Source organism: Cariama cristata, unplaced genomic scaffold (assembly GCF_000690535.1).
Source record: "Cariama cristata isolate BGI_N322 unplaced genomic scaffold, ASM69053v1 scaffold21604, whole genome shotgun sequence".
Classification (NCBI taxonomy): Eukaryota; Metazoa; Chordata; class Aves; order Cariamiformes; family Cariamidae; genus Cariama; species Cariama cristata.
The window spans coordinates 34,108-95,770 of NW_009614963.1; the positions used below are offsets into that span (position 1 = coordinate 34,108).

General features: G+C 37.6%; 1 protein-coding gene across 1 annotated transcript; it reads right to left on the reverse strand.

Annotated features, from left to right (window-relative positions):
• Positions 1-25,766: 25,766 nt before the first annotated feature.
• Positions 25,767-60,703, reverse strand: TRPA1 (transient receptor potential cation channel, subfamily A, member 1). Its single transcript, XM_009699636.1, has 27 exons — positions 60,653-60,703; positions 59,429-59,591; positions 58,130-58,305; positions 56,246-56,353; positions 55,718-55,826; positions 55,211-55,356; positions 53,593-53,729; positions 51,295-51,343; positions 47,390-47,489; positions 46,380-46,480; positions 44,935-45,104; positions 44,679-44,843; positions 43,634-43,748; positions 42,213-42,379; positions 41,235-41,328; positions 40,529-40,588; positions 39,063-39,161; positions 38,139-38,209; positions 37,521-37,668; positions 34,630-34,719; positions 34,249-34,418; positions 32,091-32,220; positions 31,779-31,961; positions 30,759-30,827; positions 28,694-28,804; positions 28,075-28,172; positions 25,767-26,192 (listed from the first exon to the last, which is right to left on the reverse strand). The coding sequence occupies exons 1-27, from the start codon at positions 60,671-60,673 to the stop codon at positions 25,961-25,963; spliced, it is 3,282 nt and encodes a 1,093-aa protein (XP_009697938.1). The 5' UTR covers positions 60,674-60,703; the 3' UTR covers positions 25,767-25,960.
• Between the last annotated feature and the right edge of the window lie 960 nt (positions 60,704-61,663).

The following is a 61,663-nucleotide window of genomic DNA, read 5'->3' on the forward strand; positions in this document are numbered from 1 at the left end:
CAAGCTTGTAATTGAAATACAGCCTGCTTAATTGATTTCTTTTAGAATACATGGAGAAAGGATGCAAAATTTCACTTTCAAGTGAGCACACCTCCCAGAAAGTGTTATCTGGGACATTCGCAACATTCGGTGTTGGCAGAGGTCACCCCAATGAAATCTTGTATTCTATGCTATAGGCTATGGTAGTCAGCCTGCTCACATGCTTCTGGATCTGAATGGGGAAGATCTGGATTTAATTTCTGATTCTGCCACACTTCCTGGGTGCTTTTGAACAGGTGTTTGATCTCTCTGTGCTTCTGTTCCACATTTTTTTTTATTTTTGAATAGTACATCTTCTTTTTTCCTTTCTTACCTACCTTTTTTCTATATTACCTTGTTAACTTAAGAAGTTTTTCTGCCAGGGTCTGTCTGCCAACAGGTGTTTATATCATAGTTAATGTAACCTGTTGAGACCTCAAGATCCTCCTGGAGAGCAAATAAAATCTCAAATATACTGATACAGGCAAAAAACTGTTAGGGGGATGTTTAAGAGAATGCAACCTGGGCTGACAAATTTGGATCAAAACTTTCTAACAAGACCATGCTCTCCCTATTTTTAATATGCCTCTCCACAGTCTGGTAGAGAACAAAAGTCAAAATCTATGAAATACTTGCAACTAAGTAGGTGCATAGTGAAAAAGGGGCAATCGTCACAGAGTGTCATTCAGAATGGGATGACCAAGACAATGAGGATCCACCCCAAGATTTTCTTTCTTCACCTTGGTTGCAAGTAGAAAGTAACACAAACAGTAAGTACAGAGCTAACGGTTGTGATACATTTATACTTGGTTTTCTTTTTTCTTTTTTCTTTTTTTTTTTTTTTTTTTAATGTGTTTGAATTAAGTCAAATAAAGTTGATTAGAGGCACATTTGAGCTGAATCTCCTGCAGTTAATTTATGGATAGTATTTTAGAATTCACTGAATTCTGTTTTCTGAGTGTGCTTGAAGTCATCCTGCAGTGCTGGTACCAGGCTTAAGCTCTTTCCTTTCTTTGACTTTTGGGTCAATCCAAGTTGAGAGCTGTTAGCAGCTAGAGCCATTCTGTAGCCTACATGGGCAAGATGAGATGAGACACCTTTCATCTCAGAAAACCTGCTGTAACCTCTGCAGGCAGCTCAAATCTAGAATGTACCCACTGTCAGTGGGTATCAGTGAGATCTCTGAAGGTCTATCGTGGGAAACAGAGTTAAATCAGCACCAACAGGGCCTTGCACTGATGCTGGCATATCCATTTGCCAAGTCAATATTTGGATTTCACTCCTTGGGGTTTCTCTCTTTAAAGCCTTTCAGTAAGAATTACAATTTTTGCCATAGCAGATCTTCCTGTAGTCGTAATTTAACATAGAAGCATAAACGTCAATCAAGCTTGCTTAAAACTACAATATTTGGAGTCTAGAAAGGATTTAATTATATTTACATCTAAATAATCTACTGTTGTTCAGAGAAGCCTTTTAACGAAATTCCAGATCAGCAGACAGACCTGGTGGAATATAACCCGGAATATCTCAGATCAGCTGGAGTATTGAGCTGTACAAAGAAACCCAAATCCCGCCCAGACTCTCACAATACTGGAATCAGGGGTGGTCAAGAACAACATCTTAGTGAATGGGGCACAAAAGAGTCCATCTCCTGACCACAGAGCAAGAAAGTCAGGGAAAAAAAAATAATAAAAAAAAAAGGAAGCTAACATGGGACAAAGAGAAGTGTCCTTTCAAATTATATATAGAAATTCTCTCTAAAGTCCTAAACCTATCTAATTATCTGATTTCTGTGGTAGGAGCTGGAAAAACATTGGCAGTGACACACTTGTCACCCATTGTAGCTGTAAATGCGTAATGCACAGATGATTTACCTTCTGTTTGCTCCCTGCCCAGCAGCAGAGAGACTTCAGCAGGACGAGATGACAGGCAGTGTGTGCTCACGCTGATCTTCCTCCACAGCAGACTCAGGAGCCGTTTTTCCTGAAGAGGAGTACCACAACTATGCATTGTGATTACTGATAATGGTCTGTCATCCTACTCAGCCTGACCCAGGACAAAATATGGGGATAGGCGATCAAGGCAGCCCAGCCTGTGGTGGGAATGAAGGTTTCCCTGCCATGTGGTGAGAATCATGATGAGGGTTACGGTCAGCAAGCCACTGGTGCATCATAAAGGTGTAACAAGAGTATCTGGCAAAGGCACTGTCAAACAAGCAGCGTGTATGAGATGCTGGAAAATAAATTGTGGAAATTGGCTACTGATCAAACTTACAGACTTTGAGAAAAGAAGCAGAATTAATAGAGTCCTTCATTTAAAACATGGTGTGGTTAAATACAAATGAAGGAGGAACGTGAGGGATGGTGAACAAAAAGAAGTGGATTTACTATCCTAAGCCTCCAGGATATGACCGTATTAACTAGCCTGAAGACAAACACTGTAAGAAGATAGCTGGGAATCTATTACCACATCCTGTAAGGAAGTCGCTGTGCACATTAAAATCTATAGAGAGCCCATAAATGACATTGCAACAGTGGAAATAGCTGAAGATCAGATATAGCCTGCTTTTTAACTTAAAGCAAGGAGGAATAGCATAAACCATCAACAACAACTAAAGCAAAGCCTGAAAAAAATGCAAGATATGTGCTCTGAAGAATATGGAAACTGCTCTACCCCCATTTTTGCCAGAGCTCATAGCATCTCAAGGGCTGGAAAGAGCAGAGCATTGTGCTCCTGCCAGCTACACCACTGTAGGACCTCAGGAAAGGCGTGAGATGATGGTTTGCTGCAGCTGGCACTCTTCCCTCCTGCTGCCCACACCATACCCAGCAAAATACAGAACTGCATAATTTCAATACCAGCTCCCTGTTGAGATTCCATTATTTGAAGAATGCCTCCTCCTCTGAAGAATCTTCCTAAGGGCTGTTACTTATTTTTTGGCCTGTTTTTGCTTTTTTATCTGCCTCTTTATTAGTTAATTCTGTGGGTTTTGAGCCTCTCCTATGAGACAATGCATCTCAGTACCATTAGTAATAGATAATATATGCAATGTATAGGCAGCCAGAGTACTACATTTTGTTTCAAGCATTACCTCCCAAACATCTCATTTACAGTATCTTTAGTTCACCAGTGAACAACACTGTGCTTTCTCATAGTCCTGTTTGCTGGTTAGCAGGTAAGGGTCAAGTGTTCAATGCGTGTCACCTCATGTACAGAAAAAAAAATTGCAAAGGTCTTTCAAGTCTATACATCTACTTTCAAATATAGACCTTTAAAATTGTATCTTTCAGCCTCATGTCTGCACAGGAGCTCATGACAAGTAGGTGTGTCTCTACATTGCCCTTAAAATGTCTTTGAAAGTGTCTGGAAAGAGCTATAGGCTCCAGCCGTGCCTCTGGAAACCTCATTATGGTCCCTGACTCATTCAGGGCAAGCAGGCAGGACCTCCATCATCACGTAGAGGGTGAAGAAAGCTGGATGGGACATGGGTGATGACATTCCACACATTGCGCAACCTGTGCTTTGTGAGGATAAATGGTTTCCCCTTCCAGGACAAATCCCTTTTTCATTTTAAACCAGAATTGCTGCCATTGAACACATTGCAAAAAACCAAAAAAAAACCAAAACCACCAAACCCTGGGTACACGGCTTCCTTACTCCTTGACAGTGTTGGCATTTTGTGGAAAAGCAATCATGCAGGTCATAAAATATTTTGTGCTGTAGCAGGCCATTTGTAACTGTGAAACAGGGAAGTCTGTGACAGCACACATGCATCCCCAGACACCCTTTGAAAAGACTAACCCTTGCTTCTTGTGCTTCTCCACATTTTCTGCTGGGAAAGCAGCTGATATGTAAAAAGACAACAAAGATGCAATATGATTCACTCTTCAAGTCTTTACATCATATCTACTTCATACTCCTAAGGCCCCAAGTAATACTGGCTATGGTTAGCGGTACGGCTACTTTCTCTTTGTGGTCTTTGCTATGTTTGGCTGGTAAAGGCCGTTAAAAGGAAAGAATAACATGGCTGCCCAGTATTGCTTAGCTTGTCCATGTGTTAACTGTTCACATCTAATGGTATCTTTATTGTACAACTCTGCCGTATAACATTCAATCATCTGGCCTGATAGCTGGCTTCTCAGACAGAAGTTGTACCTTCCCAAAGTCACTTTTTTCCATGGATCATGTTATCCTTGAATGTTTTGAGTGATTTCTCTGTGCAGTTTGCTTTCCCTTTAATTCTCCCAAAGGAATTTATTGTAAGTCCCCCACACCTTCGAGCCTGCCACATCTAGCAGTTGAGAAGACACTACCTTTTCCAGTATCATTTTTTTTTTTTTTAGCATCATTTGCTTCCAGGAACATTTGAAAGTATTAAAGTCACCTGCTCCAGTTTTCTGCCATCTCCCTTCCAAACTCAGACTGCTTCAGTTATTCCATTTTACCCACTTATGTACTTTATTTCTAACACCATGTAAAAAAGACATGACACAGGAGTTTTGGCAAGGATCCTCAGGGCTTTTCCTCCTTAGGTCATTTCCAGGACATAGTCACATGACACTAGAAATGATTTGGCCCCTGCTGCGAGCATGAATTGGCTGCACCAAGTGCTGTGCTTCACGGATGCTTTTGCCCCTCTCTCCTACTTAACTCAACAGGATTTCAGGCCACGGGGAGAAGCAGACGGTCCTTAGCTGTCGTAACTGCTCCTACGTGACTTCCTCTTCTTCTACCGCCTAGAAGTGAGCAGGAAAAGCAAACGGCACACACATTTTTTTGCAACAGTTGTTCTAGTCTGCAGCTGTGTTTAATTAATTACTTGGGTAACTGAGATGGATAGAAGAGCTTTTGAAAGCTGTTGAGAAGAGAGCTGTCTGCAAGCTAATTATACCGTTATAATAATCCCTTGGCATTCCTTGGACTTTTCGTCCTTTGACCAAATAATAGTATAGCAAAATATCCAAGATCTCTTATAGTTTTGAATAAACAGCAGGGAAGAGCAGTAAAGCAAAATAAGATCCAGTTAGGAACGGCTAGAAGTCTTCCAGCTTGCTCACAGACAAATCCTAAAAGATCAGATCCCCGGAAAATACACAGAGGATTTTCAGAATGTTTCCCTCCTTCACCCAAAATATTTATTTAAGTTTGCTTTTTGTGCTTTAGGTAGCTGACATGATTCATTTTAATGAAAATACTTATCAGAACCACTTGGGAAAGTTCCTTGTAACCAGCAGCACTGCCAAGAGGCAAAAACGACCAGAATGTCACGTAGCATTTTTGCTCGCTTGTGGAAGAAAAATGTCTATGTGAATACTGAAATACTAATACCACGGAGCCAAATGAAAGATTTTTCAAGGACTTAATAGCATGTTTGTTGTTTTTTGTTTTTTTCTGGAAGAAACTTTTACTGTCAAACACCCCAGGTTACACCTGAGAAATTCGATGGGGGGCAGAAGAGAAATGCTAAGTACCTGGTGAACTGGGAAACCTGTGATAACAACAGGACAAGTTGGGTGGTTCTTCCGTAAAATGCTGTAAGGCATGTTTCTTTTTCTTTGTGTGCAGAACTCCAGATTGCAAGTTGCTCATGCAGGAAACACAACTGGAAACAAGAATCACACTGGGAAAAGTAAAGAACAAAAATGAAAAAGATTTTCCAATCTGTGGCCCTGAAAGTGTTTTTATTTCAATATGTTTATGTCCGCATAAGCCTCAGTGAGCTTTCAGCACATGTATCAGTCCTCAATGCAGCTACTGATTATAAACACACAATACCCTAACAGGTACGTATCTCCTGCAAACATACCTGAAAATAAAGAGCACATATGCAAGGTGAGTAAAATCAATGTCAGCCAATGCCTAATGACACCCATCAGAGCCACTTCTACTAGAGGTCTTCTGTTTGCCAAAAAAATGTGATAGGAGATGATGCTTAGTTAACATCAAGCTATATCTCAGTTTTAAACACCATGATATTTAATCTTGCTACATACAAAAACATGTTAGCTCAGCATGTTCTTTAGAGTGTGACAGGTCTAAATATTAATGGAAGTATTAATTCAGATGTTAAGACACAACGGTAAAATTACTAGAAATAACACCTAAGCTGCTGTGTCTCCAAGCATGGAAGTTATTCCAGAGCACGAAAACCAAAAATGACAACTCTGTAATGTAGTCACGCAATGCTGGTTCGAGTGGATATGTCCAAAGTTCTCATATTTTCAGCTTTCACATGGATAGTCCTGCTAATACTGCAGATGCAATAGACTTTTTCACTAGTGACACATGTTTTCAGAGCTCGGTGTGCAGTAGCTACTACTTTGATAATGTGCCAGTTGCAGACACTGTAGGTAAACAGTGGAAAAATGTCTCACTTTTGTGGAATAAATCTGTGTATGGGCAGGCAGAAAGGAGCCGTTAGTGTCATACACTGACAGCCACTGCAGAGACAAACTGGAGATTTTATTTGGCTGATGACTGGAGAGACTTCTCTGCAGTACTTCAGGGTTCTGAATATCCAGCAAAGACAACATTTTTCCAAGTTAAAGTTATGCCTGACACTTTCATTTAGGGCATGTCATTAGTAATCTGGCCAAAAGGAAGTATCCCAATACTCAGCGTCAACAAAAAGGTCCTTAAAGCAGCTGTTGCAATGCAACAACTTCAAAATCCAGTTGGTGATTTTCTCATGTCTTGATAAAGCCTGTTGAGTGGGAGGGTGAACTTGACAGTATTTCTTTTCCCTCTCTGCCCCTCAGCTTTCTTGCAAAGGCACAGGGCAGTGGGTTTTGGGGGTTTCTCGATGAGCACTATCAACACCTGAAGCCCTAGAGATGTAGCTCCATCCCACCAGAACCATGTGTGCTCCCAGTCTGGTCCCATGGTGTCCTCTGAAGGTGTCTTATAACTGTCTTCTGAAGTGCTCTAATGGATGTATCCCCTGCCTGGACAGACATGGACTTTCAGAGCTGCTTTCCATCTCTTGATCCCTTTTGGATGGTGCAAAACGGGATGGAATATAGGGGAAAATGTTAAATGTGCACTGGGTGATGGCTTGTTTCTTTCTCTGATACTGCTTCTGGAATCCTATTTTCTTGGTTTATAACCTGACAGTTCAGCCTTCTCAATGAGAAGACACCTGGAGAGTCAGCACCTGGAATTAAATACTTGTCATGAAAACAGAAGCCTGGATCTCAGATGGTACTAGGTCTCAGTCCTCTATGGAGAGGTGACCAGTTCTGTTTAGTTTGTGTGTCAGGAAGGAAATTTGTCTCTAGCCAAGCTAAATCATGTTGATAGTTCAACTGTAACAACACGACTTTATGCTTTGTGCCATCTCCTTTAGACTAGTCCTTCCAGAGTTTTCAGTAGCCTCTGTCTTTGCAGTTACTAGTTAGGATAGGTATGTTTAGCAAACATGACACATACATGCACATAACAAAAACTTTCCTTATGGTTTCTTGCCAGCATTATTTGCTTATTTTCAATTAGGGGTTCAGTTAGTCCTACTGAGCTCTTGGAAGATCGGTTTCCCCTTTAAAGGGGAATAAATGCTGATCTCTTGATTTCTACTGTCTTCCATAGTCTGCTGAATATGAAAGAGAAAATGTCAAGATAATCAAGTGCAGAGAGGATGATCACAGCACGAACGTGAGCAAGCATGGCACCCAGCCCCATTTGAGGTAAAATAATGTGTGATTTCCATTTGACATTTCCACTGCTAGTTACAGCTGAAGTCAACCAACCCCTGTTTCAGAGATTTTTTACAGCACGCGTCATGATACGTGGACTCCTCAGTGTCAGTGGGAATACACTAAATGAATTCAAAGGATTCCAGGATGATATCTGATAGGCTATCTCACGTGGGATTTGCACATCGAGAACATTTTGCAGTGCTCTGGGCAACAACAGACTGTTGCAGTAGTACTGTAATAGATCAGTTACAAAGAATAACCCTTCCCTACCCGCACCTGAAAACCCCAACGATGAGGGAACAGCAAGCAATGATGAAAATCAAACAAAATGAAGAATGGAAGGAGGAAGGAGAAGATGGCAGACCAGCATGTTTCTATAGTCACAGATGTACCTTGTCTGGTGATCCTGTAAAGGTGTGGAATACATGGAGTTTATTGTATTTTCTGTTGCTTCTCTAGGGTAATTTCCCATTTCAGTGAAAAATCTCAATGCTGGAGAAGTTTCTCCCTGGAAAACTCTGTGGTAGTCCTTCCGTGCCTCTGGCTCGCAGTGGTGAAGGAACAAGATAAGGAGGAATCGGGAGGTAATACATGGCCTCTCTCCTACCCGACCTTGACATAACTCCTCCAAAAGATAAAACTGCAAATGACCACTGTAATGGACAATGCAGCAGATATAAAGGCACAAAATGTATTTCCCCTAACAGCTCCAACAATGCTAACCACACATGACATTTATTAATGAACAGTATATAATATATAAGGCTTTGTTGATTTGATATGTAACAGGGGGATTTCAGTTTTTCTTTCTCACCAGCATAGTTCATGGATCACTTGGCTTTCCATTACTGATTGCACAGCACTCCTGATGCAGCAATGAGTGCTTATATGGCAAGCTAATATTCAGACAACATTTGTAGTATAATTTTGCTTTCTTTTAGCAAAAATATCAGATGGGATATATATATCTCCAGGATAGGATTCAGCAGCATGTAACCAGTTAGCCCACCACAGCTCAGGGACTGCCATCCGATGGTCCCTATCCTGTGTTATACATCCACCATACAGAGGATCTGCTGCGTGGTGGTGGTAATCGCCTCTGCGATTAAGTGATGTTATTTTAATATGTGTGGTGTTATTTAAATTGCTCTGTGCTTGTTGCAGAGAAGATTGATTGTAGAAAAATTGAAACTTGTTGCAACTACAGTGTAATGTTTATATTAATCTCAGGTAACTGAAATTATTTTTAAAGGCAGTCACTGTACACATCATATCTTATGTAGAGCAATGATTTAGTGTCAAGAACGTGCAATTTATTCTAATCACATTTTCTTTGGAAATGAAAGTTACATCTTAATGGGACTTCATAGATTATACACATTTCAGAACTTGAATCATAGATTTCTGAGCTGGAACTGAACAATGAAAAATCCTACAGTGCTCTTAGCTCATTTTCTCTTTAATTTTTGCCAAAATAAGACTGCTTTTTGAAATGCATTCCCAAGAGCTTTGTCTAATATATTTTTAAGTGACTCATACAATGGATTTCTGGCATTCTCCTTCAGAGAATACTCCCAAATCTAATCAATTGATTAATATATTTTCCCTGCTATTTGAATGAAATTTGCTGCCCTTAAATATTTTCTTTGAAATTCCAATTTAGTTCAAGTTTTATATACATTATAGTAACAAAATAAAAAGCCCATTCCTAATAATCGTTATATACATAGGATATTGCAGTAGTTGTGTCTTCTGTTCAAAAAAATCCAGTCCAAATTTCAGATGTACCCTGATGGGCAGTGGCACCCTTGCGGCAAAGAGACTGGCAAGGAGATTGGCATCCTATCAAAGCCAGGGCACTTGAGGGTGAAAAGAGGAACAAGCGAGAGGTCCACTAACCCAGTGAAATGCATCTGATCAGCTGTGCAAGATCTCTTTATCTTCTAAGTCCTTCTAGATTTCCCTCCCCTGCAAGGTCAGGCACTCAGAGGAGCAATTTATAAACTCACAGCTCATATTCTGGTTGCAGTTCCAGAACTGACACAAAATTAAATCAGTCTTGAGTGCAGTAGGATACAAAAATTACCTTCCCAGTCTACTGAACCCTTCAAGACTTCCAGTAAATCTCCCAGCAGCAGCATTCCAGTGCCGGTTGCCTATCTTCCTTGCCTTACAAAAAGACCTTGAAATGGAAACAGAAGGGTTTTCTTTGAAGTCATATTTCATAGCACAAAAAGACATGCACAGAAGCAGCCGACTTAAGCGGTTTCCCCCTCTTGTTCAAAGTATTTTCTGAAAAGTTTTAAATGGGACTTTTTACTTAATCTCCAGAACTCCTAATTGCTGGGGCCACACCATATGTGAAAGCAGGAGCTGATGTCAACAAAGGCTCCTTTTAAAAAAAGATAAAGGTAAAACTCTTTAAAAATATGCCGGCTAGCAGAAATGTTGTTAGGCTTCATCTAATTGCATTCCTCCCCTGAAAATTACTGCACTCCTCCCTAAAAAATATTAAACTTAAGCAGTTACGTTCACTTCAGCCTAGAATTGGCACTGAGTGCAGATGAAATATATCCTTGTGTAATTATTAAATTGAGCAAGCCATAATTATCTCTACTAAGATTCCCTGGGCTTCAGTGGAGAGATGCTGAAGTTGAAGTCTTCTCTGTTAGAGTAACTTACACTTTGTGAAGTAGCAGGAGCAGGTCTCGAGGCTGGCTCGAGTCGGTCCAGAGCCCGTTTTGCTGGCACATGGCCTGGCATGGGCTCCTTTTGCTATTACTGAGCTGCGCTTACCTGGAGAAGAAAAGGCTCATCATATTGGCTCATTCCTCTTTCCCAAGAGGACTTGGGAGACTGGCAGGCCCACAGATCTCATGATCCTCAAATCGAGGGACCCAAGAGATGCCCCCACACTGACCATTGCCTGGGGACGATGCTAGCCGGGCAAGAGAGCAGGTCCCAGCAGGAGCAGAGGTGCCCTTGCCTGGGTGACCGTGGGGACGCAGAAGCTTCTCAGAGCCTCCGTGAAGGTCACCCTACCCTTTCATAAAGGGCTTCTCTGGTTTCTTTGGTGCCAGGTTCTCTGTTGCTCGAACCAGCTTAAATATTGCACAGTGGACATGGGCACCAGCCCTGGCACCTCCCAAACTTTGCTCCTGACGCTAATCCAGGCTTTGGCCTGGGGCCCAGTTCTGTTTTAGGTACAGAGGGCTCTGAGCCCTGTCTGTGTGAAGCAGGCTGCGAGAGGAACTCCCACGTGAGTGACCTGTGAAGACTTCATTTTGGTTTAGGTTGCTTAAAGTGTTATTGGAAAATTTTGTAAGGCAGCTCAAGTGAGTGAAAATGATTTGCTTAGGATGAATGTAACCACCAGTGCATTACTTCACATAATCTAAACAGAGTTTCAGGCACACTTCATCTATCATTCCCTGAAAGCGAGAGGCTGAGTTAATGCTCTCTGACAAATACTATGTTTCTCAGGCAGCCCTGGTGCTGTCTTCCACGTTTCCTGACCCACTTTGATTAGATACATAAACAGCACGAGTAAAACACAGGTCGGGTTTTGCTGTTGGAAATGCGAGATAAGGATACTATAAAGGCTCATCGACACCCCAGCGCGCTCTGTGTGAGACACCGAGCACTTGAGAGAGTGGAGATTCCTTCTCAGTGCTGTAAGATGAGTCACTTGGTTAATAACTATGATTTATAACAGTGTTTTAATAGCTCTCCAGGCTCTCTGACGAAGGCAGGAGAGGGCAGGGTGTCACACCTCGGGACGGTTGCCTGCAGGGTCGGGGGAGAGGGGAGAGCAGGGCCTATGGCGGCCGGAGAAACCCTGGAGGGAAGGGAGGATGGCACGCAAGGCAGAGCCACCGATGGGCTCCTGACAGTGGATCTGCAAACGCTGGCACTCTCCTCTGAATCTAACATTAACGTCACGACAGGGCTTGGAGCTGGTAACAGAGAGGGAAAGCTCCGCCCCCTCCATGTTGCCTTTGCTACGAAAAAGTGTGTGACTAGTGAGCCTCTCAGCACTACAGTCTCTGTAGCGGGTGATTAAGCGGGCTAAATTTGCCTTAAAAACACCCAAACCCACAAATGTATTTATTAATTAGCTCTAAGTGGGCCCGTAGCCACATCTCTGGGCATGTGTACAAAAAAGTAATCAGAAGAAAATTGGAACACTTCTTTCCAAGCACGAAAACCTCCCACATCCATCAAACTGCGATTTCCCTAAAGTCGGTCCTCACTGCTCGCTTTCCCAGAAAGGAGCATTACAGAACAACTTAGAAGTCAGCAAACAATGTACAAGACAGACATCTTCAGTATATTGCTAATCCAAAAGGCTCGGAGGTTAACTGAGAACTGGCAGGGAGAACAAAACAGAGTTTTCTCTATCTGGTTTCCCTGACACAAGCATGCTAAAACATTGGCTGGAGGAGCAAATGCTTAAGATGGTGCTCTGGAGAGCTGGGCTCATGCCCAATCTTCAGATCTTCACTCAGAGAAGTCTGCAGCTAGACCTGGATGGGCACGATATACCTCCCTATGACATGTTGTGGGTTTTAAAAATGTATTTCACAGGGCGGCTCAAGACAGCAAATTAAAAATCTCAATCCAAAAAGAAAACCATGAAGCTGATGGTTAAAAATTTTATAACTAAAACTGTGTCATATTAAATTCTGATACCTAATTTCAATCATTGTGATGTATTTTCAGTATTTCTCTTCTTTTTTTTTACAAAAAACTCACATTTCAAAATGAAAATCAATGAAACATAATGGTTAGCCCCTTCTGACTTCAAACAAATTAAAAAATAAGATGTTTTCATAATTTATTGATTTTTTTGAAATGCTGATTTTCTTGTGAGTGATTTATTTTTCAATGAATCAGTGTTTTCTGATGAAAAAACTCCTTCTGTAAAAAAATATTTTAAAATGATCCAATGAGCTGATGTTTTCTTGCTTGTATCAAGCAGTTAAAAGCAGTAGCCTCATGAAGATGCCATGAAGTAGTGTCTACAAAGCACTCTCAGCTTCCTGAGTGATAAAGAAATGGAAAGCTGTATATTTTTAAGCATGACTTTAATTTTTTTTTAAGAAAAAAAATGTAAGAATGGTGATTGCTATCTAAAAACATCTTTCAGGCTGCTAAATTGTCACTTGTTATAATTAAACACACAAGATAAGTATTCTGATTAATTGAAACTCAGATCTTTATTTTTTGTACTAGGAAGTAAGAGTCTCTTTTTACTATCTTCTCTAGCAGATATCCAATTTACCTTTCTACTGAATATTGAGTAGAGCAATGGGGAGAAGAGCATCACAGGGTCGGTGGCATTGTCTTACAGGGGTTGTAGTAGGGGAGTCTTTTATTGTATTTGGTGAAATTCTTATAAAAAGAGAGCAAACTATTCCTTTTTATCTAAAGGGAAAATAGAGAAAAATAGTAAACAAAAAGAGTGTCACTGTCAGGAAATAAAAAATAGCCATGGTTGTGAGCCACAGGGACAGAGAAATATTCAAGTTGGTTTTAACTGCCCCTGGAGATTGCCACACCAAAACGGTGTGGGTGGGGGAGCTGGGTACGGACAGCTTCGGTTTTGCCTTGTCAGGCACCACCTCAGCAGCCAAATCTGTAGTTAGGGTAAATTTACAAAAGAGTGGGCAATTTATTAAGGTTAAGTTTCTACAGTTGGCAAAGACCCTCCAGCGAGTTATGGGCTGATGCAGCAGGAGTGGGAGGAGAGCTGACAGTCCAATGGCTAACTCGGCGTCCATCATCAGCTGGCTGCTTACCCTGCCCTGCTACACCTGCAGGAAGGGTAAATTGGCTTGCCCGGAGCCTGCTTTAAGCTTCCACAGGTGAACATTAATGTCTGAAGCTCCCTGCGAGCATAGCGAGGCTCTGTGCCGGGTGTTACTGCTCTGTGCCATGACAGGGGACCTTCTGGCAGCCTGGAGCCTTGGCCACGGTCAGAGTAGCAGAGAAAGAAATTAAGGTGAATCTTAGCCTGCACTGAAAACTGCATTAATTTAGGGGTTATGAAGAACAGGCTACTGTTTTCTGTCCTTCCATCCTTCTTGACTGGGGCTTGATTTTCTTCAGTCTACCTGTCGTATTGGTTATGCCTGAATCGTCTTCAAGTTGCTGCCTACATCAAGCCACACCTGGAAGTTGATTTCAAGCTCTCTGAAGTAAAAATGGATTTTTCCTTTGCTTTCAATGATCTGTGGGACTTGCTGCCAGGGTTGTTGCAATGCTGTTGCTTCTATGTAGTTATTAATTAGCCTAACAGCAAAATATGAGTGGGGAATGAAGAATCACTGGCACGTTTGAGGGCATCTGCACCATCCCTCCGCTCCTGTGGCTGTGAGCTGCGCTACAAAGGCTACCAAGTGCCAACACACAACATTACAGAAGGCTCTGTGATGCTGAAAGCCTCTCGGGAAACGTCATATGGTTTTGATTTGGGAAAGACCACACATGTTACAGTATTCGTGGCACCTGCTACATGTTCCTTTCTTTGCTTTGCTTTGCTGGTTCTGGTGTAGAAGGTGATCTTGAAAAAAAATCTTCTTATTTTCATAACAATACCATACTAATACATATTTTTCTCCTTCTAAACATCGCAAGGGTATATTGCAGGAAGAGCACAGGCCACTGAACCCGTGAAAGCCAAACAGTTGGTAAAAATTCAGTTTCTGCAGCAGGTTAGAAGTTTCCCAGTGGATTAGGGCAGCTACTTGGGCCAACACTGCTTTTGGAGGTTATTTTTTTGTTCTGGAATACAGAACTCACTCTGCAACACCTGTTGTTTGGGTTTCCCAGCTGCTGCATTGCTGAGCGCACCCTGTGAACGGAGCCGAAGGAATCGAGTGGTCCTTTCTGCTTCACAACCCTGTGTCTTCTGCTCATGCCAGGTGACCCGCTCGCTGCTGCCGTGTGCCAGGAAAGTACCCAGGGAGACTGGCATAGCTTGTGCTATGTCACCGCTGACAAAAACTGAGCAAATGTCCCAGAAGGAGCCCAACCAACTTAAGTAAGTGATGGATAGCAGGGTGTTAACATAAGATGGATGCCAGTAACGACAACGGTAATGCTGCCACAACGAGGATGCCTTGTATCTTGCTTCCCTGGGAAAATGATCTTGCTGATAGAAACTGAGAAACAAGTGCTGTGCTAGCATGGAGGTCCTGGCAGTAAACAGAAACTTGCTGTATTTTGAACAGCAAGGGACCATATACTCTACTGATGCTTTGAAAGAAGTACAGGTTTGCTGCTCCTTCGTCTAAGAATGTGCTTGGTGGGGGACTGTGTAACACAGGGCAAAACATCACTGGTGGTTCTCCTCTGGATGTGCTCAGACATCCCACACACGCTCTGAAATCTGGCATAATTTGCTGGAAGATTTGCATGAACCTCTCAGGCATTTCCGAAGTTTTATCAGGCTGGGAATGCCATACCTGAACTAAGGTGCAACCGCCCATGTGTGTCCCCAGGCAGGGACCAGGATTGACCCTGCAGTCAGTAGGCCCTTCAAGCATTTTCTGAACTCCTTGATAATGTGAAGTGTAAACGTAGCAGGAAAGTAGGGAAGACCCACTGCAAAAACCACTCCTAATAACTAAAAAACGGAGTGTCTGAAATAAACTACCCTAAGGCTATCTCGTAAAGTAAAACGGCAGAGCTGCAATATATCCCACTCTGAGGGGGGTGCAGGTGAAAAGCTGGACCTGGAGAGCATGGGACAGGGCTCGGAGCAGGTTGCCTGGGCTGCGTGAGGGCTCGAGTCCCCCTGCAGCGGTGTGGCATTCAGTGCAACTGAACAAGAATTACGACCCACAGGTGAGATTCCGGAAGGAACAATCACCTGAGAGAAACTCAGTTATGGAAATCAATAGTGGATTTATCAATGGGGCCAAAATAACCAGGAGTATTCTTTCCCCCTTTTTATCTGCTGTCGTCTAATGCAGCGCTGTTTAAATGTATACATTAGGGCAGACCAGGAGTTGGGATGGCACAAAAGGATTGCAGGTGCTGAATCTAAAGAAAGACCAGCCCTGCTTTAATTTTGCTTTAGTCTCACTGAAGCATTTTACCTTTCACAACCCTAACTATTTAGAACTATTTAGATACACTATAAAATAAACCAAATATCCAAGCTTAAGTGATGTTTATTTTTATTTTCTTCAGCCTCACTTCTTTCTCTCTAGGTAGAGGTTGTAAGTAGTTCTAAAGCCTAAGAGGAAAAAAATCCACAGGCCTAGAAACGTATTATTACTTGATTTAATAATTAAAGAGTGAGGTTTTAGCAATCATTTGGTCTTTATTTAAAGGCTATTTTGTAAGGTAAGGTTGTAGGTATTATAAAAGCAGACTTTTACATCAGAAAAGATCCATGCTGGAGTTAGGATTCTATTGTTTATTTCTAGAGTCATTATTGCATGTTTTATGAGTTCCTCAGGAATAATTTGTGCATTGTTGTGTTTATTCACCTAAGCGGAGGATGCTTTTATGACTCTGCTGGAAAACAAACAAAGCTCCCTGGTGACTCACAGTCCTTGTCTGTGGACTACTGGGTCCGTTCTTAATTCCCCCAACACCCCCTGCCTTTTCTTTCACCAGTCAAACTTTAGAAGCTTTACAGCATTGATAACTTTGCTATCCCAAACCCAGAGATCACAAATGCCCTCTAAACTAGCTTCTGTATAGCATCTTTCATGTTGTCTCCCCTCCTGAGTTTGGCCATAGTTGCCCACAGCCCCCAGGCTGAGTCAGAGATGTTTTATATTTGCACCTCCTCCTCCCCTTCATCTTGCTCTTACTACTCCAAACTGATCTTTCTTAGCCTCTTTGTCCATGGCTATAGATTATGCAGTTAAGAAAATAGTTATTTTAATAGTGCATGCTCACATGCTCATGCTTTCCGGAGAAATCCAGCTTGTGCACCTCATGGGAAGCCTCAGCTGTGTCCTGGGTAGGAACGGGCACTGAGGGGTAGCATCCTCTGTGCCTCCCTGGGCCTGACCTCTCCCTGTGCTGACATCCATCACACAACTGATCTCAGGCAGAGAAGACACCATAGATACACCTCAGCTGCTGCAAAGGCAGATGGGAAAGCAACAATTGGGTTTGGTATAAGGGAGGAATAGACATCAGGAACCACCAGGTCATGGGAGCCTTCCCAACTTCAGGCCATAGCTGATGCTGTGCCTTGGAGGCAGCAGAGATGTATTCCAGCAGCCACCTTCACTTTCAAAGATCTTTTTACAGTGTTTAGCAATGTGTATTTCTGCCTTACCTTCCTGTAGCAAGTTTTTGTGGGAAACACTTTCTTTCACTTCTCCAGCTGTTTTTCCTTGGTTGCAGCAGCCTGATTTTTGGATCGCCCACAGTCCTTCCACAAGACCTCGCTCATCTGGTGGGCAGAAGGCTGAAGGCACAGGCTTCTGATTGCAGTCATCTGCCTCTGTTTCATCTGACGTAATTGTAGCATGTACTTTTACACCCTCCAGTACTTATTTGCTTATGTTACAGAATAAAAGAGACTTTTTTCAAAGCAAAATATCATTTATTTGAGTCAAATGAAGGAGTGAAGAGAGTAGTGAAATCTTTTGGCTAGTTTTATATATTAATGAAGAAACATGAAATAACAGCATTTTTTTTTACATGCTTAGAAAGAAAGTCTTACTGTAACTACCAAGGGATCAAATTGTAATGAAATGAAATCAGTCGACCTCTATTAATTATCAACGTTTCTTGAGTTGAAGTAAAAGGCTGAAGTAATGCAGAACTCCCTAGCTTTTCCTTTGTGCGTGTAACTCATTCGCAAAGCAGTACACATTTTACAGGACTATCAGCTAGCTTTCTTACAGGAGAAATAGTCAGTGCCCAAACTTAGACCAGATACGGATTTGAAACTCTAATCCTAGTCTCCTCAAAACCAAATGAGGTAAGCATGCTCAGAGCATCCTACAAACCTATGAGAGCCTTCTGACATTCAAGCTGTCACCTTCTGTTTTGCTGTTTACTGACAACAACCCGCCTAAAACCCAACAAGAGAAGGCATCTCTCCCAGGTGGGCCCTTTGAGTGCCAGAGCCCAGGCTGTCCCACACAGCCTAGGGGAGCGGTGCCCCTCTGCCCACCGACGACCTCTGCCCAGCGATGGAGGCCACACCATGACTGCAGGTACTGGTCGCCACTCTCACAGGCATGGAATACTTGCCATCTATTTATTATAGATCATATTTGTAACCACATATTGTATGTATGATACATATACTAAATAAAATACACGTTATATATAATATGTGGGTAAAAATAAAGACTATTTCATTGTAAGTGTGTGGTGCATTATTACAGTCAGATGGTCAGATATAAACATATGCATACAGTAAACTACATTTTTGTTTAGCTTGAAGTTGTCTTTGTTTCCTCCAGACGGTGAGCTAGTTTGCTTTCTGTCTGCACAAAGCAGAGGCAACTTCTTAAAAGCAGTACGCTTGTGCTGTGTCAGAGCAAGGATCCAACCCTTACGCAACTCCTCATGCCAAGGTGGTGCCTCTGCTGAATAGAGCAGTATCGCTCCAAGGACAGATTTGCTTTTAGGTATCCATTTTGTCCAAGAGCATTTTAGAAACACTGACGTCTTGTGGGCAAGGCCAGACACCAGACAAAACCGCTAGCATAGTCCTTAACTTGACAAGAAACAGAGTGAGGCCTCACAGAGCGTAAAACGCCCTTGCGGACCGTCAAGGCCACAGGCAAACCTCAGGACGTTTCTCTTTCTACACTACAAGTTAAATTTCGTATCAACAATTAGCAACTGTATTACAAGTTCCTGTGCTGGAGAGCAATGGATGCAGTTTATTGCTGATCTGCTTTTGGTAGAGGTTGACCACAATGGCAACCAGAACAGCTTTGGGCCAAAAGCAGGATGAAGGAACAGCATTCTCACATTTTATCTTACTCTTCTCTAAGTGATACGCATCCCATGTGTCTTAGAAAATGTGAGAAATGAGCCTGTGCTGAACAATAACAATGGTGTTTTTTGACAAGAACAAATACCTCTTTGGTTCCTCTTCATCACACTCCCAGCCAGATCTTTCCTGAATGTGCAAACACAGAATTTATCTTCTAGTTACTTATTTTTACAGAAGGAATTGTGTACACAGATTCTACCTGTAACACCCTGGATGCTGTACTTCAGCAGTGGCACAGACCAGAGGAGATGGTGACATTTCCCAGAAGCAAAGCTGTTTCCCTCTGGCTCCTCTTACTATAGTGGAGCGATTATATTAAGGATTTGAAATACTATTTTCCTGTCATCACCATGGATATGTGAGAGCAAGATCCCACTGGAGAAAACTGAGGTTCTAAATTGTAAGAACTCTCTGCTTCCAAGCTTTTATATAAAATACAATTTATACATATAAATATATACATAAAAAAACTATTACCTACAGATACCTAGCTCACAGGACAACAAAATAAAGGTGGTGGTGCCTTCGTTGAGTACTCTACTCAAGCTGAACACATGAATCCAACTCTGTCTTTTCCCTCTAACTTTGAATTTCTTCATTTTTCTGACTTGTTGGAATGTCGTTGGTAATCCTTGCCTGTTTCATTTTCTTCTCAGTTTGGGTGCTTGAAGGACTTACCCAGCTGTGTTTAAGCATTTTTGTTCTTGTAGCTTTGCAGAGGCCTGAAGACAGCTGGAAGCCGCAACAAATGCAGTGGGGGAAGAGGCTCGACACACGGTGCAGGGCTCAGAGCAACGAGCGCTTCTGCGGGAGCACTGTCGTAGTGTTACAGCTGTGTTTGGAGGCTGACGGGTGCTCATGCATACTGGTTTCTCTGATTCTCAAATGCCCGATGAGCTTTTTACACAGTGTTTCAGCCTAGGAAAGTGCAGCTGTCCCTTGCCTTGAGAATCTCTTCCCTGCATTAAGGTGAAGTCTCCATACTTCAGTCCTTCATGCACGCAAGATGTGGACACAACCTTCAAACTGAAATGAGGCAGACCAAATCCTTTGAAATCACTCCTTTCCTCACAACACAGTAACAGTGCCAGTGGTAACTTCTAACCATGATTACTTTCAGCCATTTAACACAACTGTAATCACCCCAGAGACTAGGAAAATATGCCAATAAATGTTAAAATTTGAATCCACATCAAGTGAGTCAGCTCAAGTGATGAGAAATGACTCTGAAGTCCATTACGGCTATCTGTCACTGCATCGCTTCCATGCTGCCTTGCTGAATCATTCCCATGAACATTGCCAGCTCCAGGGAATATCATCAGGACTGAGTCGAAAAGCATGCTCTCTGATTTTAAAAGTTTAAATGATCTTTACTTTCCCTGTCCTTGATCTCACATGGCTGAATGCAGCTGAATTTGACAAGCCTGTGAGCACCACTGTTGTACTCAGACTGGGCCAGTGGTGTCTTGGGGCTTTCAGTCCTTTTTAGTGTGATCACACTAACGTCAATGTTACTCCCAGTTTCTCTCCCCTCATTTTTCTCAAAGTTACTGGCTTGTTTGAACTTTCTGTTTTTCTCAATCCCCAGTTTTCTGCTGCTGATTGATTTTAGACTGCAGTCACCTATCTGGACAAATAAATATTAACAATACTATTACTCATTTCTGAAATGAAAAACTTTAAACTTCACTCTGCTTTCTAAGCTGTGATGAAATGACATAAAATGCATTGCTTCTCATCACTCGCATTACTTCCCATCTTGACTCTAAACCAAGACTTTACCATTGCTGAGATTTCTCTCTACCTGAGCTACTTGTTCAAGGGTCTGAAGCACCTTCTCTCGTGATTACTGACACTGTCTTGTTGCATTTCTGTGAGGATGCCAACATCTTTACCTAACAGGCTGGGATATGCTTGAGTGGCCTGCACACAGACCAACCCATGCACAGGCTCACGTGGAGCTCTCTTGCACTTCACATGCCAGTACTGATTTACAGAATCACAGGATCGCTTTGGTTGGAAGAGACCTCTGGGATCATCGAGTCCAACCTTTGCCCTAACACCACCATGTCAGCTAGACCATGGCACCAAGTGTCTTTTCTTAAACACCTCCAGGGATGGGGACACCACCACCTCCCTGGGCAGCCCATTCCAATGCCTAAGCTCTACACCTTCGCACCACCCAGTATCTTTTTACTGCTCGGAAAATGCTGCCTTTCAGCAGTGCTCTTCCTTTCAGTATCACAGGTTTTCTCAAATCATGTGCCATTTATAGCTTCTCAATCCTTCCTTCAAAGGAAAACTCAAAAAACTCTTCTGCTGTCCATAACTCCCGGGCGAGGTTTGCTACACTCCTATGCTTTGTCCATTCATTACTGATAACACATGCCTAATTCCTGCCCACAGCGAGACCCCTTCTATCGCACTGTCAATGTAAAGCTGTCTTACAACCGATGTGTACTATGCTGCAGCTTAAGTGATTTCTTACACTGACAGGATAGGGTGAAAGGACATTAACCTGAAGGAAAACCTGGCTCTAGTTTCTTCTCTTGGGTCCTCCAAGACAGATTAAGGATGTTTTCGCACCCCCTTTCCTCTCTTGCTACATGCTTTGCTTATGGGCATTTCGTCTTATAAAACAAAAACCTAAGCAGTTAGGAGGACCACCACTTTCTTTGTACAGATTTCTCTTCTTCCTTAGTATGTGTAGCCCCCAAGGGTTTTAACTCCTCCCTGGCTGGTTTCAGAAGGGGGATTCTCCTCTACCCATCCTCTATAATCCAATTTTTCACATAGCAGGTACTGTCTCGAGATCCAAAGGGACGACACTTTGCTGTGAAACATCTTACAAAGCCACATCTTCAGTATGTTACAGATAAGAAAATGGTATCATTCAACAGAGTAAGGAGAATGCAATGCTATTTCTTCGGAGACAAAATGTGAGTCAAAAAATGATGGAAGCTTACTTATAGAGTGGCTCTGTCTTTGTTCCAGCGGCATAAGATCATATAAAGAACACAAATATGCCCACTAAACAGCTGAAGCAAGTTACTTCCTACCTACTGGGTTTTCCAGCCTTAAAACAGTCTTATTCTTGTCCACTTCAAATTTGGGCACTTCAGGTTTTCTTGTAAGGATGCATTTTATTGCTCTAGGTGATTTTAATTCACTTGGGCAAAGTATTTTGTTAGTCAGTCCTTCTCAGTAAGAGTCTGATGCATTCACTAGAAAGTCAGGCCTCTGGATGTTTGTTTTTGGCAAGGGATTGCCAACTGGTTTCAGACTGCCAAATCATCTAGTAATGGCTTTTCTTGTCCCAAATTGTGACCTTCCTCTGTCTCAAACAGGTGAGGCACAAATCAACCCTCCCAGCAAGAACTCTTGGGGATCCCCTGGTTTTGGTGGAAGGAGATTGCCTGACCCACGTTGCCGTTCGCTTTGAGGAGAAGACATTGCCAGAGCTGCTGAGCAGCAGAAAATGAGGTGGAACATTTACCCTCACTATTAGAAATATTTGATATACAGTCCCGAGAGAGAGAAATGATGACCATGTATGCCTACAAAACTCTCTGTGCCCTGAATGAAGAGCAGGTGGTATTACCATACAGATTAAATGGAAGTGGGTGATAAAGACTGAAGACCGATATATACCCATCACAGCGTGCAGATACTATATTCACAGCCAAAGAATCAATTTCAGTTGAATTTATCCATGTTAATTCCTATGTGGGAATTTAAAAATTCACGTGATGACACTTTCAGCTAACATGTATGGACATATCTAACAGGTTTGCTTCTAAAGAGTGCTGAAATGGCCCAGTATCTGTGATCTGTATTCCAACTGATACTACTTGTATTAAGTTTCTTAAGGTCTATACTTCTCATATTTAGACACTATTAGATATTTCTATCACATGGCAATTGAATAATCTTAGTCTGATGATTTCCATAGAAAGTTAAATAACTAATTCAATCTTGTAATATCAGCTAATTATAAAATATATTCTATATCTGTCTTTCTGTATAAAAATTGTTGACAAAAATAGGGTTTTATTTGCATATTAATTAACGTACAGGTGGTTTAACTGTTTTCTATCCACTGTTATTTCTGTATCTGCTGAGAACTGCTCCCTCATGAAGCTGAAAGGCCAGGTTCTAACTTTGCATCTTTACCTTAAACTGCAGGAAACACCTTTTTTAAACTTCTGTGTTTTCTTCCAGGAATTGGCTGATTTTGGTTCTGCGTAGCACCGTGAGAGTCCTGCTCTGCAGGCACCCAAGGATGGCTGAATTTACGGAAGCTCTCTCCATCCCAACCACCAAGAACTTTCCTTCTACCCTTGATTTGTACAGTCCTACCACCACCAGAATGGAAACAACCAGTTCTCTCTCAGTCTGTCCTGATGGCCATGGTAGCCTGAGAATGCATACCAAATCCAGGAGCAACTACCTAAAGCAACGTATCGGTAGATACTAATATCTATTCAACTACCTATTTGTGTGCAAACTATGCTGTAAACAATATATATTTGGCAATTTTTCCTTAAATCCTTAAATGCTTTTACTTTTATCAACGGTATTTTGACACACCATGGAGTTTGTCACAAGCATTTGCATTGCCAATAATCACTTCTGTATGCACTGATGTCCATTGGCTTCTTAATCATGAACCAATACTGGATTTAGACCCACACTGGATGTCCAAGATGCCCAGTCACACTAATTTGTGGAAGAGCAGTTGCTCAGAATTTTAACAGGCTGTGAACCTGCTATGGTTAAGTCACAGAAAAGAAAATGAAAAGAAAAAGAAAACCATGCAGGCAAACTAGGCAATAGTGTTAAGGTCTGTTTTGGATGTGTACGTGGGAAGGGTGGATATGGTCATCCATATTTTCCACCATAATGACAGCTGTTAAATGAATGAAAGAAGTAAAGCCTGAAAGGGGAAAAAAAAAAAAAAGGAAAAAAAGAAAACGTTTCTCAAATTGTAAGTTCAATGCTCAGAAAAGTTGAGAGGCTGCTGTGTATAAATGTCTGAGAGTTCTGCTTAAAGAGGCTTAAAGGTTCAAACTTTCTGAATGCTTCTTACTTTGCTTCTGCTGTAACCGTACTGCTGTTCCTCTTCACTTAAAACTGCATTTAGGCCCAATTTACTTATTCAAAAATGTTATCACTCACTGCCATCTAGTGTTAATGCTACAGACTGTCGGGAATTTAAAATTACTTTTCTGGCTTTAAGAATTAAAAAAACCACTTTTATCCTGAGAACCTGGACATTCCTGTTTCCACTAACAGAAGGAGCTGCAGATGCACAGTAGCTCAGAAAACCCAAACAGTTTTTTCACAGGAATAGATCTGAGTTTAGAGGTCACAATGCAATTTCAATGACTACAATTACCTTTACTTTCTTGATTCTGACTCTGCTTACTGGTTCTCTCCCTGTTTCACTGTGTCATACCGGCCTTGGCTCTGAAGCAGAACCCACAGCTGCTCCTCCCACAGCCTGCGGGGCAGTCGCAGAGAAATGTGGAGACACTCTTATGCTCCACTATCTGTGCAATGTATTTCTTTCCACCTGGGTACGTGAGAGTGAGATCTAGATCTCAAGAGCACAGTTAGAATGTGATCCAGGGGCAGACTAAAGGATGGGGCCTCTAGGGCACCCAGGAGCACATCTGTGGACAGAGTCGCACAGCAGCACGTACATCTATGCTCCCAATTTGCTGTTTTAACGGAGTAGCGAAGTGCTTATTTTCTGCCTCAACCTATTACTTAACTAAACTATTACAGTCACACTTAAATGCAAAATGCCTATGCAGATTCTGGGAGGCAAACCTGGAACAGAACTTCAGTTTTAACAGCAAACATCTTCAGTTATAACTGGTGTGGATTTATGCCGCAGGATGCGAAGGTTATCAATGAATCTTGCTAGTGAAGAGAAACAAACTCCAAATGCTTGCCGAATCTCTACAGATGCCATCCACCATTTGATATTAAGCAACTGTTCACCTTAGTAAGTGTAGTAGAACAGGCAAAACCAGTGATAACCTCCCTTTCTCTCTATTTTCCCAGGCAATGATTTAAAGTCTCAAAGCTGGGATATAGCAGTTGGGTGAGAAAGCATTTTCCCCACTGAACAGCGTGTCATCCACGGCAATTTTAAGGCACAAGTCTCACTAATTTACAGTGCATCTTCCTGTGTTTTCTGAAGATCGGACAAGTTTTGTACAGTGCGAATTACCTTCTGGTGGCTATCTTTTGAATAAACAGGAATCATAATTGTTCTTTACATGAAGAATTAATGTATATTAAGTTCTTAAAGAAAATGTCTGAATTCAAAAGCAGATCACAGAGTGTTACAACCACATATAGTCATAATTAGTTTATTAGCACTGGTTTTGAAACAAATATACTCAGGTACTTAAACACAGTTTAATTCATGTTTATTTCTACATTTTATATATTCCTGTATGTTACATAATGCACTGAATATCCAGTAAATAAATAATAAAACCATAGTGCAGATTAAAGTAGCAAGGTCAGTTTTAGGTTATCAGCAAGGCCAAAATCACATTAGCAGTATAAGGACAGCAAGTTGCAAATGACTAATACTTAACATGTCATTCTATTGTTGCTATATGCATGCTAGTAGAAATGATTCCTCTGAGAATTGTGTATAGTTATCTACAAAAGAAAACAGTCCTTCCCTTACATTACTATTTCGTGATCTTTTTATTTCTTACCTTTCAGGCCTGATCCTGCAGTCCTTACTCAGCAAAACTTCCAACGCAATCTGTCAGGTTTGTTTCTTACTTTTTCTTTGAGCTACATAAAGTCCATTGGCTCTCAAAACATCTGAATACTAAATGATTATAGAGTTTGAATTCCTAAAAATTTGGAAATTCTACAAATATTCGTAACAGAAAATAAGGTAATTAATTACAGACCTAAAAGCATTAGCTCCAAATCCAGGAACAGATCTAGGCAGAAGCCTTGGGAACTGTCAGGACAGCAAGGCTGGCATCTGGTGACTTAGGCACTTCCCTGATTAGCCAGCCACTTTTGGATCACAGTTTTGGATATAGACATCTTCAGTCTCCTTAAACACTGTTTTGAGCACCTGCATCCTTTTTTTTGGATCTAGCCTTTTTTTATACTTGAATACATGATGTATCACATTAACATTATGCACAGACAATAAGAGAATTGACCCTAAAGTAAAACAAAATGATAGTACAACATGATATCATAGCCATGTCTAGAAGAAGCTATTGTTCTTTTCTGTGCTTGGGTTAGGCACATTTGTTTTAACAGCTTTTAACACTGTATCCCATTTACTATTCTTGTGCTCTAATTGCCTTTTCCTAAACTTGTGCTGAAATAAATCATTGCTGTCTTCATCCTCAGCCTCTGACACTATCTCCATTTTTTGTATAATCAATTTAATGAGGTCATGTTGCTTTTCCAACAGTGTTGATATATCTTTGAGCCTAAAAAAAAAAACAAAACACACGCATACAGCAGGCTTTGTCATTTAGTTTCAAAGGTTATTTTAGTCATTACGGATGCAAAAGCCCTAACAGTCCTCAGCGTCACCTTTCTGCTAGCAAAGAATATTACCTGGAGCACATTTAATTTTTCAAGCTGTGGTACTTCTCTAGGTTTCAGGAAATAGAATTAAAGAACAAATTCCTGGTTCTTGTGAAAAGTAACTTACTATAAACTTAAGGTAAGAGCAACTTCACTCTCAAAATAAAATTCTGAACAGTTCTATCAAAAGTTTTTCCTATTGACTGAAGTAGTCTGGCCAGAAAAAAGGGCCAGACTTGCAATGGCAATTAAGCATCCACAAACATTTAGTGAAATTCATAACTACTTTAACAGCATATGAGAGATACTGATGAGGCACTTATTGATCTCTTTTAAAGTGATAGCCAAAGTGCAATTGATACAAATAAAGAGTTAACATCAGTTAGCATCAGGCATACAGAACACATTATGTTATCTTTTAAAAAACAATGAAATGGGAAATGTGTCTAGAAACTGTCCTCATAAAACTACCAAACAGGCTTTTTGAAAAATCTACTTTTTCAGAATCTCTAGACTCACAAAATTACAGCCTAAAATATACATTGTGACTGTGAAGAACACTTCGGGGTTTCTTTAGATGAAGCTGCCTTTTTTTTTTTTTTTTTAACAAAAAAGTTGATACTTTTTAAAATATGCGAAAACCACAAGAATTAAAATAGTGTGGCAATTAGCTAACATTAATACAAAGCAAAAAGAAATCCCACCCGAAATCAAAAACATATATGCTCAGCACTGCTTGCTACTAGCTTCAGTAGGAACCGAACTCTGACAAAAAACCCCATACTGGCAACACAGTAAACCAAAGTTTTCAGCCAATATTTTCACAGCACTAAACCTTCCATAGTGAAATGGCCACAAGTTATGCTATTCCAAATAATTTTATAATTTTATAAAATGATAATTTTCTTCCCTCTCTGTAGGAAAAGAAAAAAAAAAAGAGTAAGCTCTATGCTGGTTCCTAATATATTGATGTAGTATGGGTTTGAAGAAAGACTTGTTAAATCACATGGTTTGCCTACATCTGTAGGGCGTATTCTCACCCCCCTTCAACTCTTGCTGAGTCCTTCATACAAAAAAATACAGAATCTGTGCAGCGAGACAAAAATTTAGTAACTAAAAAAAGGAGAAAGAATAAAAAAGAGAAAAAAAGAGCAGGGGAGAGTGAGACAGAGTGAGAAAAAATAGATTTTCCTAGCTGTACATTCACAGAAGGCTTTTCTGAAAACATTCTTATGGATATATTGGTAAGATGAGTACGGAAAGTAAGTACAGAGAATTCTTTCCAAGGCCTTGGGAAACATGATTTGTTCAAAGAAGAACCAGGACACTAATCCATTTTTCGGGAAACAATCTGAAGCAGGTTTACCACTGGACCAGTGGAAAGTCAGTTACAGATTGTGTATATTTGCAAACCAATTGGAATTACATCAATTGTGAGTTTAAAATAACCATTGAAAAACTCCATACACAAACCTCTAATTCTGAAATGAAAATGCATTTTCCGTATCCCTTCAGTTTACTTTAAGGAGCAAACAAGTCTGTCCCCTTTCTCTGCCATGGGATAAAAATATTTCTCTACACACAAGTATTTCGAAGGTAAATACATTATAGAACATAAAATACTAAGTTACCATAGTGAAGGAGCTTACTTAAGGACACTAGATACATTGAATTTTACATTTTAGGTACAGTATGGAGCTTTAGAACCGCTTTTTAAATAGGAGTATATTTGTAATATTGGTTCTACTTATTTTTATAGCAGTAAAATAACACAATGAATACCTGTATTTCTGCTTCAGAACTTCCAGTTCTAATGTTGTATCAGTGCTCTGTGCATCTGTGGTAGAGTCCTCACACCCAAAGCAATACTGGAACACGCTCTAAACAAAACATGGAACCAAACTGAAATCAGATCTTAAAGTCTGGCAATAGATAAAAAATCCCAAATAAGTGAATAGTAACGTCTCCACACAGTGTTAAATTTGAAAATAATTTGTTATGAAGTTATTTTTTGTATACTGAACATTTGTTTTGCAAAATTTGTTTAATCGGAAAATTCAGTCTACCAACAACAGCTGAAATGAAAAGTAAACAAATAAAAGAAGAAATGTCAAAAGAGAGTAATTCAATTTTCTGTCTGAATAACTTTTGCACCTTGTCTCGCTTAACAAAGTCTCAGATCACTGAGAACTCAAACACTAATTATGTCCAAATAAGTTAGGCTGCATTCAAACTGATTTATCATTTTCACTGAAGATAGTCAAGGTCTAATCACAATTCCACTGATGTCAGCTAATGACTGAGTCTTATTAATGCAATGTTCCTAGCAATCTGTGTACAAAGTAAGTCAATCATATCGTATTTTAGTAAAAATTCTTTAGTCTAAAATTCACCATCTTACCATAAATCCACAGTATCTCGGCCTGTTCGGATATACAGTGATCGATTCCTGGTCCACCCGACTTAAGAACCAAAATGGTAGCTTCTTCTCTAAGTTGGTGTGAAGATTAACCTAAATGTAGTTTTGCATTTAGAATAAGATATATTCTCTTAAGACGAAGACACATTATTATGCGAAAATAACCATCATGTCATTATATTCAAATCGCTATTACTAGATGTCAAGTCTCAGAGGATATCTACGCTGCAAACAATGGTATAATATTTGAACAGTCCAGCTCAGACACTAAAACCATCTAGTCATAGCAGTACTGAGTATCTTCGCAGAATTAATGATTCCACATAGATGCGCACTATTCTAACTAAAATGGTTCCAAAACTGAGTTGGATCTTGTGTGATAGCTTGAATAGCTCCTTAGTACGGTGTGGGTTGCAGTACAGAATGACAGGGCAGAAATGTTCAAAAGACAGAATATCTGTCATAGCCACAAGTTTTAAGACCAAATAATAATGGGAAAGAGAGTAATCTTTCTCTCTTTAATTGTGCTATATCCTTTTCCTAGATTATGACAGAGTCAGTATAGACTAAGATGCCAGTGGAATGCCTGTGAGAAAAGTTTTCCCTTGAGTAGAAACAAATATGTTATATATGAATGCCTTCTCAGGTGATGCTATCTTTCCAGGCGTTCTCAAATTGCTACAGAAATACTAAGCATATGTATCTAAAAGAACAGGATGTACGGTATAAGCCTATTGCAGACAATCATAATCCTGTCAAACATACAGGAGGTTACATGCCTAATAAAGATTTCGTAGTACTGTCTGAAGTTGCAAGACAACATCCTTCCTGAGCATTCTGTTGGCAAAAAATACCTAAACAGATGAAAAGCATTAACTGCTACAAGAACTGCCCTTATACCTCTGCTTTAGTCATTTGTATCTCTGGCAAAAGAAATCTCTCTTGGGAGGAAATGTTACTCTGAAAAAGAATTCTTCAAATACGCTTGAAGTAAGAAAGTACAGCCCACAAAGTTACATGACTATCAGAAGTTATTTCTGAGCTGTTCTTGTTCTTGGGTATTCTGTCTACGCACACCTCTCTTCTTTATGCTCAGCCACTACGTAGGCTCTGAAACTCTTCAGAAAAAGCAGAGCCAACAGGGAACATAGGCAAAGCCACTCCCTGCATCAATTTTATGAATGGTCAGTTCCTCTCACAATACAGACTTTGAGCAGAACTTCAAGGAAGCATTTGGATAGATAGCTTCTAAGAACATGTTAGTGAGAAGTAATCTTTATTCTGTATTTGACAGGTGTATACTGTGTGTATTTCCACTTGTCAAAGTCAAGCTTGATATACAGTTCACAAGAAAAAACAGCTTGTGAAAACTGTGTGCCAAATTTATTGTTTCTTAAAATGAAAATTTTACGAAGTTCTGCTATTGCCTTAGCCCAGTATGTAAGCTGTAAGGACTTCATTTGCAAAAGCTACTTTGAAAATATCTAAGATGTATACAGTTTTCAAAAGGCCAGACTAAACTCTCCTGATTTCAACAGAAATTCTGTTCGGTGTCTTTATACATCTTCAGGTAACTAAAAACATCTAGAAATGTGACATTGAGTTCCTTAGTTATACCTGGTATTGCATAATATCTCCTCAGCACACAGACCAGCATGAGCCTTCAGTCTACTGAAATGACTTTGGTGTCCTTTTGATTTCTGTGTACCTTAACCTTTTTTCCACTGCATCAATTGTCTCCTTAAAAGACAACTCTCCCATTTCAAACATTGCATTTACTCGTTTTGAGATTCTGTTGTTGGAATAACTCTGAATTCATTCAACCGACTGTTCAAAAGTTCCTTAAAAATGCATTATGCATCTCCCTGACAATGACTCGCATGACTGAAAATGAAATTCAGAATAGGATGCCCAGGTTCACCATTTGCTTTACAAAGATGCTAAGATGTTAGTTAGGGATGCTGATGATAAATCAGCTAATTGTCTAAATGGTGTTCTAACAATGATATCTACTTCCTATAGTTGGTGCTTCTATGCTTCTTCTTACCTGCATTGCAATCCTTTTAAGTGCAGCGTATTTTTGTACTTCAGCTATGTCCCCAACAGCCAAACCAATCTAAAAATACCAGGAAAGATTTCATCATCTATTTTTTTCATAGTCTGTGATTTCAATTGTATTTCTTATTCACATTTAATCCAAAATGGCTCTAAAGTTAAATTTATTTTGTTTCACTTGAATTTGGAAACATACCCCTTTTGTGCATATTTGGAAAAATCCATATCAAGAAATGTAGAAATGCAGCTTTTTTTAATGCCAACTATCTGTCTACCAGTAAGGCAATAAAGAGCTACTTCAAAGATTTGTCAAGAATAACATCCCTTCTTTTTAAGTCTTCATTACTGCTGTTACGTTAAAAAACTTGTTGACTTCTTGATTCAATAGGATCATGGCAGCAATAAATAACTTAAAAAAACTGAATTGTTTGATTTTTATTGCTCAACTCATGTAAAAACTTGATTTCCTGAAAAAAAAATTCATGCTCAATGGAACATGGCTGAAGATGTATTATATATTTTCCCCCTTTCTCATCATTACCAGGTTTTCTGATTCTTTTTGTTCAGGTCAAGCTCATTAGTTGGTTTTAACACTACCGTTGACTGCTGTTTTGTGTGCAATGAAGACCTGGGTATTGCCTTTTTTAAAAAAAATATTGTTAGCGCTAGGTTATGATACAGCAAGGGGTTGAACCAAAACCATTGTTCCTCAATTTTCTTTATCAAGACCTCATAAATAATATATTGCAGCTCCAATTCAAATTCCATCATAGTTACTACCTAAACATATGCAAGACAACCCTCCAAGAGTTAAATGGGAAAATACTCAGAATGGTAAACCGGAGGGAAAACAAGTCCAGGGAAAGGCAACTTTTTAATATGTTACTGAAAGTATCAATTTGTTAAATAATGAATGAATGTCATGAATCAGCACTAAAGTAATTCTATATGCTAAAACTATGTATAAACCTGTGCTTAACCACTTTAGTGTATTAATAAATAGTTTACTTACTAGCAAGTTCATAAGAAGGATTGGAATAAGCAAGGTAAATATAATGAGAACTGTGTAACTCAGGAATGGATATGGCAATTCACTGCTTAGTAATGGATCAAGGAATGCATCGTGGTAATTAATGTCTCCCAGCATCATTGCAAATGTCTTCATTACAGAAAGCAGAGGTGTGCTATATGTTTGCTGCAAAAAGAAGAAACACCAAAATCAAGAAAAAACCCAACCACTGAAATTTGTAAAAAGCCTCTTGAGATTCTTTAGTCCAAAATAACATTTATAATAACGAAAAATTAACTCTGTCATTCAACTAACCTGTGAACCCAAAAGGACAAAGAAACTCAGTCCAAAGGCCAGTATCAGGAAAAAGAAAACAACAGCAATCCGAATCAAAGTCCTCAAAATTTCCCAGAACATCACAACATAGATGCCATAGTTTTCAAATCTAAGCAATAAGTACACAGAACAGAGATGCAAAATTAAATACTGAAGGTAGAGTCTCTTACAGTTTTTTATATAAGGCAATAAGCAATCCTCATTTTCATGTGTGAAAATAGACATTTTTACTCTCTGAGACATTCTGATATAGTACAAATGTGTTGTACTTTCACACCCAAAATAATGCAAGTGGTCCTGTTTACAGCAAGCCTAAACTACATAATCTTATATTTTAATGCACCAAAGCAGTACTTCTTAAAGATATTATTTTTCATGGACAACTTTTACTCTCTCCATAGCCACAGACAGTACAATAATTGTACAACTGTTGCGCCGGGAATAATAACATTAGGAAATTATTCCATTTTTTTGCTGCTTTTCAAAGCAAATTAGCAACCAGAAAAAAGGACAACTGGCACCGTGATCCAACCAGCAGCTACATGCCTGATTTAAAAAGATTTAGTTTTTTATGACACTACAAAGTATGGAAAACAAGCAAACAAAAAGAAACACATTGCTCAGGAAGAGAAGGGGAGTAGCATAATTTTAAGACACCTGTGTTTCCAACAACAGTCTGTCATCTAGTAAGCCCCTCCCATTCTTGGCCTACATAAAAAGTTGATCTCAGAACATGAGTTGTCAGAAATCAGATTAAGCTAACTTTTTCCCTCAAACTTGAATTTGGTAATTTATGTCTTCTGCCAGGGTCAGGGACCAGATGACAACAGTAGCAACTGAGAAAATCCCTCCACAGAACTTTCCCCCTGCAATATTATGTGCAAGGCTGGAAGTAAAGCAAACCTGATCTTCTCCTATTTATTAGGCATTTATTAGGCAAAACTCCACTGAAGTCAATGGAGCTACAGGTTGCTTTGAGAAGAGACAGCCTGAATGAGTTAGAAAAATGATGTGCAGAGTTCTACTGCTATACAAATGAAAAATATTCAGGCCAGAGAAGCATTTCATCTAGCAGAAGAAGGAAGGTTGGGCAATCATGAATTTACTTTTCAGTGTTTAGGTTCAACTCCCATTTTGCCCACAGCAGAGAGGACATGCCCATTCATTACTCATCTAAGGTCAGACACAGCTAGGACAAGGTTTGCCAGCAGAGGCAGTACCGTGAAGATAGTCCCTCTGACATTAGGTCTATTTACAAACCTTGTCCTTAACTACATCCCAACTACAGTAAAATGATCCTGAAATTAATCAGCAAATGCTGTGTTTGTCTGTCTGTCAGACCTCACAGGGGTGATCAGTGCATATATACAATAAGAATCAGAAGAGCACATATGCAGTGTTATGACATGCTGTCATCCTTATTTTCTGAAGAGCTCCATATCACCACTTGTTGCCTATAAGCCCCACCTCATCTTTGTGCATGGCAGTCCTGCTCAGGCACAAACGTGTTTATTAGTCTTAAGCACTACACCCACACTATTTTTCCCTCCACCCAGCTCTCCTGCAGTCCATAACTCATGGACACTGTTGTACCAGTGACAGCATTAAGATCATTAACGGCAATAAACAGACCTGATGTCAATGAAAGAAATAATTTCACACATCATAATTCTTTTACAGGACACTGAGGTATAGAAAAGTGGAGTGTGCCATTTAATCTGTAAAATGATAAAAGAATTTACCTTCTCCCAGGTATTATTTATAAAAACAGACTTCCTTTTGCTTCTTGTAATTCAAATCCTTTTTTTTCTTTTTAAGTGAAAGTCTATACTGTATAATGAAACATGTTAAAAAGACATACGCAGTGGCTTTGCTTACTTAACATTAAAATAAATCTTGTTATTTTTTTAGTTGCCATAACATATGTAGTGAATCTCTACATGAAAAACACTGAAAACTACTTTACAGGTCATTTGGTTAAGAAATTCCTATGGTCCTAATCTGGAAACATGTATAGCTTGAAAAAAAAAAAAAAATAGTGCTATTGCACTTGATCAGTTGTGGTTTAGGATATGTAAAATATCTGAAAATATTAAAAGTATTTTAAAGTATTGTAAAGCATCTAAATAATTTTTACCGTTGAAGGTAAAGCAAGAAGTTCATCCAAGACAAGTATACAGCAATTGCTCCACATTCCCACTGCAAATGAGCTGGTGTATTAATAAATAAAGAAGACACAAAAATTATGCTTGTAGTATAAATTGTCCAGTCCAGTAGATTGGAGTAATCCAACAAATATTTCAATTTCTAGGATTTAAGAGAGACGGATACATATTTACAAGTCATACATCATTAAAGGACTGAATTCAATACACTATTTAAATCCTTTTCTCACTTTTAATCTTGTATAAATTGGTATTTCCCTTTTAATTAGGGAAAAAATCAGATTTATTTCAATATCACACAAACTGCTATGCAAGCACACTGTCTGATTAATGTTATTTCTCTATGTATTTACCTGCTGAATCAGCTGAAATATTTCTTTGCAGATTCCCAGTAAACTCATTATTAAAACTAAACACATACACACCCTTGTGAAGTATGAGTTCTGAAACAAAAAACAGAGCACAAAAAAAATTAGAAATTATTAAATGAATGTTTATTTCAGCTCTACCTACTACATATACATTACATTGCCAAGTTAAGAAACTCTGTTAGCTTGCTTCATATAAACTTATTGCTATCTAAATTCTGTTTTACTAATATTTATCGTGAAATTCATGTCATGTATATTGTGGTGTTTAAGTAATTCAAACCCAAGTATGAAAGTTTGAGCATTCCCATGATAAACAGTTGCTGTGCAGCTTCCTCATGACTACTATTCGAGTTTGGGAACCGAAATTGCAGTTTATGCCACATTTTCAGTATATTTTGTCACTGGATGAACATAAAGAAAATTCTGTTGTCCGTAACTTCACTATCATATTGCAGTATCTGAAATGGCAATAGAAGTCTTTGGACAAATTGGAAGTCCTGGCATCCTTACATGGCTGCTCCCTTTGATGTCTCATTTTACAACCAGTATAGGCAAAGACAACTTTGTTCTGAAAAGCTTTCCATTGGCATAGATAACAATAGCAAATTTCATCTTTAATAAATAACTTGTAGAGCTAATTCCCGATCTGAGGAGTTCGTAAACTCACAAGCAGACCACAAATTGATGGCACTCATTTTTCAGTGGTGATGCAATACACATCAGCATCTGCCCCATTGCGATGTCCCTCTTTAGCCTGCGTTAAGAGTATAGTACAATGTTCTGTAACACTGTGCTCCCTACAGAGCTGGCATTCCCCACTCCATTCCCATTACCGGGTCATTAGTGCACTGTTTCATCCAGTGCATGACATTTCATATACACTGCTATTGCTCTAGTCTCCCAGGCAGCACTTTCTCGGCTCCTGTTCAGTGTACAGGTTCTCCACCAGCTGGCATGATTCCTCAGTGAAGGACAGGACTCCCCCTTCCAACTATGCTTCTTCCACCCAGTTTCTCATGATTCAAGGACCTGGGTCAGTCTGAATTATTCCTCTGTCTGCTGGATGTAGCTCCTCTCATTCTCCTGTCTTCCACCAGGAAGATGAGTGAATTAGTGGAGCAGGAATTCTTCCAGTTCTGCTAGTTCTTCCAGCTTCTGAATCTTTGAGAATCCCACATGTACTGGGCTGGGTATGTGATTCTCCAGATTTTTTCTTATATCAGGATATCCGCATGAACCTTCTACATCCCTTGAGTTTATTTGATTTCATATTCCTACTAGCATATCCTTTTTGAGTTCCTATTTCAGTTTTATGTATTTTCTCTCCCAAAGGAACTGTAAAATATTTTCTTGTCTCTTTTTTTTTTTTTTCCCCTTGCCAAAATCCTTGGTTTTAGCGATAAAATCGCTTATTTGAAATGGATCATTTGAAAAGTTCGGCACACAACAAAATCTTGTCTCCATTAACACCAGTATGTTACCGTTTGAGGGCTAATGACACAGGTGTCTCTTCTCAGAATATCTGACTTCATGTCACGGAGACAGAACTCTGACTGTCCTGCCCTTCACATGGCCATGGGAGTGTAACAGTATGTATGAATTGTACTCACAGGTTCAATAAACAGCAGAACATGCAGTTCCTTCTCTGGAAGTCTAGTACAATGTTCAGCTTAGGGACAACACAGCCTTCTTAAAAGACAGAATACTGCTTAGTTTTAACTGCAGGAAGGAAACACTCACAAAAAGGACATCAACCGGTCACACCAATATCTTTCTTTTCTAAAGCCTCATTTTCCTGTAGTGGTGGACCTGAAAACTCTAACTTCTTCAGTTTGCTATGGTGTCCTAATTATTCCAGTTCCAGTTTCTGAAAAAAGTTTGAGTTTTGTCTCTTAACAGCCCCAGTGTTTCTATGGAGGACAGGTTTATCCTGAGACATGGTTCATCCTTGCTTGCTTTCCTTATGGCCCCAACCAAAGCATCATTTCCATCCAATGCATCCAAACCATGAACGAGACCAATATTCATAAATTATTAGAGTAGCCCCACACCTGTCACAGTTGTTACTGAAAGACAAATATTCAAAAGTCATTGTGATGTATCTGTACTTTGCTACCTAATCAAGTTTTTCATTTTGAGATATTGTAATTCCAAAATGAGGTTTTATCATTCTCATTTTGACACAACACAATTTTTGCTATTTTTTTCTTCTAAGTTTGTAAACAGGGATTACAGGAAACAACCAATATACTTAAAAACCTTTCACAGAGTTTTCCATCCACATATGACTGAACTCTGCTGTTACATTTTTCACTACTGTTGTACATGAGGTACCTATATACAGACTGGCAAAAACTGTTCTGCCTTAGCCTCACAGTTTATGAGCCTAGTGAAGAAATACTGGGCCTGCAAGGGAAAGTAATACATAATATGTGCAAAGAAAGATGTAACTGAATACCCAAAAGCACTTCATTACTGACTACTCTTTCTATGTCAAATTTTAAATGTGCAATATCCAGTTATTTTGGTTGAAAATTAAAAGGACATAGAAACCTAAAGAATCCACTGTTTTCTGTCCTTTCATAATAAAATACACGTTAACCCTTTTTCTTTAACAGTAAAGTAATATTCACTTCAGGGAAGAAATTGAAGTAACCACGTACCAGATGTAAAATTTTCAGAAAAGATTAAAAATAGGAAACGAGAACTGAAAATTATCCACAGAAGTTGCTGCTGAATGTTTAAAAATACACACTTCAATTCTCTTCCACAGAGTTGCTAAATCATAAATAAATCTAGAAATTATTTAAATAATCACAACTTTTTGCTACAAAAATCCTAAACATATTGTGACTCGTACGAAAACTCAGTACCTCATATTCTAATGGTCTTGCTTCATAGATCTCTGTTCCATTCAAAGGTCTTCCTGGCTGTATGTGAGTGACCAGAAGAGTCAGTGGGATGAGACCGAGAGAATATATGCCTAAATTCATCAGATGCGCTCGAAACCCATAGGCCATCCTTGAAAGTGAGAATGTTACAGTTACAACACTTTACAAATTTACAAAAGCATGCATTCAAACGTAAAAGTCAACAATGTTTTCAAGATGAGGAAAGAAACATTTCTTAAAATGTCCTTTTGTGATGAATGTGTTCATAGAGCTTTATGCGGACAAAAGTGTATTGGCCGTTCTGAAATACTGTTCCTTTTTTCTTTTTTAACTCTGCAACCCTATTACATATTTTTGCAATAAAGCAGAAACAAAGATAGTGGTTATCTTTGCTGTAAATATCAAAGAATCATTACTAAATGCTAAGCTACATTTTATATGATAATCTATTATTCTAAAACTGCTTTTGAGACTTATGGAAAACACATTTGCTTCAGTCAACACTATAAATATGCGCAACTTCGTAAACAACTCTCAGGTACAATAGCCTTCATCCTGACACGCAATATTATATTTTTATGTACATTAAAATACACCTACCATTTCATAAGCAAATATTCTTTACACACGGGATGACTAAGTAGCTCCATGCGATTGTGGCGTACCATGGCCTACAAAACAAGAAAGCAGAAGGATCAAATTTATCTCATCTAGTTAAGTAAAGTTCTTACAAAACTGGCTAGACCACCTTCTCTACTTGAATATTAGACTAATGAAAAGTAAAATGTCTGTAAGATATTGCAAAGTTCTTTTGTTTATGCACTCTGGCCCAAAGCTCCTACCATCTTGCCTTCTCTGCCTACTGAAGCATCCAGCTTCTCTCCTGCTGCTCTGTTAGTCTATTTCAAGCTTTAAAAAATTATACAGGCTATTGCCAACTATACCTGTGAGATGACCAAGCTTTTTTAGTTACATTCAACATGAAAATACTTATTTACTTATTATTGGACAGTATACCACGTCTAATTGCCAACAGGAAGCCCAAAAAGTAATCAAATGCAGCCAGAAAGTTTGTTCTGTAAACATTTTCTGACAAAGAATGAAAGAACAGACAGGCATTGTGAAAGAACAGCAAAATTTCTTCTAGGTACAGAAAGTATTTTGCAATTAGCATATGAAAAAAATCAGTTTTGTGAGGTTTTTCAATGCCTTACATTCCTGGGCATGGTCGCTAAAATGACTGGAGTATGGTTTTCTTTGATGTATTACTTGAACATACAGCATGTTCTCTTGAAACATTCATAATTGTTTAAATAAACTAAGAATTGTTATCTAAACCTAAAAGAAATGTTACTTATTACTTAGACTACAAGAACTTTGGCCCATACTTCATTCCCATATACTTTAAACATACAGAGTTATGGGCTTTGGAGAAGAAATATTACGATGAAAAATTCAAACCTCTTGATTTTATCTAGAACAAGACAGCATGGAATGATGTCAGAGTAAAAAAAAAGAACTTACATTTAAAGTGGTAAGTGGTTCATAGAAAATGTCTTCACCATCCTTTAGTTTCTTGTTAAGTGTCAGAGGACACTGAAGATATCTGAAGTTATATTCAATCTGAATAATAAACGCACATCAGCATTTAAATGTGATGAAACTGACAGTCTAAGACTGAGATGAAGTGCTTAATTTAAAAAAGGTTATCCTTTAGAGAAAAAAAGAGGCCTGTTGTGTCAAAGTAATTTGAACTCTGATTGTTAGTTACTCTGACAGTGAACACATGCCATCAAGATACACATCTGTGACTGTAAGATGATCATTTTGAATGACTAGCCATTTTGAATTGTAAATTAAAAAGTTCAGATTTCTTCTTAAAATACTGCAGTTTAAAAAGGTCATTCTCATAACTGTAATTTGTTTTAAAGTTGAATTTGAAGAAAAGCTCGTCTTTAAAAGTCATATGGCTTTGATAACACGATATGACGAAAATGTACAGTAGCAGAACATTTGCAAGTTTTCTGTTAATGATGTAGACACAACCCAATGTAATAATTGATGAGGTGTTTTTCAACATAGTTTTAAAGGTAACAACTCTAGAACATTCATGCCTCCTTTGCGTTGTGAAAGCAATCTACTGCTTAAAATTTTGGACAAGAATTTACAAAAAAGAACCACATTGGACTCTGAATTATTGATGACAATTCTGCCACTTATGATAGACATGCTTTTGATATGCATGAGTAGATATTATGCCTTCTATCACTGTTATTTTGAAATATCCATAATCTGATACCCAGCTTGATTGCAAGAATTAACACAAAAATAAAGACTATAGATTGCTCAAGTTTAATGTTATACTTGTTCAAATGCATAAGCATTACAGAAACTGAACTTCAAAGTCATTTACAGCCCAAAGCATAAAATAAAATCAACCACCTGTGTTTTTTACTAAGATCTGATATTCATCTACAAGTGTATCTTATCCATGTAAACTTGATATATACATTAAAGTACACATATTGTGTAATTCCCAAACTTTCAAGTCAAAAATGTGTTCATTTCAGTGTCACAGAGGCAATAAAGAGAATTCAGTGGCCCTGCTCATAAAAAAAAAGAGACTAATAGTTGAAGATTGCTAGCATCTGATGAAGTGATTTTAAAAGTCATCCTAATAGTGACAAGTTTCTTGCCAAATATATATTAAAAGCAGATTCAAATATGGTTATTGGTGAATAAGTACTGAATTCATAAATCAAGTTAAAACATTGGCTGATTTCAATTTACCAACTATAATTGCAACTGTAGAACATATTTAAGAGGTATTAGAATTTAATCCAGTATTGGTAGCTATAAGCCAAGCTGATGATTTTCTAACTTAATTATCTAAATAATGTACCACTGCTAACATATAGCCAGGCATATTGTGACATATTCCATCCTAAGACCATAAAATATAGTCTTCATATTTTTTTTCATCCACTTACATAGAAGTCTCGACTTGTCTTTTCCTCTGAAGACTCAATTATGCAGTTGTCCAAAACCAGCTTTGCAGACGAACAGAAAAGTGAATTAAGGTGATACAGATAATGTTCATCAGAAAGAATATGTTTGTACCTGAAGAAAACAACCTTAAAATATAGGAGTCATCTAATGGAAGTCAGATTTTATGGTGTATGTTTTGAAGACATAAAACTCCAGAGTTTACATGTAGGAGTTAAATACTGAGACTATGCAGTTTAGAAGGCTATGTGCTAGTTTAAAAATATAAAATGTGAAGTGTTTATGAATACATGCATACCAACTCACTTGCTATTTTATTAAAAAGCATTTCTGTAGCATCATTTAGCTCAGAAGGTGAAAATATGTCAAATGGTTTTGAACCCAATTCTCTTTTGACTTTCATCACTTTTATACTCCTCGTTTTCATCACTTTTATACTGTTTTTTTATACTACTTTTATAACTCCATTGACCTCAGGAAGCTAAGAGGTTTTCAAGACTAAAGAAATTAAACTAGCCAAACTGAAACTATCACTAAAATGCCATTAAATCAATTGGTGAATTTATATTGTTTGTATTTTATAATAATACGTATTAGTGAGGACAGCATTAGAAAAACAATGGCAAATTATGCAATGTAACGAAGGGGTTTTTTGTGCAGTCGTTTCTTTAATGTGTGCAGAAAACTTACTTTGAATGAATCAGGAAGATACTCAACCATTTCCAGTAAAGGACACTTATTGGCACTAGAATAGTGAGAAAATGTCACAACAGCTTCTTCCCACCTGCAAAAATTAATTAAGAACATGGAAAAAGAATTAGTTGCTTCTCTTCTAAATTAACTACTTTTAGATTGAGTTAATTATTTAAGATATTATCTTGTAAATCACAATCAGTAACAAGTTTACGTACCATTAATTGGAAAATCAACTGTTTGGGGAGTAATTGAGTAACATTCTGGATGCTTCTCTAAGAATGATTCATGTTTAATTCTGTTATCAATCAAGCAGAAATGTTTCAACTATGCTAAGATCTTCTAAAAAATGAAACTTGAACTAAGTTGGAATCTTGGGTTAGAAGTTTGGGTGAGTAATAATAAATACAGTAAAATACTGGCAGTTCCTGCAACTCTTACCAAGAGATGTGATCATTAGGCAATGGTGCAACACTTTTATTCCTAAAGTGGGGCTTCAATATATTGTAACATAAAACATTCTAAAGTGCAGTTGAACTGCCACATTTTTAAATATTTGCAACATTTAAAGCAACAATTTAAAATTAAATCTCTTGAATGGTATCAGTTGTACTCACATTTTGATTAAAATTCTATAGGTATTGAAGCATTATGTGAAAGGCTGAAATTATGTAAGTAAGAAGAGGAAAGACATGGGAACAATTACTTATTCCTAATGGCTTCTGTGTGGTTTTTTTTTTTAACAGAATCTGAAGAGTAAGTCTAATATGGAAAACAACATGCCACATATCTGATGTCCATTACAATTATGCCATATTTTATTTGCTTTCACTAGAACAAAATACAGTCTCTGGAATTTTAAAATACGTACTCAGTCTTACTTATTAAACTACAGGTTTTCAGATCTTAAGCTCAGTTAAAAAAACCAAAGCAAAATGGAAAATAAATTCAGAAAGCATTTTCTGTGTACCTTACCTTTTGTGTAAAATGACAGCAGACACTACATCTTTTCTCCTATTGTGTATTGCTTCATGGAAAAAAGAAGCTACTGCTTTGTTGAACAGAATTTTTGCACCATAGTCAAGAAGTAACCTTACTGCTTTTGCATGTCCTTCTCTTGCAGCCAGGTGCAAAGCTGTGTTCTGTGCAGAAAAGTAGTACAGCAATGCATCCATGAGAATCATTTGGGAAAAAAAAAAAAAGGTACATACTTCAGTCCTTTCCCACATTGAAAAGCCACATGCCATACTATTCTCGGTTACAAGTCCTGAATGCTTTTACTAGCAACATTAAAAAATAAAATATTCTCACAGGGATTCTGATAGAGATTATAGACAGGTTCTTTATTCTACAGAAACTCAGATGTAGATAAGAAAAGCCAATTCATTAATACCTTTTAGTTTTGTAACAAACAAACTGCAAATCACAAATAGGTAAAAATGATGGTATCTACAGATACACCTGCATTTGATAATCATGAAGAGAAGCATCCAATCATATACGGAGGTGCTCACACAAACAAATCTGCAAGAAAATCTGCAGGCACAGTTTTATAAGAGGAACATTTTTTCCTTTGGTATTTTCAGAAAAGTAAGGCAATGACTGATTTAGGAATCAAATTACACTGAAACAGACTTTTGAAAGCCTTCTCAACTCACCCAAATTTTTCTGAGGGGAAATTAAGAACTAAGTATTAGCTTCTTATTAATTTCTAGGCAAAATTTGTTCCTAATCTAATAATTCTAAAAGTTCTGAACACCAGTTCTCAGGGAAATTAGCAACACCTTATGTGTTGGAAACTGAATAGTTCTTTAAAATGACCACCCTATGTTTCTGATGGGGAACTGTTAGGCAGGTTTATACAAGAGGTCTCCAATCCAGGAGACGGATTCTGTCTTGGCCCAACAGATACTGTATTTGTCCAAACTTCAGAGCAAGACAGGAGTTGTATCTATTGGACACTGCTGCGCAGAACAGAAAGATTTCAAACAATATGTTAATGAGCTATAGTTGATACTGGATTTTTAAAAATCTGTATACGCTCTTTAAATTTAAATTACCAACGTTTGTACCACATGGTTAAAATACTCTTGCATTGTAAAGGGGGCAAGAGTCTAACATACTCAGTCTAACATACTCAGTATTTTATGTTTTCTATTAGGCTATTTGCATTTTATTTGTCCCCGACTTACAAGAATTGGCTAACAATTTCAGCAATCATATATTAATCTAAACAATAAACTTTAAGAGTGGTGAAATACAAAGACTTTAAATGTGCCACAGGAAATGAAATATTACATATGTAATGCACAGAGGAAAACTACTAATAGTACTACTGACGTTTGGTTTAGAAGTAATAGCAGATAAGAAACAAATAATGCTATGTGAACACATACCCCTTCTTCATCCACTCTGTCAGTACACTTCACATTAGTATCCAAAATGATCTGCATTGTGCGAGTGTATCCTCCGAAGGCAGCATGGTGCAGGGCTGTCCAGCCTTTATAATCACTTACATGTAGTAGTATAAAATTTGTAATTATAAATTGAAAACTTTTTATAAATTTAAAGTAAATGTACATGCCTCCTCCTTTCACTCAAATCTCTTTCCTTTGGCATGACTATTGCAGAGATGTATATACTTTATATATGTATATACTTTTATATATATGTATATTCCCATCTCTATTTTTACTAGGTGTACTAGTCCAGCTAAGGACCCTGGAAATAAAGGGTTTGACAGTAGTCCATTTAGTGGGTCTGCCACAGTCACAAATAATGAATCTATGACAGGTTTGCTTGCCAACGGGTCTCCTCAGAATGCTTAGGCCCTAGATCCAAGGTGTAGCTGCAATGGACTTGGATGCACAGGACTTGAAAGTTAAAGCTCTAGACTGTACCTTGGAAACAGGATTCTAAACTTTTGGTAGCTTTGGCTCCTGGCTTTACAGGTGTAAGCCTGGAAGCTTTTGTGGAGCTGTCAATGATCTGAGGATCTTTGACCCGAAATCAGGACTTGGAGTGCAAGGCAAGTTGCCTGTGAATCACCAATCCTAAGAACTCCTACTGAAGCCTGGAAGTGAAGCTGAGGTGATCATAATATTTCCAAAACAGTATTTTTTCCATCAAAAGGTTCAATATTCTTCTTTCAGTTGGATTTAGAGAAATCTCAGTTTCCCCAGTATTAGAATCCTTGCTTTACAGCTAGCCATGACTCTATGTGCCAGGCTGAAGCAAGGCACAATCAGCTTAGTTTTACAAATAGTTTATAAATATGCTCCCTATATTGTATATTTACATTGTATATATTAATATATTAAATATTTTCATATATTGTGTTCATTGTTCATATTTATATTATATTAACTTCCCAGCAGATGGACACAAAATGTAGGGTGATAGTTCTTTTTTGCCTTTATGAATGGAAATCTGTATACTTACCAGAGAAAAAGGGCCCCTCTCTTCAGAAGAAACTGAACTACCTTCTCATGACCGTTCTGGGCTGCCAAATGAAGGGGAGTCATTCCCTTCTTATCACCTTCATTCAGAAGTCTTGTGTCTTTCATATCTCTTATAAGTCGTTGACATGTATTGATACGTCCATAGCTTTGAAAGATAAACATAGAAATTAATGTAAAAAAAGAAAAAAAGATGGAAAAAATGGCATTGATTCCATTGCCTAGACTACACTACTAACCTGGCAGCAAAGTGTAATGGTGACTTCTTGTCTCTGCTCTTAGAATAGATGGAAACGTTGAGGCTGAGTAAATTATTTACAGAGAGGGCCACACCTTGTCTGCATGCATAATGCAATGGAGTGCATCCTTCATTATCTTCATCCACTACAAGATTTTTAATATGTTCCATCTGTTACCCCCCAAAAAACCCCCAAAAGAATAGAATTACATTTATATCACTAATGCTCCACAGCTTCGAATAGCTTGTAACAATAGCATTAATACTTTAAAGCAGTATCTAAAAATAAAAAAACTTTAGGAAAAGTAAATTTAGCAACAATGAGCATTTAATCTCTGCTGATTTGTGGGTCACCATTTTTTCAAACAACTACTTTTTGAAGAACACAGCAGTTTGCCACTCTGCACCCTTACTGCAATCCATCCGCACTACAATACAGGGAATTCTTCTTTGCTGCCATTCAACCACAATACTCATTGCTGTCAGCAGAAGTCTTGTAGAGAATGTATGGGTAGTCTACGGTCTGTGTTCAGTAGCAAAACTTCTGGCTGTCAAGAACCATCAGTTCACTGGTTTACAGTGTAATTTTATTTCCCTCATTTCTCTTTCTCATCTTAATTTCCCTGTTTTTCCTCTGTACCTGTCTAACACTATCCTACATATAGCCTTTCTTAAAGCAACTAAAAATCTCCTCCCCCAGTTTGCTCCACTCCTTTGTCTGAATTATTTGTGTGATCAATAATTAGAAAGTCAATGCAGATAACAGAGTTATCAGTCTGGTTTAAAACTGTTTCTCTACATCTGCTGAAAAGGGAAGTTGAATCCATTCTACGTTACTAATCAAAGTTGTTTACAGATTTCAGCAGACATTGAAAGATCAGTTATACTTGATTCACATTTAAAAGACTGGTTCTCGAGCTCTGGAGGCTAGCAAATTTAACTCTCTCAAGCGAGCCTGGGCTCTAGCAGTATGACCTCAGCATAGCCAAATACAAATCCATGTTTGAAATCTTTTTTAAAACTAAATCCAAGACTTCATTACAGTCCAGTCCACAGAAAGCTCCTGCAGCATATGCTATAAGATATTTAAGTCTTAGAGCCTGACTGAATACGAGCGTGTCCCCTAGCTTTACTGCATGCAAGTTGGGAAAATAGAAGGGAAAAGTTCTATGTTTTATTGCCTACCTCTTGAGCTATTCAATGCCCCAACAGCAAAATAATTTATGGGATTATGTTATTCCTTTGCCTGGCAATAAGAAAACTGTATTATTGGCTTTGAAATGTTTTCATGAGATATGTACCTCTTCAAACTATTTTCTGTGACACTGGGCAACTTAACAAGTAGCAGAAACTTTTACAAACATTCCGAAATAAAACGATAGTTGCTTTTTTCTTTACATTTTCTACTAAGGGTAACAGAAAGACATAAATTGATGCTTACTGTACCTGTAGAAATTTCTCATTCAGATGCTGTAATCCTCCAGGCTGCAATACCGTCAAATGCAAGAAATTCCGACCAAGATGATCTTTTAATGATACATTTGCTCCTAGATAAATATGGAAATAAGTACCAGCAACTTCAAAACTGCTGGCCCCTGGCACTAACTGATGATGTTTAAGACAAAGGAACAAATGTTGAACAAATGTGTTTATGAATCTACAAAATAACGAATATTATTTCATGTCAGCATTATAACATATAACTTTGCTAACAAAAATCCCCCTACTGACACTCGGATTTCACCATTATCTCAGGTGCGTATGTATTCTGTATTTCGTTGCAGCACTAAGATTTATATGGGGCCCTTATATTCAGAGATACTGAGCACCCACAAATCAAGAGGTAATTTGAAGATGAAGACGATCGCCTCTTCTAATCTTTTAAAAGTTGTAATCTTGTTACAGCTTCAAAACTTATTACAGGGTTTATTAACAAAATCAGTTATATTACTATTAACAAGATAAAATATAGTAACAATAATTAGCTTGCACCAAAAGCATAGCAATTGATAGAGCTCAAACATTTTCAAGGTGACTGTGATTATATAAAATCACAGGTAATACTTGAAATATGGGCTTTAACATTTAAAGATTGATTGCTGGTACAAAACATGACTGTTTAAGTGGTGTATTTATTCCACAGTTCTGCTTACTTTGCGAACTGCTAAGGAATGCATGGATGGAGTGCCAGTGTCATCTCTACCTTGAGAAGCATGACACATGGCATACACATTGTTCTACAGCCTGTTCACTCTGTATTAAAAAGAGCGAAATCATCGCACTAATTATTCATTTATCTCAAGAGATACCAGCACTATGCAGCTGTTTAGCTCAGCTGCTCCTGGACTGTATGCTGAAGTACTGGATTGAAATTGTGAGGGAAGTTAGATGCAGAGTTTTAACATGTATGAACCCCATTCAAAGGAAGTATGTTATACATGTATATTCCTTTTTACCTTTTGAGAGCAGTAAATTCACAATTTTCCATGATGCACAGGAAGTGGCCAACAGAAGCGGTGATCGACCTTCTATGTCAACACTATCAATATTAGCCCCCTGCAATAAAGAATTTCAAGTTTATCATGAATAATGAATAAATGAAATTTTAAAATGGTGCTGCCTTTTATAAGCATAGCAGAAGTATAGGTATTCTTAGTAACTCCAGAGAAGTAAATTCAATAAACACATAACATCTCTCTATAAAACTACTATGTTTTCAAACTATTAATCACAGCCCTGTCATCTATACATAAATAAATTTAGATCCCTAAATAACAGTGCCCTACTTCTAGGTATACTGAACTTGAAACTCATGAACTTTTGTTAGGACACATTTCCATGCATTTAAATACTCAAAATATATAATTCTAACTTGAAAATACTGGGATTGAAGCTTCAGAAAAATACAAAAATTACAGCCCTTTTGAATGATATGGTCTTACCTATCAAGTAATTACCAGAACAAATCTGAACCTCTATGCTGTATGAATGCTGTTCAAGAAGTATCCAGAGATTAGTATATTTTGATATACACAGCTTGATCTATCTGAATTTCCTATTCTTCATCATAAGCTATATAAGCCAAGTCCATTCTGACTCCAAAGTAGCTGTAACCACAGCAGATACATTTATATTCTCCAAAGTCAAGGTTTTTGATACGACCTTTCTCCTTAGGAGAAGCATAAGGGCTGGAATGAGGTATTCTGGTAAAAGCCCAGTTTTGCTGTTCTGTCTGTTTTCGCACAAGATGCATATTGCCAGTACAGTATGGTCACTACAATCACAGTATCACTATAATCGTATCAGCAAAATACTATGAGCATAAACATATCTATCCAAAAAATTCTACCAACAAGGGAGTATGACGATACAAGTAAATGAACCAATAAGATGTATGTATATTTTATAACATTTTAGACATAATTTTTCTAGATACTGAGTTGCAAGTTAAACTGGATGAGTTGAACAAAGTACACAAAAAATCTATTTTATTTCAGATAATGCCCAAAGATCATTGAAAAAAAAAAATCAATAGGAGTTTTTCCATTAACTTGAATCATCTTTGGGTCCAGTCCTAATTAGAGAGAGAATTAATCATAATCATAACCAATATTTACTTTCTAGGATGGTAAAACCTGCAATGTAGTAATAAGAAACATTTAATAAATGTACACTGATTACTTTACCATAGAGAACAGGAAGCTTCCAATGTATGCTGATGAAACATTTGGGAGTAAGACATGCAGGACCCTTTCCCCAGTTACCTTCCTACAAGGTCAGACAACCTCTTAAAAATGTTCTTACCCAGCAAAGAAACAGAGACCTTTTTTAGCCAAGTGACTCACTGATTTCAGTGAACACAGACCCGCAATTTCTAGTTAATAATGCAATCTTTAATCACCTTCTCTCCAGTTAACATCATTGTTCAGCCTTCAGCAAAATGAATTCTGCAGCATTCATCATTATTTATCACGAGTAACTTATATATTGCCACATATATTTACCACATTTACAATATAGCTGAAGAGTTTGTAAATTTAATTTCTGAACTCCGTTTACTTTTGCATTTATACATTATATATCAGATACTAATATAAAAATAAATATTATGCAAATTTTGTAAATATCAATTATTATTTATAACAATTTAATATTTCATTTTTCTTTTAGTGAAGATAAAAGAAGCAAAAAGGGAAAAAGGAAGTCCAAAAAAAGAAGCAAGAAACAGTTTAAAATTACTGCTTATCTACTTTGAATAAGCACATTTCAATAAAACTAATGAACTAAACTCAGGAAGCAACAGTCAACTCAGTGCTAAATTGTCCAGTATACAAGAAAAAAAAAACAACCCAACACTAAAAGACGCGGGAAAATTGCTAAGATACCAGCTAAATCATGAGAACTTTCTGATTTGCATATCTTTATTTTTCTTTATAGTTGTGTACATAACTTGCAAACATAATCACGCCATTTGCATGCACAAACCAGATACTGTGCACCTAATTGTCAAATATGACAATGGCCACTTTGACATTATTGTTAAAGTCATTGTGCTTAAAATGCTTAATTTGCAAACCAATTTGCAAGTAGTATTTATTTAAAGCTATGAAGTTTTGTAATGTTTAGAAGTTGGGAATATTGATCAAGGTTTCTGTTTTTTCCCTTTTCTTAAGGCTTCGGTTAGTCTTCAGTTATGGTAAACCATAGCTGTACATCTCACCAAAACAAGGGCATGTACTCATTGCCATGCTATGTTGAGACCAAATGCAAAAATAATTAAAAGCTCTGCAAGAAATATCTGTAGAGTTTGATTCTCTGGTTTTTGTGTAGCACTTGACCTACAACTTACAAAAAAATTGGTGTAATTTAAATGTAAATAGCATACATACTGTGCCTGGACAATTCTGTTTAGCATAGATAATCTTACCTTTCGTATCTAGAAGAGCTAGACGTAACACTGCATCTGTTTAGAATGGCTTTAATTTTCAGACACAAAAAGTACCAAGAATAAGATAAAGGAAGTAATCATTGTAAGTTAATGTGCATGAAATGTGGATATTTATTGTATAAAATAAATAAATGTTGCTCTTTATTAAGAGCAGAAAGCCATTCTGAACCGGAATTTGATGTTCCTTTTGAGCAGTAACATTGCTCCACCTTTTATTTTTCACCCTTGTGTACACCACAGCATAGGTGATACCTGGTGACCTTGCCAGGAGTCCAAGAGAGCAGGCAGCACAGGTTGTATGTGCCGCATCTCACTAACCTCAGCTGGCATATTTTGATCCATTCCCAGATAGGGCAAATGAAAACAGTCCTAGAGCTTCAAAACAAACCTTCAGCATAGATTCTATTGGAGGTGGTCACAATAGTCAAAATGGCACTCAAGGAATAAAATTTTGTTCTTAGTAAAATGCAGTGTTAAAGATAGTCCCTCTACTTTGTGCACGCAAGCCTCAATATGCAAAAAATTGCACCTGTATTTCTCAGGTAGCAACTTCTGTAGATAGGTTGTTTTGTCAGACAAGTTTAAGCAGTCAAACCTCACCATTTCACATTTGAATTAAAAATAAGCACAATATCTAGCTCTGACTAAATCCAATCCCTATAACAGACTTTCTGAGAAAAGCAAAACAGTATGTAGAAGAGAATTTTTCTTAATATAATTGTCATGAAGCAAAGTAAAAAAGCCTAAACATACATAAAATTAAAAAGAAGTCTGATGACTTATGAAAATTTCCTCAGTAGAGTGGGGCATATAATGATTATATAAGCCTTAGTTTAACTGGTATAAATGGACACTTGGAGCATAGCCAGTAGCATCCCTAGTTAAACTTCTTCTCTTTCTCCCTTATAATTATTCAGTGAAGAAATACAACCAAACTACACAGAGTAAAAAGTATTTCTAGATCATGCACAAACTTCAATATATATGGCTATGTGATCCTACAACAATCCTATGAATACACTTTAAAGAAAGGATTTCTTTCTGGAAAAAATCAGATTAAATTCAAAGCATGTTTAGCATTTATTTCACACTTCATATCCTAAGAGTGAGGGTGACTAAACTAGTTTGTCATATTTGGTAAAAGATGTTTATGAAACCTTTCTGAATAAGTAAAATGGAAATAAAAATGCAAGTTTTCATCCTCTGTCACTGTGGGATGCTATTATGGAGCCGTAACTACCATTGTACTGTACCTGTTAATTACGCATTATGAAATGTGTGTGTGTATACATGCACACGTATATGAATAACCTCTACCTGAGAACACATTCTCCTTTATGAATTTCTCTATGCAGACCTGTAGTAATAGACAGCAATAATCTCTATAAACATGTTGCTTGATTAAATATTTACCATTGAAATCAAATACTCTGCCAGTTCATAATGATCAAACAATGCTGTCCTGTGGGGAAAAATGCAAAAATACAGTAACATTAGAAAGGACAATGAAGTTTCAAGCCAAAGGGTAGCATTCCTCTCCATTTGCTGCATTTTATAATATTTTCAAATAAATACATTTTAAAATAAAGAGACAGAGAGATACCTTTATTACATAATTCATTTTAATAAATTGTTTCAAATTTTGTCATGGAGTTTCATTTTAAAACTAAGTTCAGTTTAATTAATACATTGAAAACTCACTACAGGAAACAAAGACCTCATTGGTAGGCCAACAGGCATTTTACCACTGATTTTTAACAGAATCAGTCATTTCATATGTCAGATCCTTTGCTGTACCAGACAAGGTAAATATAGAATTCCATAAAGTTCAGACACAGTTTGTTCCAGGCAGACCTAGATCCTGAAATCCTTTTCATTTATTCAGTCTTCAAAAATAACTTGCTAGATATTTTGTGTAATAATGCTAGAGTCGGGTTAAAATGGCAATGGCTAAATATGTATTCCGACTGTCGCAAGCAAGTCTACTTGAAAAAATATGAAAAAATACAATATCCTGATATAAATCGTGGTAACATTTATTAATTTACTAAAAATATTTCAAAGCTGTCTACACACATTAAAAAATCTCAGGTTTTATTCCACAATAAATCATTGAATTATATACTATAGGAAAAAAAATGGTCAAAGTAGGAAGAATAGCACAGTTAAGACACACAGTCTAAATGTTTTCAGAAGTCAGACCTCTATTAAATATTTTGACTCAATGAGCAACACAGGACAGTTCCAAGATTGTACTGTATCTCAAAGATAACAGTTCCCTTAGCACTGTAAGAGGTAATGAAACTGGGTGTACTCTAGTTAGAACTGATTACTCAAAAGATGTATTTTAAAAATCATGTCATGGTTCCAAATAAGTAGAGATGCCTCCATTATCTATAGTAGACCCCTCCAGTCAGGCATAAATACTGAATGCTTCACACACGCTCAAACTAAATTCCAAGGTGACTGAAGAGAAAGCGAACTAATTTTATAAAATATTTAGATGGAAACATGACAGTAGGAATGTGAAAGGATCAAGTCCTGCCTATGCTTCACTGTTCCTTCACTTCTCAACAAGTTATCATTCCTTTTCAGTTTATTTACATTCTGAGAGATTTGCATGACTTTCTACCCTTCTGATGATTCTTGGTGACATTTTTTTTCCTGTTTCACAGACACGGGGAGTAAAAGAGTGTCATTCTTTTTCCAAGCTTTTTCCAAGGGCAATAACTTTCATGGATATGACAGCCAGTTATCTATTAAGTAGTATGTTATGTCTACACAATTTTCTTCTACATTCTGTCATCATTTTGTCTTCATGTTCTATCGCCATAGCATTTCCAAGGGTACCCAAGCCTTACATCAACTTTACAATACACTCCCTTTTTAATTTCTTCAATTATCTTTGAGTTATTCCACTTTATACTGTGTCCAGAGAGCAATCATCTCCACTGCCTCTGACAATCTCCCAATCATTTAATATTGTAAAACTCCTTGTAGAATACCACTGTAAAATTTTTACACTTAAATGCAGTGAGACATATCTCTTTCTTACAAAAATGTATAGATGGGGAAATATACTATCTTCCATAGATCTGGTAGCCAGCACATTTAACTAAGTGTCTTTCTGCTACAGAAACCTGAGGAAACTTCTCCACAGCTTGGTGCTTTGATTTCAAATGGACTGTGAAAGACTAGAAGTCTTGAGGATGATTACATACACAAATGCCATCTGCAACTTTGCAGTCATAGGGAAGTGTACTGACATCTACTTGTAGCTGATCAGGTATAAGATAATTTTTTGGAGAAAAAAAAGAAAACACTTTTTTAAAACTGTGTGTTATTTTTCATTCATTTTCTGGAGAACATAACCCCATTAGATGAGGGCATTTGTTCCACAACCTCAGAAGCTGTTAACCATTCCACAGACTTGTTCACCTGCTGCTTTACTGGAGTAAATCATCAATACAAACTGTTAGTGCCCATTCCTTGACATGGTTCCAAGGTAACTGGAACTGGTTTGATTTTGGTATCAGCACCAAAATCTTTAACATTCTGACCAAATTACTGACTCTTTCATATTGTACTAAAACCATCCCATGGAAAAGTTCCAACCAAAGTATACTATATAAAGTATAATGGGATGATGAGAATAACTAAGAATGTCATGGTTCACAATTTATAGTGAAGTCTGGCAGAGCAGCCTCCTACCTGTGAAGCAATGTCTCCTTATTCCCATCTACGGCATCAATAATGGATTCCTCACCAGCATAGGATGACATCATTAACTTTACAATCTCAGTTGCTCCTTGAGTGGCAGCAAAATGAAGTGCTGTGCATTTTTCATTCTGTAAATGGGAAAAGAAAACAACATTTAAATATTTAAAACCCAACAATCAAACCTCCAACCTATTAAACACACTAGTGATCTAGCCCAGGATTCGTAATTCCTAAATGCCTAAATTTCTATGCAAGTAATGAAACTTTAGTCTTTAACTAAAGTAGTGGAACTCTAAAGAAATCTTAGAGACCAGAAAAGACTAAAGAGATAGTTTTAAAGGATTACTACAAAGCCTCTTATTATTCTATGCCAAGTCCCTAAGATACAAGATAATTACACTCTTAACAACCTTTTGTAGTTGAATTAATAAACAGACACACAGAGCACCTTTTAATACGAGAGACGAAGCAAAGGAAAACTACAGAAAACCATAGGTAGACCAGTACAGATGAATAAGCAAACAAATGTGCCTATATAATACAGAAAACTAATTTTTTAAAATGTTTTTGACCTCCTTAAATGGAATCTTCCGTAGAAGCTGTTGTTAAATAAAATTTTCTGCAGGTTAAAAATAACTTTGTATAATGCTTTAGTAAAAGTATTATAAGCTAGACAGTCATAAAATTATTAAGCAATAAATAAATGTTTAGAACAATATTTGTGAAAACAGGATTTCATTTAGGTAGATGGGACAAACTAGCTTTGATACATGCCTGAGGGTTTTGACTTTCTCCTTTTTAGAACAGGAACATTTCAGTGAGTGCATTGGAATGGGCTTTTCCACAGTGCCAGAAGCATTCTCAAAACAGTCTTACCCATCACAAAATCAGCAGCATAATCATCTCATTCAAAAGCCGTGCATTCAAAGAATCAAACCAATAAAAGGCGGCTAAACCATGTTTATCTTTGCTCTCATGAGTTGATTGCAGCCTTGCAAACAATTTGATTAATGATAGATATTTTCAGAAATGTTTATTCATCATGAAGCTGGGCACAGGCCCTTACATCAACAGTATCACAGTAGCAGCAGTAGTACCATTAATTTGTGTTTGCTTACAAAGAAGATACTGTAAAGGCCAGGGCAAGGCTGAGGATAAAAAAGAATGATGAGAAAGGGTCAGATTGAAGATGCCATTTCTGGGAAGGGATGATAGCAGTTGCATAGTAAAGAGTTTGTGAAGAAGGCTGTACCATTCTCGAGTGCTCTCCCAGACTCTGTCTGGTTGTGACTCAAGGACTTCCGGAGCCAGAGGGAATATTATTGTATTCAGTAGTTGAGGACTGATTTTTCTTCTATGGATCTGCCCAAATGCATTTTCAATCCATGAAAACTTTTCATACCCACAACATCCTATGTAACTTGTGTAAATAAACCTGACATTTTGCCCAATCTGAAATTTTGAGATTGTTTTCATTTGCTGCTCCCTAGTTTTGCATTGGAAGAGACAATGAACAATGATTATCTGCTCATCTTTTTTTCATACCACTCAGAGATTCAGAGACACCTAGGCTTTATCAAAATTATATTCTGCCAGCTCCAAGTTTTACCTGTTTTAGATCAATTTGGGCTCCAAATTCAATGCACATTTTAATCATTTCAAGGTCCCCACTCTGAACCGCCAAATGAAGTGGACTGCACTTTCCATTATTGGTAAAATTGATGTGGGTTTTAGCAGAGTGACCCAGTTCTTCACCTGAGAGATGAACATAAATGGATTTTTTTTAAGTGAGAATGAGATAACAGAAGACATAAAGGCCTTCAAAACAAGTATATTAACTGTGGAATAACATTCTCCCCCCTCAAAATACAAACCTTTCTCATCTATAGTTAAACAACGGATAGACACATATTTAGGAATGTAGTTAAGGTGCTGCTGCAATCCTCCAAAAGCTACGAGCATGAATTGTCCATAGGAATAACTGCATTAACTTCTTGTAAGTTCAATCACAGTTGTAAGTGCTTGTTTTCACAGTTCTTTGAGAATTAAAGTAGTAAATTCTTAACACTACTATAAATAATAAATCCTACTGACTGCTTGGAAACAATGTATTTACCTTTTTTTAAAAGAATTTCCATACATGTTTTTGCACCTGAAAATGCAGCTGCATGGATAGGCATACATCCTGTTTTGTTTGGTTTACATATTTTCCCTCCGTTTTCAATCTGAAAAATAATGTCTGGATTTAGCTTAATGACATACAGAAAATTCTGACTAAGGAACATACTATTACAGGCATAGTCACCCCGGTAGCTGTCTCCTTTTTTCATGTTGTATACACATTGAGAGGTTTATATATAAACATCTTTTGCATGTTATATCCATGTATCTATATATACAAACGCTTCATTTTGTGTTCTCATGGCATTCAATATCAGTTTAAGTTTCTTCTTCAGTTTGCCATTCTGATATATTTATATGGTCTTAAAAGATTAAAGTTTCTTAGTAACCTATGGAAAGTAACTAGAATACTAGGTGTGTGATTAGCCTTCCTCCATTGAACAAAGACAGAACACAGGAACAGAATAACACTGCATCCAGGTAAACAGAATCATATTAAAAGAAGATTGATAATTATACCTACCAGGAGTGTCAGTGCTTCAGGATTATCCTTGTAACATGCTACAATTATAGGTGTGTTCCCTGCTTCACCTTCCAAATTAACATCTGTACTGCTATGCTGGACTAAAATCTAAATGGTTAAGAAAACATTCAGTCAACCATAAGCCAAACACAACAACAAAGGCCTATTCTATTATTTTTGTTGTTTATCACTCATAGCACTCTTGTGACTTGTTCTTTTTGCATGCCAACAGCTCAGAATGCATAGGCAGAGGAGGGACAAAATGCAGGAGAATGTAAAAATATACAGGTGAAAAATGCAGGTGAGGACAGACAAAGCAAAGTAAAATTCTTTACAGCAGACAGCTGGATAACTAGGTTAAACACTGCATATAGCAGCAGACTATTTTAAAGTTTTATTTAACAATTTCCCTAGTACTGGGAGAAAATCTTTTCTTTAGCAAACTGCAGATGGGGATTTTCAACTGAAGTTTCTTATAATGTCTTGTAATATTCCATTTTCCCTGCAAAGTGGCAATGTTGTAGATCCTGCTTGATTAGGCATCTACTGGACATTATATATGACTTGATGAAAACAAGGACCCTTCCAGTCCTAAATTCCTGCTTCAGTCTCTATATTAAGAGCTAACACTGAGCTATCAGTACCACGAAGTACCTCTATGACTGCTTCCAGCATTTTTTGAGAAGCAAACTATCTGGAAATGATAACAATCATACTGCACTGCATATTTGTTCCTCTATCTACATATTTATTTAATTGTCTCCCAGTAATTCCAATGAATTTTTCTGTACTGGAAGGACTGGCACATTTTAATCTCTCTCAGGCAATCTGACAACAGAAACCAAAGCAGAATTAGCTTGAATAAACAACAGAGTGTGGAAAAAATGACTGCACATATTTAGTCAAGAGCAGAATTGTAAAATAACCCAAATCCAGAACTTGATACAAAGCCCATTTTGAAAATGTCATTGTATTTCAGATTTTATTGTTCTTAATTCATAATAAATACAGATTTTGTAAAAGATGTGAGGACAGTAAAATATTTTAGCACTGAAAATCTCTAAAGGATTTTAAGTCTTGAATACAGGAATATGTTTTTCTTTCTTTTGTTTGAATCAAGGAGAAAAAGAGACAATTTTAAAGAGAAATGCAAATGACGTGGTGTTAAGGTTGTATTCACCTAGTAAATTCAGGAACTTTACAAATTCTAAAGTTCTATTCAAATGCTGCATATGGAGTGAAAACATTCTCATTGCACTTGGACAAATGACAAAAAAATCATGCTGCTTTAAATCTCAGTGCTGTCACTATTTTACAAGGTTCAAAATGGTCACACTAGTAATTTCTTCACAATACATTTTCGTGATTTTTAATTGTAGCTTTAGTTCTTCTATTATTTACACCATTATTAAAATGTTGGCTTTAAGACATGTGTTTTCTGATAAATTTTAATGTGGTTTTCATAAAAAAATACATTAGTTTCAAGAAAATGTGGATACTTCTATGACTCACTATACAGTTGTGAAAAAAAATAATAAGAATATAAACGTTTGAAATAACACACGCGTACATGAAATTTCAGTGTTAAAGAGCCTTTTTAAAGAAAATTCCCTGTGTTTGGAGAATTTAAAAGAATTCTCCATGAAACATAACTGCTGCTATCATAGCACAAATATCAGTATTTATATAAATCAGTAAGTTACTTTTTACTTGCTGTGCTAAGAAGACATGAACATTTCTATAAGCAACATATGATATACCCCCCACTCGCTAAACACAGCATATGAGGACATACAGCATATATAAACAAGTCTTGGTGTTCTGCATGCAGCTGCTGTTGAGCTACTTATCAAGCTTGTATATTTATGTGGACTTTAGACTTACCTTAACAATTTCATTATGCAGGGACTGTACGGCCATATGCAAAGGTGCCATCATATTGGAGTTGAGAATGTTTGGATTGGCTCCTCTGCTGAGAAGCAAACTAACACTTTCAACCTGGTTTTTCTTTGTGGCCCAGTGCAGTGGCGTATTTCCAGAAGAATCCATCACATTTAATACTAGGTCAAAGGAGAGAAAACAAAACAAAACCAAAACCAAAGCAAAACCATCAAATGTTCTGATCACACTGGAAAAAAAAAAAGTGTCTTCAATGGAGGTCTAGGTCTGTGCTACTGCATTTCTTTGAACGGAAAAAGAGAAATACTGCATGTCATGCAGTACACTGGGTTAGAAAGATGGACACTGTGAAACACCTGTCTATTTCTTGCCCATTATTATACACCTTTTTTCTCCCTGCCCCCCCCTCACCCCAAAAGTTACTTGATTTCCCTCTTTCCTTGTCTCTTTTCTTTCCTATCTTCTTTGACTTTGCAGCTATTGCTTTAGAGGCTGCACAGAACAAGTGAGTGTGAATAATTAAAATAAGAGATAATAAATAAGTGCTTGCAAATTTTAGGAAGATTAAAGATCGTATCTATTCTGATTCACTTAAGAACACAGAATTAAATCAGTTCACACCAGTTATAAAACTGGTCTCTTCTACACATATATTTTGAACTTTAAAATTGCAAACAAACTTCAACAAATATTCTAAAACATTAAGACAAAAATTATATACTGAAAAGAAAAAGAATATCTCAGTCAGAATAATCTAAAATTAGATTGGCCACCATTAGGTGAAAAAATGAGCTTTTCAGGGCTATTGTATGTTTGCTCAGTAGCCCATAGTCTATCGGTGGAGTCCTATGTAGTTCACAATGCCTATTAATAAAACTACTAAACAACACCTTTTACAGGGTGTTTTTCCATCATTCGAGGCTCCATGTTCTCCTACTTACCACTTCGTCCCTAAATTCCACTTCTTCCCTAAATTTCCTAAAAAAGTCAGGCCTACTGTACTTCACTGTAGGTTTTTTTTTCATATCTGAAGACTGTAAATCTGAGTCCCAAACAAAACAAAGTATGTCGATTCACTGCATTAGAGAGAAAACAGTCCTAACATAACAAGGGCAACCTAAATCACACCCAAGACACTGCAAACTGTGGCAGACAGTTTGAACTATATTTAAATCTATAAATGTAGAGAACATGTACCAGTTCTGCTTCAGTTGGGTAACAAACACTTTGAATATTGAACTTTTTTATTCTGTTAAATAAAATAGTTCATTAAATGTGTGTTACCTTCACAGGAAGAATCATCTATGATCAGTTGCATTAATTCTATTTGACCACCTTCTGCAGCATGATGCAGTGGGGTGGCATTTAATTCATCCACTTTGGTAAGTCCAGAACGATTCTTCTTAATGAAGCTTCGTAGCCTACAGGCACTTCCATCTGATATCACCTATTTTGGACACAAATATTCTCATTTTCTCATTCTTCTAATAGGCAAGTTGTTAGCAACACTATAATGTATTACTGTGGGCATGTCACAATAATTCCCTCCCAACTGTTTAGTTTCATGCAGAGGTACACAAATCCTGATCAGATTGAGTCAACAGTGAAACTCAGACTGATTTAATTGATTGCAAAGTTAGACCCAGATGAGAAACAGTGCAAAATTAACAAAAATGGAAATTATCTTGAATACATTATTTTGTCTTCTGTAGTGAGCTCAAGATCCTCCCTCCACCATGGAAAATCTCAAACAAGCAAATTCATCACTTACTGTTTTATACTCCCTCCGGCTGTGGCCACATCAAATGAATTCAACAGAGAGGAAAAATTAATAAACTTGATAAATTCCTTTTCCAGATCTTTCTACAGAGACTGATATTATGTCCTGCCTAGGCTTTCAAGTTCAGCCGTTGAGTTTCTGTGATGTTCCTTATGTCAGAGCAACCAATAGATTCTTTAATCTCAGCAATATCCTAAGAGCATCCCATGGGCTACTATCTCAGTCAGAAACAACCCAGCATCTTCACAGTGTAATATAATAAAACTCCCTCCAACAGCTCAGCCCACTGACACTTTGATACCTCCCTGGTACTGTGCTTTGCAATCAAAGTCCACTATGGAAACCCTGCTGATTCTTAATTTATTGTGTTCTCCAAATATTTTTGTCAGAGTGTTTCAAAACCCATACTTGAATATGAAGAAAAGAGATAGAAAAAAATGATTGCAGTAGAATGGGCAGGAATTTAAAAACAAGTTATTAAAAAATTAAAAGGGAACAAAAAAGAAAAACAGTACAACAAAATTGAGAGAAAAAAAAAAAGATAAAAATACATACCAAAAATAATCCAAACCTTCCCAAATATGTATAAGCAAGCAAAGGGTAAAAAACGGAAATCCCCTAAAATCACGGTTCTCTCCTCAGCTGCAAAAGAAAAGGAAAACTTTGCTCCCCTGGATCCCCTGAGCCACAAAGACTCAATAATTTTTGCTGTCATTAAGCAAATATACATTACAGGGCAGCCCATTCATACATTTACGCACGTGTTTAACTTCCTTCAGCTTAATAGTCCCATTGACCTCAGTGAGGTTATTCGTGTAAATAATGTTATAAATGTGGTTAAAGATTTAGAAGACTGGGGCCAAACACAGGGGTAGCATCTGCTTCAAAAGTGCAAATAGGAAAAGCTAATAGAAAACAGGTGATATCATTGTGGAAAGGGTATTTAAGATGACCCAACTGTCATAAAAATAAGAGGTCAATTACATACACAAATATCTATACATTTCATACACATAAAAAAGCTATTTAAGAAAACCTCATTACAGAGCCCAGTATCTTCTATTCATTCTAATATTCTAACTTAATTTTAATTGTCATGAATTTCCAATCTTTCTATTGATTTAGACCACATTTCACCACTCCTACATTGGAATTTTTTTGTCAATGCAAGACAAAATGTGGCTGAAATATGGCATGATGTTAATTTCTATCAACAAAAATAAGACTTTTCAGCCAATACTGCAGTGTTTCATTAACAAAATAGGAAAGGAAAAAGCCAGTTAGGTGTTCTCAGTACTTCTATTGATTCAAAACAGCAAAGCAAGCTATTTTAAACACCAGCAGCTCCTTTGCCCTTTGCCTGGACAGCTCTGTAGTGGTAGATCACCCACCAGAGTGACAAGCCGTGTTGTGCTGAAGAGGTGTTGCTCAAGACTACAGCTAGCACACAGAAAATAAGGCTGGAAATGACCTCAAGAGCTCTTTAAACTCATCCACATACTTTGCCATATTTGTTTAGCCTGCTCTTAAAAATCTCCAAAGTTACCCAAGTCATTCTGTACGCAACCTCTTCCTTTGCTTAATTATTCTTATCCTTAAAAAAGGCTTTTCATGTGTTTGGTCTATGTCTCCCCAGCTGCAATATAAATACATTACTTCTTATCCTATTCTTTATGGAACAGGGAAGATGTTATACCCTTTCCGGCAGCAATTTTGCATTTGTAGGTTGTGTTGCTGGT

Bases quoted from the DNA above. Each gene is read 5' to 3' on its own strand.
- TRPA1 (XM_009699636.1), bottom strand. From the start codon at position 60,673: ATGAATGGGCTGCCCTGTAAT. The intron at 41,329-42,212 runs GTAAGGTACACA...TAATTTTTGCAG, and splicing joins GCTGTCATTTTACACAAAAG to GTGGGAAGAAGCTGTTGTGA. The intron at 26,193-28,074 runs GTATTCATTGTG...TTTTTTTTTTAG, and splicing joins GTTCTGAAGCAGAAATACAG to GCTCAAAGATATATCAACAC.